Raw genomic sequence first — 72,089 nt, 5'->3', positions numbered from 1 at the left:
AGGCAGGTAATTAATATCCTGCAAGCAGAAACAAACAACTTTTGAGTAGCCAAGTAATGCTGTGCAGTCGATGGAGAAGCTGGTTCAATGTCCATATGATGCGAATACCCCCAAGGACAGCAGCAAACGTAGCAGCACAATGCTTCCTGAGGCAGAAGTTCTTGTACCCTCCATGGTAAGAGAAGTTTTAAAATTGCCCAAATATTAACTTTAAACAAAAAACAGAAACAATATCTAAAGCCTTTGAGCCTAATCTTGCCTTGATTTCATACTTAGAAATCTCCTTGAAGACAATAGGAAATTTGAATGAGAGTTGACAGCATGATCAGATCCAACTGAAACTGTAACTTAAAATTAATAAATAAATAGGTGGGTAAAACTTGGAGATTACAAAGAGAGAGAGAGAGAGAGAGAAGAAAGATGTTCTTTTTTCTCATTGACTTGAACCGAAGTATTATGTGGCTCATAATATCAAAAATCATATCCTTAAAAGGAAATGTTCAGCTTGTCATGATTTTATTATTAAATTCCATGCAGCCAGCTACTTTCTGTGATCTTTAATATTATATTATTTATTTATTTTATTTTATTAACCAGTGGCTTTCAATATCATCTTTATTTAAGTTGCTTTTTAAGTATTTATTGTTATGGTTTGTCTCCTGACAGTTCTGATCCTTATTCTCCTGTTCTTGTCTCCTTTCCTTTAGCTTCCCTTATATGCTTCATCATCTCACACTCCATTCTATCTTCTCCCTGTCAAACTTAATATTGTTGTGATTCAAGTGTTGGGATTCCCTCTGAGATCTTTTCCACTCAGCTTATCCAAAACAGCTCTCCCAATTCTGGGAGAACACTTCACCCAGTTCTCTGGGATCCAAAAACTCAGTTCAACTCCAGGTCATCACTCAGCCTATTTTATGGGGCATGTAACAGCCCTGTACCTGCTGGCCAGGCCCAGGGACTCGGTGTTCAGGTACACAGTGATACCACAATTCAAAATCATGTCCCACACTACACAGTTTATATATGTTTTCCTAGCTATTAATCTCTATATACTTATTGAATCTAATTGATTTGGACATCATGCAGCTCATGTAAGGACCACTTGCTTTGCAGATTGTGTAAGGACCAGTTGCTTATCAGTTCCCATTTATCTCGGCTAACCCCAAAATACCAGCAAACTCTTGTTTACAGTTTAACCTTGTACTCAGATCAAGCTATAAGCATTTTTATGCATGCCCAGCAAGATCTATGCCTACAATAAGTCACCAGAGGGTACTGTTACCCATAGTTTTACAAGTTATTTTTCTGAGTGTGTGAACAAGTTTTTAGCCTTTGAAGAAAGGCTACATTGTATTATTAGTTTTGGTTATGCACAGGTCCTTTGAGAGAAGATGTGTGAGCGGCAGAAGAGTTTGCTCTCCACCTTAATCTTTCTAGCTAAATTCTTAAGGCGGAGTAGCTTTCTGGGAACCAGACTTTGGTGTCTGAGCTGAGATTTCTGGGAAAAGAGATTACCTGTTTGCTGTATGTAGCTGCCTCTGTTCCACAACTGGTGCATATATTTGTAAAATATAGCAAGTTGCTTTTGGCTTTGCGGCCTGGTTGAGCAGTTTATGCCTGTGATATGTGCATTATAACTACTAGAATGCAAGTCTGCTCAATGGCTAAAGAAGAGGCTGAGTCAGATGCACAGAATCTGATTGATGATGCACCCTCTTAAGTAAGCAGAAGCTACTAATGAAATTACCTTAGCTGGTGATTTGTGTGCTGCTTGAATCAGACCTGCATATTCTGCAATCCTATAAGACAAGCAGGCAGCAGCAGTTGCTGGTGGAACTACTGCCTTCAAACTCTTGTTGCAATCAGAGAATATCTCGGTTGGTTTTAGTTAGTAGGAGCTCTAGGAGTGCCTGGCACAGTTATTGTTGCAGTCACCATACTCTTACCCATGTTGACACACACATGTATTTACTCCATGACTTCATCACCATTGCTTCTATTTACTAACTGCAAGGAAACTTGCTCAGGGGCTGAGTGGTCCATGTCCAGTAGATAAAGCACTGTTGGCCAGACACTGCAGTGAATTAGATATACCCAGAAACTTAGTACAAGCTATGGCTGCAAGTTTTATTAACTGTTTTATAACAGAATCAGTGCAGGAACAGCCAGACAGTTCCTTTCTATAAAAGCTAGCCAGCAGTATCAGTTCAGTTCCTTAATAAACAGCTGTAGGGGCAGAGGAAGTGAATTCTCACCTCTCCTGCAAAATGCACCCAGAGAGCAGGACTGAACAGGGTCCAGTTCCCCTGAGATGAGAGATTAAATGTGGGTGCCTCCTGCAGCAGCCACTGAAGCCCTATTTTTTTCCATGAAACACTGAGCCAAGGGACCACTCAATTCCTGGGACTCCCTGCAACCTCAGTTAACCCGCACCGTTGTGACACAACTCTCCATGCTGCCCTAGCCAAACCTGCATGTTCTGAGGAAGGCAAAATCCACACAACTGGGCACCTAGTCCACCTAGTGGGAAAAGCCTATCCTACCCCCTTAAACGGGTCCTGGCTGAAACCCAAAGCACAGTGGGAAATCAAACATCAGTTAAGAAACAGGAAGAACCAATCCAATGAGAAGGGTGGGTGAGGCAAAAACACAGAAACAAATGGTGGCTCCACCCCAGAAAGATCAGTGTAAGCTGCCTTCCTCAGCTTGGGGATCTCTGAGTCAATGAGTCACCCTTCAGCCCATGAATGAGTCAGTCAGAGTGAGGACTTGGGGCCCCAAGCTGTGTCTGAGCCTGGCCTCTGCACATGTCTGCTGAGTGGGGAGTGGGTGCCTCTCCTCCCCACATTAACCAGGATCCCAGGCATGCCTTTACCTTGCCAGTCCAGCCAATGTCCAGATGAACATTCTTTCTGAGCCTTTTCTCCTTGTATGCTCATTTTCTTTTCACCTTCACAGTCCCTTAGTCTCATCCTAAGGCTCCACCTATTCTAATGCAGCCATGATGGTGCATGTTCACCCGTTCAGCCTGTACTGGCTGGAATCTCAGTCCTGATCTATCATCTAGTGGCTACTCTTGAAGGATGATATAAATGTTAATACTATTAACACTGATGGAGATTCTCCTTTAGCTAATGTGGTAGAGGCCTGTATTTATGGAGTAGAATGGACTGAGTGCTCTAATATATAAAATAATGCACACCATTTAAATACTGATAATTCCATGCGTGGTTATGCTGCAGTGATTTGTTACCATACTCTCACCACCCCCCAAAATAAAAGAAACCAAGGAAAATTTACTCCTTACCTTTCTAACTAAAAATACTAAAACAGTAAAGAAACAAGGGGGGTGAGGTCGTATATTTTATTGGACCAACTTCTGTTGGTGAGAGAGACAAACTTGAAGAGCTCTGTGTGGCTCGGAAGCTTGTCGCTCTCACCAACAGAAGTTGGTCCATTAGAAGATATTACTTCGCCCACCTTGTTGCTCTAACATCCTGGGACCAACACGGCTACAACTACACTGCATAAAACAGTAAAGAACAGACTAAATACAAATGAGAGGCTTAATTCTTTTCCATCTTTCTATCAATGGGAGTTAATTAGGAGTCAGTGGAGCTATACCAATGTCAAACTGGTGTTAGAAGAGAATCAGCCTTGAAAAATGTAGGGAGTGAGCAGTGGAGTCATGGCCCTATGGGGGGCAAGAGTTTCAAACAGATATGAACTGTGAAATGGGCAAAGGAATGGGTGAGTCTGTATTTTATTTATTTTACAAACAGCACATACATCTCTGATCAATATGTTCCATTTACTACTTAATACAGGCAGTACTGTGATGTGACTGTTCTTTTAACTGAATTTCTCTACAAATTAAATGGCATAATAGACACTTCATTGCTATCAGTCTCTTCCATATTGAGAACAAATAGTTGTTCCAAAATACATTTTTTTCTTTCTAGAACATCATGATCTCCCCAGGATATTGAGGGGAAAGATACTGGATCTGAATGCTTTCAAAGTAGCTTTGATTGACCTTTATATCCACCTCGCTGTCTGGATTTAATTCTTCTGTGAGCTGCATTCACATTCATTGGATCTATATACAATTATATTCTATTTGCTGGCAATTTTATACACAATGAATGCTTTGCTATGGATTCTAGTCTTCAATAAGAATATTATGTGTTATGCCAGCCATGAGGATTGCAAATTTCTGATTATGGGATTACTTTTTCTACAATCAGGAGTTTCTTGTGTCAGAATATTTTTGGTTTCTCTTCATGCTTTGTCTCATTGCTTTTCCGCTGTTAATATTCCCCCCCTCTGAATTTCCTTCTTACATTGGCTTTATTGCACAGAGACCTTATGAATGAGTAAGACATTCATTCATTCCATTTAGTAACATGTATTCAGGCTATGGAACTCTTCTCATTCTTTGTAAGGAGCGATTCATTTTACACTATTGTGAAAGGAGAATTAATTCTTAGATTTATTATTTTTAAGCATTTGTTGGTTGAGAGCTTAAGCACATAAACCAGTTGTGCAAGCTGAGCACATCTGGCTGCATCTCTTTCTTTGGGTTCCATAAAAGAGTTTCTTGTTTATAACGTTCTTTCTGCCTTGTTTAGAGACATAAAAGAGAACTGGGCAGGGTTTCATTTTCCAGCAGCACAAACTGTTGTGATTGTAAATAGTCTTGCATCCTCATCCTAAGCTTAAATGAAACCAAATTAATGCACTCGGGGAGGCAAATGGAAAGGGCTGATAGAGGAAAGGAATGAAAGTAGAATGCTTGGTTCTATTCCAAGCTCTGCCACTGTTCTTTGGTGGTCTTTGAGTAAGTCATTATGCCATAAATGGAGCTGTTGACCCATCTGTGCAATACTTTTAGAACTGTATCCCAAGGGTTCTTTGATTCATAACTAGTTTATGTTTGTATAGTTTTCCGGCATCCTTTGATGAAAGGCACAATAGAAATACGAAGTATTATCATACTACAGAGATTTGGTCAGGAATCTGAGATAGAAATAGTGGGTTCTGGCTTTTCAGGATGTGGTCTGGAGAAGGACACTGTGATAGGAATTGTTGTGTTCTGAGCGGGACATGCAGAGGTATGGAAAATGGCATGGATGAAGAGGCAGGTCCAGAGATTCATCATACACACGTGATCCAATTAATGGAAGTCCTGGTGAAAAGGAAAAACAAAAAGTCTAACCAAAACTGGTGATTCCTACAGATTTTTCCTCTGGGAGACAGTGGGGGAAGTTGTAAAAGGCACCTTAGGCCTCAGGGGCTTGAAGTCGAGACCCTTTTTATTTATAATTTTCTCAGTGTTGCCTATCCTTACAGCCTTCCTGCTCTAACACCTGCTAACACCTGCTCTTCCCACCTCTCCTATCAACTGCATTCCTTTACTCCTCTGGGTCCTTTCAGTGTAGTTGTGGCCATGTTGCCCCCACGAGGGGCAAGTCACAGCCTCCCAGCAGACTATTTCACAGCGTAGCGTATCTTTGTTTAGATTACATAAGGGTTGAGCCAAAGCCCACTGAAGTCAATGGGATCTTTGAATCAAGCCCATAAGTTTTGCGTGTCCCAGTTTTTGCATTCAGGAAAATACATTTATTTTTAAAAAATCTATTATAAACTTCTCACTGCAGCAGACTTTCTGTTGAGGGAAAATCCAGCAGAGAATTAAACCTCTCCATATCAGGTATATACCATGGGTTTTGCAGCACTCGTGATCAATATGCACTAGATGTCACACAGTCATTACCTTATTTAATGTAGGTTGGAATGAGGATATTAGAGATGAGATATTAGACAAGACAGAAAGGGCCCAGACAATATCTAAGAAAATTTTCCTTTTCACTGTTGCTGTTTTATTTTCTCTCCTTTTCAAGTATTTGTAGTTTGTCCTTCACACTGTTTGGGGTAAGGAATTCTTATGAGATAATACTTGATTATTTCAAGAACCAAACACTCCATCTGAATATTTTTTACAGTTAATTTATAGGTTGGATAAACTGAAATATCTACCAAAGTAATCTTTGGTACTCATGGAGGCAACTCATCTTAATATGTTATATAGTGCTGAGGCTATTAAAATAAATCTTTCCAAGTGAAATTTTCTGATGGAACCACTATAAATTAAATATTGTAAAATGTTCTCCATAACACAAGTTTTAACTAATAGTTCCTGGACTTACATCTTGAACTAGGCACGCAGATGGATTTCAAGTATCATTATTTAAACATTAATATTTTTATTGAGGAAAGTTTTTTAAAATTAAATTACGATATTGAGAGACATAAGTGGCAGGCAGCAGACCTGAATGATTCAAAATTGTAATAGTGACCCCTAGTGACTACAGAACTAATTAAGTTTTTCAGATCAAAAGTTAATTTTCCTATAAACCTCTTTCTTTATATCTGTTAGTAATGGGAATATATGCAGGGGCAGGGGCAGGTAATGACTTTTCCTCCAGCTGGAGTTCATCATAATCAAGTGACTAATACGGATTTATTTTTAAAACATCACTTTAGTGAAATTTGAGCACATTTTAAAACGAAAATAAATTAAACTTTATTAAAAGCTGATCTGAACTTCTTGCCTGTGTTCTCTATGACACTTAGAATAGAAGAAGAGTATATTTACTGTGGATTTGCTTTCAATACCTAAAATAATATACTGTCTCATGCTTAAGGGTACGTTGAATACATGAAAAGATTTAGCAGCATGGTGTATAGTCCCCTATAATCTTATTCTTGAAGTGTTCTTTTTGGTAATTTCTTGCTCAATCGTCTAATTAGATCATCTTGAGAAGTTTCTTTAGTGATTATAGAAAAATATCCTTAAAAGATAAAATACGAAATTTTGGCTATGCCTTTTTGTAAGATTCCTTTATAACTATAGTATGGCCACTTTCTGCTCTCCGATACATACTGATGCAAACCCACTGATTTCGCTGGATACTGATGTGAGAATAGTGGACATCAGAATGTCTAGCAGCACAATAATAAATCAGGACTTCTGCATTCAGCACTCAAAAGCAACCTTAATTTTGCCTCCACAAAGTGTGTAGGCTTTATGACACAGTCTTAAATTACATTATCATGTGCTATTTTCTCCATGTGTCTCCTGCCACATTCAGAACACAGAATAGATAGCTACTCAATGCGTAGCTCTTTAATATTTCTTTCTAGACTCATCATTCAATAAGTGTCCCCACTCCTCATTTGTCACATGCCATTCAAATGCTGCCCTGATGACAAAATTATTAATTTCTTCCTGGAAATTTCTATGGTGCTCTTACCATAGTATCGGTATGTCACTCCTGTGAGATGAGGTGGTATTACAGTATTGCCAAGCATAATTATTCAAAAAGCATGAATTGGGCCCCCAGCATCACAAGCTGAATGGGGAGAGACATCCACAAGTCTAAGAGGAGATAGTTCTTGTAGGGCTATCTCATGCCACCCTCAGGTGATATCAGGAGGGATGGGGGAAGATGCAAGCCTATGGCAGAACAGTATAGCCATGTGAGAGGAAGGGGTTTTAATAGGTGTTCCTTCCTGAATTGCCTCAAAGTGGCTTTGTCATATGGGGGAGAAAATTTAAAAATAATAAATGCAAAACATCTCCCCCAAATTATCTAATACAGTTTTTTTAATATACTTAAAAATTTCCCTGATTTAAAGTCCAATAACTCAGGACCTCTCAGGCTTGACGTAAGTGCTGAGTCCCATCAGGAAATTAAGAATGAAATCCTGGCTCCACTGAAGTCAATGGCAAAACTTTCCTTGGCTTCAGTGAGGTCAGGATTTCACCCTGTCAGTCAGTCCCAATGGCATGATGTAAAGCTGCTGTTTATTAGATTTATTAGATTTTACTTCCTGACACTTTTGTGTATAAAAAGGCTGCCATTACTGCAGGACTGAATCTTTGTTATCTTAGGGTATTTACATTTGAGGGTAATTCCACATTTGTGGGGAGAAGGAGAAATCCACTTCTGTGGCAATTTGATTCTCTCTATGTATTTTTATGTAATTATAACAGCTGTTTCAAGCAGCCCAAAGTTGTGGAATGTTGAGAAAAAAATATGAATTAGATGGATTAGTGGATAGATGTGATCCTAGGTATGTGATACATTTATTACATGAACAACATTTTCACATATTTGGGGGTGAGGAATACGTATGTACCTATCCCCTGCTGTTTTGCTATAGAGAAACTACAGCAATATTGTTCATCAGAAAATGCCGATTCATTGAAACCAAAACAGTTCAAGGAGAAGTATTCATTTTGACTACTTTAAATTTAAACAATTTTTTTTAAATTTTCAAAATTGTCAATTTTTTTTGACATCTTGAAAACAAAAAATGCCAGTTTTCAGATTCAAATATTACTTTTAGTTTTGACATTTAAGCTAATTATAATATTTTTTTTTAAAATGGTCCAAATATAAACAAAATTATCAAAACAAAACATTTTGATAGATTCACGCCAGCACTTTTATTAATAAATTATTTATTTTCAGTTTGTGAAAAATTTCAAGACTTTGACTTTTCATCCCCATTTGGAATGGGGAAATTTGTTGATGTCTCAAAAATAATAGTTTCCCACCCAACTCAAATAGTACCTGATAACAGTTAATTCATAAAAACCACCTGCATGTTAATTTTCTTTTATCAGTCACCTTCTCTCATTCCAAAAAAGAACTCTCAGCAACAGGGAAATAACAAAATGTGTTTAATGACTAATATTTTTTGTTGAATTATAACACCAGTCTTTGGCTTTATGGATACAAAGGCACTATAGTTTCCAGGAGGAAGTTACTATATGTTATAAATATCCATACATACTTCCATCAAAACTGCATACTGTCTTTATGCTGTGAATCTGCAAGTGTCTATCACTGGCTTTTACTCCTCATTTGCTTTTGGTATCTGAGAATCTATCCTCGAGTCTAAACTGTTTAGCTTAAATCTCCTAAATGACAGATTGATTTTTGTGGGATGTGATAGGTCAGTTGTTAGTTATTAAATATAAAAAGCCTTATAATCAAACCTGATGAGATTTTGAGGTTTCCAGGGGTACTCTGGTAGCTGAGTTTGGCCAGGGAAACAAACATTTATGGTTTCAGAAGAAGACGTTTTTAATTAATTTATTTTTATTAATTTTACAAGGATCAATACAGTAATTCATATAAAGGTAAAACATATAAAAGCAACTATTAAAAGCCACACAACAAATTATAGTAGTACACACATTCTGCCTAAAAGCCATAAATGACTATTGGGAATAAAAGGACTAAAGATCATTTTGACATTTTTGATTCAAAAGCATGACTAAGTTATGCTCTATAAGGATTATTGAAAGAAAGAAAGAAAGAAAGAAAGAAAGAAAGAAAGAAAAGAGAACAAGATCCTTATGTAAACCTCTTGTCCCACCCAGAGGTCCTGAAACACAAACCAGTAGAAGCAGAACTAAGCTTTGTCTATGTTATCTGCAGAACAATTCAATTCCTTTTCCAAAATGTTGGAGACTATTTGGGGGCTTCTTTTTTTTTTTAATATAGTAATACATACTTTTTTTAACAGTTACTGATTATATAAAAGACAGTGGGCCAGACCAATTTACACCAGAAGAGAGTCTAGCCAAAGATTTTATGTCACCTGTGTAGTATTCCACTCTCCGAGAAGTGATATTCTTAAGCAGAAAATGGTCTCCAATCAAATATAACTTGCTCAGATACTATGGTTATATGAGCCATATAAAGTACCTAAATCAAAGGTAAATATGCATGTTGTCAAGGTTCCTTCCCCACTCTGAACTCTAGGGTACAGATGTGGGAACCTGCATGAAAACCCCCCTAAGCTTATTTTTACCAGCTTAGGTTAAAACTTCCCCAAGGTACAAACTATTTTCCTTTTTCCCTTGGACTTTATTGCTGCCACCACCAAGCGTCTAACAAATATATAACAGGGAAAGAGCCCGCTTGGAAACATCTTTCCCCCCCAAAAAAATCCTCCCAAACCCTACACCCCCTTTCCTGGGGAAGGCTTGATAAAAATCCTCACCAATTTGCATAGGTGAACACAGACCCAAACCCTCGGATTTTAAGAACAATGAAAAAGCAATCAGGTTCTTAAAGGAAGAATTTTAATTGAAGAAAAAGTAAAAGAATCACCTCTGTAAAATCAGGATGGTAAATACCTTACAGGGTAATCAGATTCAAAACATAGAGAATCCCTCTAGGCAAAACCTTAAGTTACAAAAAGACACAAAAACAGGAATATACATTCCATTCAGCACAACTTATTTTATCAGCCATTTAAACAAAACAGAATCTAACGCATATCTAGCTAGATTGCTTATTAACTCTTTACAGGAGTTCTGACCTCCATTCCTGCTCTGGTCCCGGCAAAGGCAAAACACTGACCTAGAGAACCTTTGTTTCTCCACCCCTCCAGCTTTGAAAGTATCTTGTCTCCTCATTGGTCATTTGGTCAGGTGCCAGCGAGGTTATGCTAGTTTCTTAACCCTTTACAGGTGAAAGGGTTTTTCCTCTGGCCAGGAGGGATTTAAAGGTGTTTACCCTTCCCTTTATATTTATGACACATACAGATAGGTGCTGTCCCCAGTCTGCTCTCAAGTGGCCTGGGACAGCCTTGCATCAGTTTCCCGCTAAATTCTGAGAATAATCCACTTATACCCAGAGTCTTTAAGCACAATATTTCCCCTCTCTTGGGACTAGTTTATTCAGGTTCACTAGCTTCCCATTTCTTTTCAGGGTTTCACACTCCTCTTTCTTGGGGCTATGTGATTTCTGTCCTCATGAGTTCTCCGTCTCATTCTCAGCAGCTCCCGTGAATAGGCTTGGAGCCTCATTTTGAGTCACCTTCCCAGTCAATCAGTCTCTTCATCCTCCCCAGGTGATTTTAATAATACCAAATGTTTGTCTGTACTGGCTGGGGGAGAGAGAGGAGCCTTGGTCCTCCCACTCCAGTCTCCTGGTCCTGGGAAGTTAAAGGAACAATGGCCTGGAAAGGATCTAGCCTTTCTTCTCCCAGACGCTGCCTGTTCCCTGAGACCTTCTTCCTGTCTCCCAGTGACTGTTTCAGTTATTCCTGCTTTTAGCCGCTTGCAAGGAACAGGATACCTGGCCTCCCTAATTACCTCCTCTGGCCTTAAAAGTGAGGACCTTGTTAGAATGCCCGTTGTCTCACATCTTTTTGCCAGATGTTATCACATCTTTATCACTACTTTTAGTTGAAATCAGGTTTATTAGTAAACTATTGACCAAATCTAAAATTATACAGGAGAGAATATAATGTACATTTTTTTAATGAATCCTTAAGAGTTAAATTCACTGTAAGGCCATCAGGGTCCTTTAAACCCTTAACGTGTGCACAATATGGCTCTCTATACTGTTTTGATATTTGTTGCTCTTTTCACATTTGGTTTGATAGATTCAATGTTTCCTTAATTTATTGGCTAAGAGAGTTGCCCTTGATGAGTTTTTTCAGATCATTCTTGTGCCTTGATGTTGAAAACCTTAGAGGTTTTCATTCCTGATGATTTTGGTGTCTGGTAGAACAGAAATTTTGATTTATTTATGGGTATCTTTTGTAAGGTTATTTCCCTGCTGAATTGAATCCAGCATATTTGGTCAGCCAGGTATGAGAAGAGATGGCTACTTGATTTACTCTTTTGGTTACAGATTATTTTAGGGGCTCATGCTCTTTTGACTGCATGATAAAATGATTTATATCATGCCCTTTAAGAATATGTAAAAGAACTTACTATCATCAGCAAAGTCTATTTTGTTTTTGTTTTTAAATTAAGTTATAGTAAATGTACAATCATTTTCCAGAGATTAGATCTTTTCCAGGGAGTATGCTCTGGTTATGGGAGAATCATGCCCTTCCCAAATAATGTGTATCTTTTATTAGACCCAAATTTTCAAAAAAGGTCTGCTCCCATTTAGGCACCTTAATGAAGTGAACAGCTTTTCAAAAGTACTCAGCACTCCATGGCTCTCATTGTCCTCAGGCAGTGCTGAAAATCTTCTAAAAATCGAGTTCTTAGTGTAAACATCTAAGGTTCAATCCTGCAAAGGGCAGAGTACTTCTGTGAGATGCAGTGTTGAAAGCTGAGAGAGTTGTATACTTCCAGGACTGAGTCCTTAAACCTTTTTTTTTCTGTTTGATTTCTCCATAATATCTTTAGCTTGCTTAGCTGAAGAGGAATTAGTATTGTTTGTTTATGCTCAGAGTCTTATCTCGGCTACCATAAAACACCAGGAGAGGATATCCCAAATTTGTATTACCAAAAAATAAACAAAAGAGCTGAATGACTGAATAAATAAATGCAGTAATTAAAGTGAGTATTCTATAATGAAATAATATTGTCCATTGAAAAACTTAAAATAAAACATTACCAAAAATTTTATTGACAAAATAGATATTAGCTGACATTTGGCTATCAGGTGTTATATGATGCTATAACTTTTTGTTGCTAAAAGCCATCAAAGATATAGCATAAATCATTAGAGTGTATTATGGGAATGGGTTGCAATTATTTAAATTACAGAAACAAACCCAGTTTAAAGCTTCTGCCTTCTGTAATTTTTATAAAGTAGAATTCTTGCACATATATTCCCCACACTGGCTGGTGTCAATGCTGATAATGGCCTGATTTCTGTATCCTTGCACACCACAAATCCCCTTCACTCAGAGTTGTGGGAACCCACAATGTGTGTGGGTTCTTAGTTGTGCAAGTAAAATCATAAGTTGTAGGATACTGAAATCTCACCAGAACTCAGACTTCGAGAGACTTGATTGGTCTGTATTTACCACTGTGTCTAAGAATATCTATTGTTTGTATCTTAGTGACTGAATGTCTAGGGTACCATAGAGAGACAGGATTTGATGCCAAACTTTCATCCACTTGTCAGCACACTTGGAATTACTGCAATGTCTAAGGTATAGGGGTGTGCACGGTGCAACAAATCCTGTTTTCTCTTTGCAGGTGTTTGGAATGCATGTGCATTTCCATTGTGTGTATGTGAAATGATCAGTTCAGGTGATTTATCTGGCAGGTGTGCACCATACCATAAAGCAGTGTTTCCCAAACTTGGGACACCGCTAGCTCAGGAAAAGCCCCTGGCGGGCCGGACCGGTTTGTTTACCTGCCGCATCCGCAGGTTCGGCCGATCGTGGCTCCCACTGGCCGTGGTTCGCCGCTGCAGGCCAATGGGGGCTGCGGGAAGCAGTGCGGACCGAGGGATGTGCTGGCCACCGCTTCCTGCAGCCCCCATTGGCCTGGAGTGGTGAATCGCAGCCACTGGGAGCCGCGATCGGCCGAACCTGCAGATGCGTCAGGAAATCAAACCGGCCCGGCCCGCCAGGGGCTTTCCCTGGACAAGCGGTGTCCCAAGTTTGGGAAACACTGCCATAGAGCCTAACTTTGAGGAGAGTTGAGGTGGGCAGGTCATAGACTGGTGGATCTACCTATGCATAAATTGCTCTGTAGCAAGAGCCATGCTTCAATCATGAGGCTAGATCAGTGGCTAAAGAACAACCCCACTGATGTTTTGGACTTACGATTCCTTCCCCATCTGCCTTCACCCTTGGAGATATCCAGTACCCATCCAAGTTTCTTAGACTGGGCTCTGGGTGCAGGACTTGCAGTGATAGGAAGACAAAATACTGTACTATGGTATTTAAAACTCAGCATCATTTCTCTCTGTTGCTAGTTTGGTTTTCAATAGGTGTTAAAAGAAATCCAGAGCTGAAGGTTATATTCACCCTCATGTCAAGTTCTGTGTTAACTTCTCTGCTATGGAGCTGACATTTTTGGGCGGTGCCTGATGAAGAATTATCCGAATGTGTGACAGTACTGTTACAGCCACACTATGTCCCTCTCACTAGCCAGGTTCAGATATGAAAGCCAGGTTACATTCACTTGGCCATTGTCTCAATAAGCTGATAAATTCCTGAAGTTGGAAAATGTTAATATAGTAGCTTGACATTTTATGGTTTTTGTTAAACTTGGACTGTGTGTCTAAATTCAGAGAAACATACTGTAGCTTTGTGATTCAACAGACTGATCACTGCCACTTCTGCTGCTAGACAAAAATTTGCTCTTTTAATGTTAGGTTAACCCCTTTATTTCCAAATGTTAGAACTACCAGTGGTGGTTGTTTCAAGACACTGAGTGCTAATCCAATTACTTTAATATTCAGTTTCAAAAATTCTCTCTGTGGGCACTTGCGGCCAGATTTTCAAAAGAATTCAACACCCAGCAGCTCCCTTTGAGGAACCAAAATAAGGGACTTTTTTTTCCCCATATTCATATTTGATAGCAAAGAGTATGGAGTACTTTTGAAAGTCTGGCCACTCCATTTAGGTACTTAAACGAGCTCCTCTGAAAATTTGCCCCTCACAGCTTATACCTGAAATAGAAATTGGAGAAAATAATGTAATATTGGATTCACTGTTCTTATACTTTAGATTGTTTCTTTTGTCTTCATTACTGTGTAATTTTAATCTTATCTAGATGTTTTCTTTCTGTTTGAAAATAGTGATGCTGCTGAAATGAAATAGAATAATCCAAACAGTAAAGATATGTACTGAAATTTACAGTAAACTGCAACAACTTCCAAACTGAGAGTTTTATTTTTCATGCATCAGGCATTAAAGGCCTGATCCAAAGCCCACTAAATCAATCAGAGTTTTTCCATTGATGTCAACCGTCTTTGGGTCAGACCCCAAAAGCGAGAAGAATGTGGAATAAGAGCACTCTATTGCAAACTCCCGCCAGAGTAGATTGAACAATTTTGTGTCTTCCATTCTACATTGTAAGTTTGATATTCATTTCATTAGGGAAACCAGGAGGGAAATACATATGTACAGAATGTCAGACCAAAGGATCATGACAGTCCCTTCTGGCCTTAAGTCTATGAATTTAGTATCAGAACCTAACAAGAAATGAGTGGCAAACTTTCATATAAACAAACTCATGGTAGTTACTGTCCACAGAATTCAACTAGAGACCATTAAACCAATAGTTAGAAAAAACAGGATGTTAAAAGAACAGGTCATAGAGATCCTATATATATAACAAAGATCCCACTGAACAATGTACCACATTTGTACAGTGCCTCACCATGTATGTTTTCTGTTTTTTTTTCTTTAAAAACCTATACAGATGGAATATTATAGAGTAATATGGGAAATAAAATACCCCTTTCTATGAACACTGTGTGACATGCTTTTAGGGTGTGCAAATCCTGTAATATATGCATACAAATTGGGACTGAATGCACACATACATGCAAAAGCCAAGCACTGAAAAAATATCCCCATATTTAGCTATGCACCTGGTTGAAAATTTGCACCATAATATAAAATAATTCTGTTTCCATCTCCTACATATTTTTGCTTTAATTATCTACCATGCAGATTAAACTTTAACATGAAGCACTTTCTAAAGTTCAGCAAGGGATCAGTTACCAAGTAATTTACAATGCAGTGGTGTGTCTCATTTAATCAAGCACATGTTTATTTGGATGTTTATTAGTTTTTTTTTTCCACTCAGTGTAAGTAACATGCAAAGCTTTTTAGGGAAAAATAGTTTGTGTGAATAATTTAATGCATTTTTTTAAACTGTCTGATTGTTTTTTCCTGCTGGAATTATTGTGTTATAGCCCAGCAGAGCTTAAGTTGTACTTGCAACAGAGATGTTTATTTACTCTTTAAAATCAATTTCATTTTTTGGAGCTAAGATACCATGTATTTAAAATGTTGTGTACAGATGATGGATATGTTAGAAAGTGCTGAGAAACTGGCTGATTTCCTGTGTATTGTCTTCATGGTGAGGGGATATACAGGAAATAAGGCAGGGGGGAGCCTAATAAATTACCGGCCAAACATGAGTAAAGGCCAAGACAGTGCCAGTGGTCAGTCTGGAGACATCTATACTGAAAGTAGTGAAAGTGAGAAATGGTGCTCAGGTATGCAGATATACAGATAGCTCTTGTGGTTTGAGAGCACTGAATATGCCAAGCTTTATGAAACCAGAGGATTATGCACTTAACAGCAAAAAGAGCACAGGCAGCCTTGATGTAATTAAGAGAAAACAGAGAGATGGATCTCTTTTTAGAACTGGAATTGGCTCCTCAGCCAGTTCAATGTGCGTATTTAATGGCATGGGGAAACCAGCAGAACTGTTTTTGCCTGAAAAGCGTTATCTGAACTAGCTGACCTACTGCTTTCTTAAAGAGGTGTGATGGGGTGACAAGACTTTTGGTGACACTGAGGAGTACAATCCTGAGTAGGTGCAACATGCCTCATTTTTTACCATAGGCAAACACCAATCATCCCTGTAAATGAAGATTACATGTTTTAGGCCACTGGCAGCTGCCCATAACATCAGCTTCTGCTACCAGTCAATTAAAAGGATTTGTGCTGAATCTGAACGCTGTTCTGGATGTTAGCCAACTCCCTGGGAATGCTATTCCTGAAAAGTAGGTGGGTATCTGTTCCTCTCTGTCCTGGAGCGGGAGCATCTGAGCTTCTTAGTGATCAGCTAGTTAGGGCAAGCAGCTCTGTTACCCTAGTCAGGTCAGTCAGGGTACAAAATCTGAAAGCAAAAAAAAAATACAGGAACTTCTTGAGAGGTTCCTAGAGCCAGATTTCAGAACGTGTTTGGGTGCCTAAAGATGCAGATAGGTACCTAATAGGATTTTCAAAAGCTCCTAGGCCTTGGAGTTGGGCATCTAGGCACTTCTGAATATACCAGTAGGCCCCATCTGCATCTTTAGGCACCTAAAAGCCTTTAAAATATCATCCTTAGTTGAGATTTTGGAGAACGAGATAGTTTGAGAAATCAATACGCCACATCACCACATTCCAGCTGAACTAGAGCCCTGCACTCCAGCAGCCCACGAGTCTTTGGGACTGGGACAGCTTGGGCTTGGTTGGAGGGACAGATTCAGTGAGCACTGTGAGATAGCAGAAAAGTACCAGGTACTCTTTTATAAAGAGCAGTAGCAGTAGGGACCTTGCATTTCAATCTTTAACCTGTTGAAAAGGACAGCTATTAGTCTATAACACTGGATAACAGTATTGACTGTGTTGAAAATGGGGGGAAATCATCAAAATTTTGCAAACTTCTTTTTCTGTTTTTCATTGAACTTTAGTTTAGAATAACATTTCACAACTATTTCTAATTATAACATGCTCTGTCTGAGTATCACATGGCTTATCATGACTGGAATGTCATAAAAAGCTGCATCATGAGCATATTAAAAAGCCAGCTGGGATCATGACATGGCAGACCTGATAGTTAAGTAAATAATAGATCTTGCTTCCTTAAAGGCATGGTCACAATCTGTAGTCCAAATCTACTTGTATAAGTTGTTTTACAGAAATAACTACTGTGACTGCATTAGGCTACAAAGCTCTCCAAGTGATTCAATACTCCAAGAAATGAATGAAGCTGAGTCAGTGTGTGGTAACGATGATTAGAAACAGGATCTATCTTTGTAGATAACATATGCAGAGAACTGGTATTAATCCAATATTCCAAGCTGAGCTGGTTGAACTATTTATTGCAAGCAGTGAACTATCCATTGCAAGTGGAATTGCCTTCCTTTCTGTTCATAAATTGCCCACAAACAAATAATAATTTTTTGTTGTGTTTCTTCAGTGATAGTTTTTATTAATATATCTGGAACTATGAGTTTCTGCAAACTGTTCATAGCAAGTGCTCCTCTGAGTATTGATTAGTTGGAACTATAAAGCTATTCCATCTCTTACTTCATCTCTTTAGCCTAATGAAGTGATATTAGTTATTTCTGTAAAACAACTGCTTATACAAATAGGTTTGGACAACAAAATGTGATCACACCTCTATGGAAGCAAGATCTATTGTTTGCTTAACTCTCAGGTCTGTCATGTCATGATCCCAGCTGGCCATGATTCCATGGTTAGCTATGTTGTTTAGTGTTTGTGTTCTCTGACTGGATAACTTCAACTTTCTATAAACAGGAGCAGCACCTGACAACAATCCCTGGGACATTGATTTGTCCAGGGAAAGAATGGGATGAAGTTCCTCGGTCACATTATTAATCATCTTCAGGTAGAATAAGTTACAATGGTGGTTGATCACATACTCATATGGTATAGTTATCTTTTACTTTGGCAGTTAAATTACAGAAAAGCCAGTGTCAAGTCTCAACCTAATTTGTTGTCTTTTCTCTTCTGGGGTTATTCAGATGGCTTCATAATCCATCTTTTTTCTTATTCAGAGACAATAAGCAGCTCAGGGCCACCATCTCTTTTGTCAGTATCACTTGTGTGAACATATTTTCTGTATTTTTGTCCCTTCACATTAGAAAAAAGCTTGTTCTTTCTGTGTAGAATCATACTTATTAATATATCTAGTTTTTGGATGAGAATCACAGTCCTAGTCTGAGAAAGTTTGAGAAAGAATAAATGGACACAAATCTGACATCAGGAATCATAACATTCAAAAACCGGTAGGAGAACACTTCAACCTCTCTGGCCACTCAGTAAAGATTTAAGGGTGGCAGTTTTGCAACAGAAAAGCTTCAAAAACAGACTCCAAGGAGAAACTGCTGAGCTTGAATTAATATGCAAACTAGATACCATTAACTTGGGTTTGAATAAGACTGGTAGTGGCTGAGTCATTACACATATTGAATCTATTTCCCTAAATTAAGTATCCTCACACCTTCTTGTCAACTGTCTAAATGGGCCATCTTGATTATCACTACAAAAGTTTTTTTCTCCTGCTGATAATAGCTCATCTTAACTAATTAGCCTCTCACAGTTTGTATGGCAACTTCCAATTTATCTGCATGTATATATATATCTTCTTACTATATGTTCCATTCTATGCATCTGATGAAGTGGGCTGTAACCCACCAAAGCTTATGCTCTAATAAATGTGTTAGTCTCTAAGGTGCCACAAGTACTCCTGTTCTTTTTGTGGATACGGACTAACACGGCTGCTACTCTGATACCTGTCAGTTTGAGAAAGTGGTTCACATATTATACAAGGTGAATAAGTTACACAGGAAAATCTGACTGCTCAAAAGCACCACAGAACTAATCAGGGACTATCTTACGGGGAAGGACCAAGGGTGTATTTGTGAGAATCATAAGTATGAGCAATGAATGAGCAACCCCGTTCCTGGTATAGCCTGCCTAATGTAGATTCTCATTTGCTTTTTGAAGCATTCTTTGTTGATAACTGTTTCCATGGCTTAATTTTGCCAATTCATTCTTATACCCACTAGTTTACTTTTTCTTTAGCTCATGGGCAATAGGAGTTGGCCGGAAACTACTTTCTGCCTCTGTCTGTCCAAAACCAGGCAGACTAAACGCTATTGACAAAATCTTGAATCTGACAGATCAGTCAGGATATGGAAATGACTCTCTAATCTGCATAATATTTGAATACAGTGGGTGAAATCAAACTAGAACTTTTTCAACTATTTAGCACTAATCAGCAGTGGTAAATCAGTGGAGGGCTGGATAAATCTAACTTGGATGTACTATGTTTTTAAAGCTCTGGAATTTGCTTCTCTTGTTGGTCTGTAACTATGATGATATACAGGCTCATCTCTTTTCTCACATCTTTGCCTGTGTGTGTGGTGGTGGGAAATATTTCTCATCATCTCTTGGGGGATCATATTTAGGGCTGACAGTATGCTCTGTATTTTGTTTTTATATTATTCCAGGGCACAGTGCAACCTTGGAGTCAATTCTTGTCGCTATATCTACTTCAGAGGATGCTGGATTTGCCCTTAATACAACAAGAGAATGTTTAATGGATGAATCCTGTAAATCTCAGAAATGTTGCATTATTCACAGCTACACTATATGATTATGATTTTTTTGTATCTTTTTGCATAAAATCCTTATTCTAAATTAAAAGGGTTTGTTTAATTTTTGTGAGCTATTCTGCTGTAACTGCATCATTCAAAATAAATTGGCACTTAAACACAGAGACTGTATCTTTGAATAGAGAAAAATCTATGCATTTAAATGTAATATTGCCAATGTATTCGCCCTGAAAACTTGTTAGAAAAAATAAAACAAGCCCCTTTTCTGGTGGTAATGACTCAGCACTATGTTAGATGATGGTGCACTTGAAAAGCTGGGATTTTCACAGGGGCCTGTGGGAATTAGATGCTGAATTCTCATCAACTTTCAATGCCTAGAATGATAAAATAAATAATTTATAAAAGCTTGACTATTTTGGGGAGGAGGAAACATACTTTGGTTATCGTTTTTCATTGTAATTATGCTTGAAAAAATACTTTTGCACTTGTTCTACCTAATATTCTTTTTATAATTAATATTTTAGAATGTGTAGGTAGCAGAATTACTCTGCTAACAGCTTTATAGCGTACACCTGAGTTTCTACCAACTGGGCTCACATTTTTAGCTAATACCTGTGTGCTGAATTTAGCATACAGTTATACTCTACAAGTGAAATGTAATAGATATTGGGGCGGGGTGGGGGAAGAGACATCCTGTGTAGCTAGACAATCTACTTTTATATTGAATCATTTCTCTAACCCTTGGTTTCAGTAGGCTTCAGTCCACTGTTTTTTTTTTGCCACATTATATTCAGTTTCTCAAAACAGGCATCAAAGATATTTTTATATTCATTTTTACGATTACCAATGATTTATCTTTAGCCCTTTGCCCTTCCTACCCCAGTCAATGAAAATCTATCAAACCCCAACTCTTAATCCCACCTCTCCTTTTATCTAACTAAGATGTTCCTGTTGCCTGGATACAGCTGTAATATGTGAAAGAATGTTACTGAGCTACTGTCAAGATGGCCATTTTATTACAGTGATTTATAAATGGATTACCTGTGAAAATGGCTCAGCCTTTTATGCAAGCGCCCTGCAGACATCCTACATGGTTAGTCTGGACAGCAGGTCTTCCTTTCCTGATATTTTACAGCAGTGGGCCCTTGCTTTATTGCAGACAACAGCAATCTAATCAGAAAGAATTCGTCAATTTCTAATGGCATTAACCTCAAAATATATACATGCATTTTTCCTGTTCTTTGTTTCTGATCCCTTTGCAGAAGTATCTGGCCATTCTCAGTCCCCCATCCTGTTTTCTTCTTAATTCTCTGTAACAAAAGTCATCAGGATCAGCAAAGTGCTACATCTGAAATCCACACCTGAAACCCACAGAAGAGAATCTCCTTTTTGTCTTGTAAAACAAGTACAGTTTTGAAGTCTAAATCTGGGAGGGTCAGTATGTACACTGTAGTCTGTTGCACTGTTATATGTCATGTGCGAGTATTCCCATATTGTTAGCAAATCTTTTAAATTATTTCTCTCAATTCATGATGTTCACATATTTAGATGTATTGGTAATACTTGGGAAATTAGAACAAAGACTATAATAATCAAGGTTTCAGAGTAGCAGCCATGTTAGTCTGTATTCGCAAAAAGAAAAGGAGTACTTGTGGCACCTTAGAGACTAACCAATTTATTTGAGCATAAGCTTTCATGAGCTACAGTTCACTTCATTATGCAAGGTAACCTATTTCCCCTTGTTTTTTCCTTACCCCCCCCCCCCACATGTTCGTGTTAAACCCTGGATTTGTGATGGAAATGGCCCAACTTGATTATCATACACATTGTAAGGAGAGTGATCACTTTAGATAAGCTATTACCAGCAGGAGAGTGGGGTGGGAGGAGGTATTTTTTCATGCTTTGTGTGTATATAAAAAGATCTTCTACACTTTCCACAGTATGCATCCGATGAAGTGAGCTGTAGCTCACGAAAGCTTATGCTCAAATAAATTGGTTAGTCTCTATAATAATCAAGTTATTCAGTAGGTTTAGTGTAGCTTTCCCATGCTGTTCTATGAGAAGTACATTGAAGTGTTGTAAAACTGGTAGCAGAACGACCAGAATATTCTTCCCAGCCTTTTATTAAGAATTCAGTGGAACAGATCACCTACCAAAAAATGTGATGTGCAGTTTAGTACGTCCTTTAGCTGAAAGGAAACAGCAGTTTTAATTACCAGTGATTAACAGATCATTTATCTCTTTATGCATAACAAAGTCACGGGGGGGGGGAAGGTTGAATAAGTGAGCACGAAATAAGTATTATCAAATTTCTGTTTAGACATATAGAAAACTCAACTGCTGGGGCTAGTGCAAATTTTGCACCACAAATGAAAATTACGTCTACCAAAAATAACAGAGGGACCAGGGATGGTAGGAAGCCAAAAGCACGTGTTTTGTATGTGTTTGTTTGTTTGTTTATTTATTTATTTATTTATACATATATAAGAAAATATATTTAGGAATCCAGGATTATAACACAGTTATTTTCTTGAGTGGCAGTTTGCAGAAGGGGACCATTTTATGCATAAAATGCTAGAATTAAGCAGTTCAGCAACACTGCTCCAAACAGCAAGTGGCAGTTTTATCCAGTTGTTTTTCTTCACCTTTTTAAGGCTTTACAAAGACTGCATTTCCTGCTACTTCTACAGAACTCAGTTTTCATGCAAAAACAGTCAGACTGTTTGGTGATCCAGTTTTTTTTAAGAATAATAACATTTCTAAAAAGTAAAAGCAAATGTTATGCAAGATAATACTTTAAAAGCCACATCCGTGTAATACAAGAAAATTAGGAATTATATTGTTACTCCTTGAAATACATTTTATTTTAAATGTTTTAGACAATGGAAACTTTTCTCAAAGAATCTCATTATACAACAGAGTGCGTATAAAGTACTTTTTTGCCCGGTAGGCTTCTTTTCCCTTAATTCTCAAAGCAAACTCAAATTCAATTCACAAGTAGACTATACACTTCTAGGGTCGGTTTGTATAATTCTGCATAAAGAATACCTAAACTTTAGGAGCTCAGATTACACAGGAGCTTTACTGAAGGATTTTAAGTAACCAATTATTGCACCACATTATATTATCTATATAAGTTAAATATATTTCTAGCAATCAAATGGAAATATTGTATTAGAGAGGACATGGCAATTTAATCATAAGAAAGACCATTGAACAACAGCGTAGCTACTAACCCAGTTGCATTTGGAGTGTCTGGAAATGTCGGTTACTAATGTTGAAGAGAAATTCTGGTACTTCTACATGAAAAGGTTGTTCCATGTAGGTCAGGTGTCATGCCCCTTGAGGGGCATTGACTATAACATGAATTCTACGATGACTCAACACCAATATGTGTTTATATTTGAATTGCCAGCCACCAGTATCTTAAACTGTTATCCCTCAACATAACATATCTGATGTTTCATTTCTAGGAATTACAGTGTGTTTCTCCATAGATTTTCAGTTCTGAATTCATTTTATTTTAGAGTAGGGAAAACAACAAGAAGGAATAACAGAAGTTAACTCTCAGCTCTAATGGAAAAGTCCTTTTGTGTTTAATAAACAATTATATACAGCCAATATATTCCTGTCACCCCTACCCCTCCTTTAGCCATTGTATACAACTTGGAAGAAACAAACCAACGGTTGGACCTCTTTGTAAGACATGGCAGACAAAAGAACCTTTACTTAGGCATATTGTGGGTTGATACAGCATCCCATTTCATCTTCAAACTGCTCCACTCACAGTCCCAATAGCACTTAAGCATAGGAAGCCTTAAGAATGGTCTTCAGTGCTTTGCCAAATCAGGGCCTATGTTGATATTAATTTCTGTCCATCTTTGTAAGGCACTTATAACTGTGATATGTAATAGGTGAAATCCTGGCCCCACTGGAATCAAGAACAAAACTCTCATTGATTTCACTGGCAGCCAAGATTTCACCCATGTTTGAAGATGAATAGAGAGAATTTAATTTTTTGTCCTTTTGCATTGTCCATTTGAAATTTATTTTATATCTAACAGTTTGAAATAATTAAGTCATTAACATTTAATATCCAATGCTTTTTGGTGCCATGTGTAATTTTCTCCTGATCAGTTTGAAAGCTACATTCATATTAACATCCCAACATCTCTATTTTACAAATAGATATATCGGGATAGAGGCACAAAGGGGACTTATACTCAACATTGCAATGTCTCATGCTTGGACACCTTGCCTCATGGAATCTGCCTCCCTGTATTAGGTGCCCAGGCTTCCTATACAATGCATGAAGAGAGTTAGGTGCCTAAGAAAGGGATTCACAAAAGTCAGCAAAATGAGTGGAGAGCTGAATCAGCTAGCCAGTAGGAAATACTGAGAAGAGGGGTGAGGTCTTAGGGGACATAAGTATGGGTCAGAAGGAGGCATACCCCTCTGATTGGGATTCACAGCCAGGAAACTTCTCCTGGAGTTAGGCTCCTAAGCATTTTGTCACCAAAAAATGAGGGGGCCAGTGTCCCCACCTCCACAAACTTTAGTCCATTGGCTTCAGCATTCACCCAGGATGTAGGAGACTCAGGTGCAAATCCCTTTTCTGCCTGATGTGGAACAGGGATTTCAGCCTAGATCTTCCATCACTGGGCTATGGCATATTCTGGGTTGGAGTTTTCTCAGTTTTTACTGTTGAAGCTATTGCACTTTGTATGAAATATTTACTAGTCACTGAGACAGAGTGAGGATGACTCTATAGTCCAACGGTTAGGGCTCTCAACTGAGAGGTGGGAGTCCTGGTTTAAATCCCTGCTTCACATCTGGGAGAGGGAAAATTTGAACTTGGATGAGTGCTTCAACCACTGGGGTATGAGAGTGCCACCGCCATTGTCCCTTTGTGTTAGGTTAGGCGTGATCAGCATGCCTACTGGATCAGGCTCGACAGGCAAGATATGCAGGGGAATGTTGACTTTGAGGATCACGCTGGGGCTTAGTCACAAGCTAGGGTCTCAGGCCTTAGGAATTAGACAGCTGTGACATGCCCAGCAGTAGAAATATAGGCACCTAGGAGACTATAACAATGGAAACCTAGGTTCCTAGGGACTTTAGGCACCTACAGGGTTACGTGGAAGATGAGTGAGGGTTTTGAGAATCTCAGTTTTGGATTTAGGCATTTGAAGTGTCATTTAGATCCCTAAATACCTTTGTGGATCTAGCCCATAGTTGAAGATATGTGAAGGAGTTGCTATAAGATAATTTAATCAAAAATCTATTTACACATGTCATTTTAACATGAACTGACAAGTATGCCATAATGACTCCAAGACATCCTGTTGTGCCAAAAACTCATGGATTTAACCCCAGATTTTCAAATGTACGTACGTAGGTGTTCCTGCATTTAGCTTTGCAACACCTAACTGATTTAGGAGACTAAATCTCATTTTTTCAAAGTGATTTAGGCACTTAGGAACCTCAATTCAATTGACTATCATTGGGATTTTGGCTCCTAAGTGCCTAAATCACTTTTGAAAATGAGATTTAGTTTCCTAAAGTAGTTAGGCAACCCTACTATTCTCTGAATTCCTTGAAGGCCATGATAATGAACATCAAGATGCCTAGAAGAATTATTTTGGGGAAACATATTCTTTATGCCATTGTTTAATTGTTAGTACTAAAATTCTCTTTTTTAACAACCAAAGCAAGAAAATCAAAACCAAAGCAAGAAAAAATTTTCAGTTATTGCAACATATGCTCACTTTCAACAAAACATACCCTCAAAATGTTGGAACTCTAATTTAAACTGTAGGTGGTAAAATTATGTAATAAATACACACTTATTCCCAGTCTTGCTGCTGTACATTATCATTCTCTTACAAAGCTGTACACACCCATTTTGGAAAACTCTGAGCAAAGTGTAGATCAAAAAGCTAAAGAGGTGATGGATTTAGTCGGAAAAACTGTGTTTTATATAGAACACTATAAATGCTTCAACCATAGCTGTGTCCTAAAGCTGAACGAAACACCCTAATTACAAAGAAATACTCTTCTGTTAAGTGTAGGCTATTTTTGAAAGAACGTAGTCCTATTACTAACTGCAGCTGTTCAGAGAAGAATATAAAATGCTGAAATAACAGTAATTTCAAAACAAAAAATCTGTTTGCAATAAGAATGTTGAACTGATTCCACCTACATAAGTTGACTTTCTCCAAGGGAAGAACTGATAGTCATCCAACATATTTTTGGTTGCTCTTATATCTTGCAGTTACCAGAAGAACTTGGCCAGGAGCCCCCCAAATGTGAACACATCAACATCTTTGGCTTGTGGAATATTGTAGTTTAACGTGGTTAGAGATGTGATGATCAGCATTTCTTAACTGCTGGCTTTGTTACTTTTGTTTTTTTAACGCCACTATCTTGAAACCAATGCTGTCATTAATTTATGATATGACTTCAGAAAATTATGGGCTCATTTGTTGGTTGGGTTTTCAAACTGACTGTGTTTATCACCTTCATGGATCATAATTTGTGGAGTAGACTAATTACACATAAAGACTTGAATCTTAAGTACCCAAAGGTTATACTTGAATAGCATTCATGCTTCATGTACTTCAAAACCAAAGATCTTTCTTTGAAAACCATAGTTTTAAGCTCTAAATATTGTTAATTTTGACCTTTTAGAGACTTTTTTTGGTACTACTGGAACAATGTGGTGAGTTAGGGGGCTTAAATATGTTACAGTTACATTAGCACCTACATTTTATGTGTAATGGAGTGGCAAGGTTCTTCTGTTGACCATTCCTGATTGCAGCTTTTAGAATCTTGCAGGGAGATGCTGAATAATTTCTGTTGACTCATTGTGACAGGTGTAAACTTGGTAGGTCCACCCTGGATGAAAGGGAGATATGGGTGACTCTTTGGAGCCGGCATCTGGAACAGAAAGATCTTTACAGGAAACCCCCTAGGAAAAGCCAAATAAAGGGGGAAAAGTTAGGCTAAAGTTAGTTTTCATCATTGTCAGGACTGCCAATCCCAAACCCCAGGAAATGGTTAAGTTTGAACTAAATAATGGGCTTGCTTCTCCAGCCTCTTTGCTCTGCTCTGATGATAGAAAGGAACCACATCTCGGTTGTATCTCTGCAGTGACATAGTCAGCTCATACAGTGCCATGCTAGCCCACTGGAGGCTCTAACCAGGAATATTTTGTCCCCCCGCCCCCAACATAAGTGACTGGGGGCAGGCCTTTAAGCTGCTTGGGGCCCTAAGCAATTGTTTAGTGTGCCTACACCCAGCGCCTGCTCTGAGCTCATATACCAGCACCCCTGCAGTCTCCATTGCAGGAGGCAGAAAGGGAATACCTGAAACTGGCAGTATTGAGTATGGATGGACATTACTTAATGGGTGCAATGTAGTTATAGCCATGTCATTTCCAGAATACTGGAGGAACAAGGTGGGTGTGGTATCTTTTATTGGACTAACTTCTGTTGGCTCGAAAGTTTGTGTCTCTCACCAACAGAAGTTGGTCCAATAAAAGAGATTACCTCATCCACCTAGTCTAATTGCTTAACAGGCCAAATCAGCATTTTTTTTTCATGCTCTTCATAGGGAAAAGAGTAGGAAATCCACTTATTTTGCTCAAATGTTGTTGACAGGAAAGGTGGGACAGGGGATGAGAATATGCCATAAGCCTCCCTTCAGCTCTCCCAGAACCACATGTGTACAGTCTCTGGATGTGAGGGGCTTTGGCATTTGGAGTTTGTCTGTGGATGAGGGCATGGTTATAGAAAAGTCCTTGTAAGCTAGTAGGCTAATTCTCCAGCCCATGTGTAAATGGGGGAATGGTCCCGCTACTGTGGGGAACTTTCCTGGCTTATACACTACCCCGGTGAAGTGGGCTAGCAAAAGGATCTGAGTCCTTGCTCCCACTTCCTTTACCCAGAGTCCTGCCTGTCCACTAGGGCTCCCCTTCTACTCCCCTGTGTGGCAGAGTCCTCGTAACCCCAACAAGACTGGGCCCAGGATTCCTGGGGAACTCAACCCCCAACCTTGTTGTGGTCACTTAGGGCAGCACCTAGGGTGTCCACACTCCTGGGTGCTCTCTCTGCACTGGATGCTTCCTTGACCCACCAATCATTGCATACAGTTCAAAGCAAATACAATTTATTAAACAGCAACCAATTTTTAAAAAATAAGGAAAAAAACGGGAAAGGTTAAAGGAAAACACATAACCCCGCTCTGTGGCATGGGGACATTGCAACCAGCAGTCTCTGGAATGTAAGGGAAGCTCAGTCTGTTCCTCACAAGTCCCAGGCCCCTTCTCAGGCCCTGGCTGTGCTACAGGGATGCTGTGGGTTGGACACTTGCTCTGGCGGTGGCCACATGTCCTCAGGCTTATGGTGGCAGAACCCTTCTTCCCAGCGTTGCCCCCACCCCGTCAGGGTTTAGATCCCCGTCCAAGTCTGGCCTGCCAGGCCTCTTGGCTGGGGGCATCTCCCAGTGCTGGGCCAGCTGCCCAGGGTCCCCCTCGCACTCTCTAGCTGCTCACCGTACCCAGCTCCATACCCAGCTCCAGCTCTGCCACTCTGCCTCAGCCTGACTGCTTCTCTGCCTCCAGCTCCCTGGGCTGCTTCTCTGGCCCCTCTGGCTCTGGTTGCTGCAGCTCTCCTCCCAGCACAGGTGTGCTCTGTGGGCTGCTTCTGTGACTCTGCTCCCAGAACTGACCTGATTTCTGGGCTGCTTTTCTGGTCCCCCTGGCTGGCACGGCTCTGCTCCCCAGCTCAGTTTGGGCCCCTGCTTTCTCCTTAGCTCAGCCCCACTCTGTCTGACCCAGGTAATTCCAGCTTACAGGGAAGATGGGACCCCCCTGGCCTCCTGACTCCCTGATTAACCTGTTCGCCCTGTCAATAAGGCTGACCTGGAGCATTGACCTCTCCCCATTGATCCTGGGGACTCTGAGGCTCAGGGTCCTGATTTCCCACTGACCCTTCCCCTTTCTTTTGGTACTGGGAGCTAGCCAGCCAAAACACGCCCACTGCGTTTTAGTAAAGGGACAACAGTCCCCTTACACATTCACCAAAGAACACTCTCCAACCACAGAATTCCACTCCCTTTTTTTCAGGGGTTTGTTTTTTCTTCAAAATAAACTTATTTCACATATCAAGTTCTATATATCAACCATTTCCTCCCAGGGTCCTCTGCAGGGACCTAGCTACTCCCTATAGGATTATCCTCCACTTGCTAGCTGCCTGGGAGTTGAGTTAAAGCAAGCTCCTCTACTTCCTGAAGAATTTACACTATGCAGACCATTTGCTCCTGCCCCAAGGTCTTTTGCAGGAGCCTGACATTTCTCTGCTCACCTGAACTATTTGCTGTCTTTTATGAGGACCAGGTGATCTTCCAGCTACAACCAGATCCTTGGCCAAACCATATCAGTTTGGAGACAGATGATTACTGAAAGGGCCACCCACCTTGTGACAGTACCTCTCTCTAGTGTTCTGAAGGTTTCCTCAAGAAGAAGAATATTGACACTCTCAGCACTATCTTATGTAGACTGCTGCCTTCTATCACTAGCTGCCACAGTTTTATGACCCAAAAATGGACAGAAAACAAATAGGAGCCCAGATCCTAAGGGATCTGTATGGCCAGGGGGTTGGAGCAGGGACTGTTCAAGAGACAGTGTTAAGTTACTGGGCCTCTGTCTGAATGTACTAACTCTTGGTGATGGAAGAGGACCATCTCCCTGACCCACAAATCCTTCTCTTTGCTACACAATACAGTGGGAAATTCATGACCTTGTTGCTCTGGAATTTTTCACCAATTAGCACTCATAGCAGATTTTTTTTTTAATTTTCCCATCCCCGCCTACCACCTCAGATAATCTGACTTGGCTCAGTGTTTGGTCAATCGTGATACACACAACATGTCTGGGAATCCATTTTTGAAATCACGTATCGGCTTAATGAAAGAATAAATGTGCCATAATGCTGTATTTCTAAAGTACTTTTGAAGTGAATCACTTCATAAATATGGCATTGCAAAGTGATTTCACAGGGGGAAACCTAAGACTATCTATTTAGTAGTTAAATAACTTGTCTTTTCTCCATTGTAAAATGTATATAAATGTCATTTCAGAGCTCTGTAACTCATTTATAAAAGGTGATTTTCAGTTTTATTATGGGAATCCCTTCCTCAAAGGAGTATAAAATTTACCTTAAAAATGCAATTTACCTTACATATACTAAATGGTATTACAGGGGTGACACTTTCCCTTCCTCATCACAGAATCTGCCGTTTAACATTCTGCAAGAAGTGCTACAAGTCATTATAGTTTAGAACATGTAAGGTATGGACTAAACCAGTCATGCTGCTGCATTTTCATCTTTCTAGGCACATGACAAAAGGAAAGAAGTCAAAATCTGAAGTTATTTCTCTGGCCATAGAGACTCAGGTGTGGATAACAATGGCCTAACTTTGAACCCAGGACAAGGTAGCCATTTAAAAGATTGTTTTCCATTTTGAATATTTTTTGTCTCTCAGCTACTAAATTATCACATTTTCTCACTGACATGTATTTGGGTAACCTCTATTTCAGTTATGTCAAAGTTTGTGCTACATATTTTAGTAAGTCCCGTTAAATTAAAACATCTTATGAGCACAATTATATTTTGATTATTGACCGTGATTCAGGAAAGCGTTGCTATTCACAACAGCACTTAAGAATTTACTTCCCTTTAAACATGCACTGAGTGCTGTACTGAACCAGTTCTGTTCTTTTGGCAGCACACCAGTTCCATTGTTTCAGCCTGTGTTTCTCACATGTGGCTACCAGGGGCTGTTCTTATGGCCACAGCCTCCTGGGTGGTGATTGGTGGTGTGGAGCAAAGTAGTGGACCCTCCCAGGTGCTCCTAGATGCCCCACCTTGTTGTTGGTTGCTGGGGCTGCCAGCAGGGGTTTGGCCCTGCTCCACTCTGGAGACACCTGGGGCACAACACTGGAGGAGCAGGGACCCAATGAGTTTCCCATGTTCCCAGGAGCCAGGGGGGAGGGCTCAGGTTTTGAACTTCAGCCCCAAGCTCCAGCCACACAGCTTTGGGTTTCGTCCCTGGGCCCCTTCCTCCAGCCACAGGCTTTGGGCTCTGGCCATGGAGCTTCATGCTCCAGTCCCCTGCTGCCTCCCCCACCCACCCCCATTGCCCCTGGCCACTGCTGCCTCTCCTGACCCTCCATCCAGGGCTTAATTTGTCCCAAGGCTTGCTGGGGCTGAATAAGTCTGCTGTGAAAAGTGATACTATGTTTGTTAATATCACTTTTCACAGCAGACTTACTAGCTAGCAATAAATAAATTACAATGATTTAGATGTGTATATGTGCATATTTATTTGATTTTCCTAAAGTTAATTAAGTATTTTAGGGAAAAGTGTGAGAGTGGCCACCAGCAAGAGCTGATGACTGCACTGTGAGGCCACCAAAAAATTTGTCCGGAGAACCCCTGGTTTAAGCCACAAAAATTCTAGTGATAATAGTGTTACAACGAAAACAATGGCTGTTGTGTTTTGAGAGGTGTTCATATGGTCTTTTCTTTTTTCGTTTCTTTTCTTTTCCTGCAATTATGATGTGCCATTTAAAACCATTAGATTTTCATCAGGACTCCCATTTAATCTCAATGAGAAGTTCTCCTTTAAAATGGATAGTACAATCTGTTTTAAGAACTTATTTTTTAAAGTAAGGTAGAGGATATTAGGAAAATAGGATGGAAAGAATGGAACAACATGACAAGTAAACCCAGTTTGTCCCATTTTAAAGTTCAGTTTATTTCTTATCTAATTGATCTTATCTCCTCATTATCTGTTTCCTGATTAAATCTTATTTTTGATGAGTAATTTTTTGATCAACATTGCCTGCCAGCATGGACCCAGCCAACATATTCACACCCCCACAGTGGAGGGTCACCATGGAGCAAGGGTTTGCATTGATTATATTCTCATTAAATTCCCATCTCCCAGAATAGGTGGGGGAACCAGGCACCAGATTGTGAATCACATTCTGGGTTTTGGTTTGTTCTTGGGACAGCACAGTTATTAGCCATCCCTTGCTCAGGGCTTGTGGTAAAGCCACACAAAAGCCCATAATGATGAACTGTTTCACAGATCATCACAGCATTTGCATCCCATTTTGGTGTCATAAATAGGTTCGGGTCAAAGGCAGAACTTTGGAGAATACTCCTGTTTTTTGTTTCCCTAGTCTGTCCCCATCCATACTTCAAAGCAGTCTTCCTCACATTAACCTGTAGAAAGAAATGCTATTTGTTTTCACTCACACCATTGAAAATAGAAAAGGAGTACTTGTGGCACCTTAGAGACTAACAAATTTATTTGAGCATAAGCTTTCGTGAGCTACAGCTCACTTCATCGGAAGCATACTGTGGAAAATACAGAAGATGTTTTTATACACACAGACCATGAAAAAATGGGTGTTTATCACTACAAAAGGTTTTCTCTCCCCCCACCCCACTTTCCTGCTGGTAATAGCTTATCTAAAGTGATCACTCTCCTTACAGTGTGTATGATAATCAAGGTGGGCCATTTCCAGCACAAATCCAGGGTTTAACAAGAACATCTGAGGAACAGTGGGGGGGAGGGAAGGAATAAACAAGGGGAAATAGGTTACTTTTTATAATGAATCAACCATTCCCAGTCTCTATTCAAGCCTAAGTTAATTGTATCCAAGGGCATCTTTTCCATGGGTCCAGATGATGAAGATGTCATCAATATAGCGCAAGTAGAGTAGGGGCGTGGGAGAGGGGGTGATGGTGGGGGGAGAAAACCTGGATTTGTGCTGGAAATGGCCCACCTTGATTATCATACACATTGTAAGGAGAGTGATCACTTTAGATAAGCTATTACCAGCAGGAGAGTGGGGTGGGGGGAGAGAAAACCTTTTGTAGTGATAAACACCCATTTTTTCATGGTCTGTGTGTATAAAAACATCTTCTGTATTTTCCACAGTATGCATCCGATGAAGTGAGCTGTAGCTCACGAAAGCTTATGCTCAAATAAATTCGTTAGTCTCTAAGGTGCCACAAGTACTCCTTTTCTTTTTGCGAATACAGACTAACACAGCTGTTACTCTGAAACCTACCATTGAAAATGTTTCCATTTCTTTTCCATATTGCTGGCAATGCTGTTTTTTTTTCTTCTTCAATATAGAGACGTAAATAGGTTAGTTTTTATTTTTCTTCTCCCCAAATGACAGAAATGGAGTTTCTCTCTACATACCTGCTAAACGTGACAAAATATATTTCTCTTACCACCAGTAGTTACTTTGGCACCTGAGGAGTAGCTAGAATCAATTAGGATGGCACCAGAGGATTTTCCTACAGATACCACAGCTAAAATCTATTTGCAAAAAATACACAGTCAGTGTCAGTTGGACTAGATTTTACAGCAGTCCTCTCAACAATCAGACTACACAGCTGGTCAGTGGCCAAGTCTGGACACTTGTTTAGGCCCATGTTGTTAGAAAGTGGAACCTGTTTTGCTCTCTGACCATGGTGGATGATGGTGAAATCAGATGGTGACATAATTTTCTTTGCCATCACGACTCCCCAAATTTAATTAATCTGTGTACTTAGGTTCTGATATTGCCCCCCTGTTGTCATGCTATCTGAATGCTTGAACTACAAGCACTCTCAGAAGAATCACAAAGAACATCCAATCACTGCATGAGCATCAACAATTTCATTTCAACATGCAGTACATACAATTGCATCAGTTGTCACAGGCATTTTTAAAATCAACAATGCTTGGAATGCAGTGTAGGAAAATATCAATGATTTTTAAAAAATGATTTTTTAAATTAAAAGCAGGTTTTTAACATTTTAAATGAAATACATTTTTCTTTTTAAAAATAAACATTTAAAATTAAATTTTAGATTATGAAAATATATGTTAAGGCCTAAATTTACTTACAACTATTCAAATCACTTATGCTAAACAAAAAAGTAATAATATCCAAGCAGTGAATGCTTGCTGCTGAGATTTTAAAGAAAGTTAGACCACTGACCTGGTGGAAGTCACTGGATAAGCACCTGGAACCAGAGTTTGTGGACATGCTAAACCAGATTTAGATTGCAGTAGCCACTTCTGCAGATGTGGAGAGAATATTTTTCTTCATTTCAATTTATTCAACTCACCCAGTCCAATTAAGTGAATAGTTCATTCAAAGTTGAGAAATGGAATGGGAGTTGAAAAAAGAAGGAAAGCTTGTTTTCCCTTTTCCAATCTATGAATGAAAATGAGATGTGAGAGGATGTTATCTACTAGTTCTACAATCTTGAAAGACGTAGTGACCCCAAACAATCCGTTCAAATCTTTAACTCCAGATGACACTTCCTTTGTTTAATAAATCAGCTAGATTTAATGCAAAACATGTTTTGATCATTTTACTTTTTCTAATGTATCCACCACATTTAAGGTAGTTTTATTTAACTAATAAAAACTATTTGAAAAGTGCTCTTTTAGTTGAATTCTGAGTTTTGTCCAACTAGAGCTTGACACAAGTCAAGAATAAAATACTAATCATCAGTAAATAAGAAATGTCATATGCCATTTTCAAATACAATAAAAAGTAAAAATTGAAATTCTGAATAATCTTATGTTAAGCTATATAACTGATTAAATGTGCACAGATATTGTTTACCTCCTGATTAACAAAAAGTAGTACCAAATGTACTGTAAAAGCTATATTTAGTTGCAAATCAACATGTTTACCAACCAATAATGTTTACCAAACAATGAATACCAACCAGTAAGAATCATCCTTTCTTTAGGAAAATAACTAAAAAGTGTAAATGCAAAATAAGATTGAAATCTATTATTTAAATCAAGGTTTCCCGCTTGTTGATTTACATCAAGATTAAAATCAGTGATTAAATTACTTTGATTTCAATAAGCCAACCTTGCTTAAATGCAAAAATGTAAGCAACGTCATTTTGAACACACTGAGACAAATTCCGCCTAGGCACCAAGTATACATGCAGGCATGCCTGCTAAGCTGTTTCTGGAAAAGGAAGGATAGATAAAACTTCTCTGCCTCAGTTCTGGCTCTCTTCCAAACTGAGGAAGAAGGGCACCCTCCCTTAACAGAGCCAAAGAAAGGTACTCTGCGTCAGAGTTTGCAGGGGTGTATATGAGTGTTCTGGAACATAGGGCTGGTCTAAGTTGATATAACTTTCGTCACTCTTGAGAAAAAGTGCCGACCCCCCTCCAAGCGATGCAAGTTCCACACTGTCGCTATGTCTGAGGGAGAATCTCTCCTACCGACATAGGTTCCGCTTCTCACCAAGGTGGAGTAATTATGCCAATGGGAGAGGGCTATCCCATCGGTATAACATGTCTTCACCAAACATGCTTCAGCAGTACAGCTGCATCGGTGCAATTGTGGTGATGTAGTGCTGTCGTGTAGACTTGCCCAAGGTAATGCTCTTCTCTCTGCAGATTATTTGTGCTTCTGTCAAGAATAAACTGTGTGGAAGGTGCATACATGAGCCCAGTGTGGAGCACATTAGCTCTATTTTTTAATCTAAGCCTGTATTGGGAGTAAAGTGTATAGAGACAGATTTTGGTTCTGAGCATGCAAATGATATGATATACTTACACTTAAAAGCAGAAGGAATAGCATTTCTGACAGCCTCTGAAAGACAAAATGGGTGAAATATTGATCAGAGAAGCTGGTTTGTACTGTGCAGAGATCAAAAGGGAAAAACGCAGTCTATAACATTCACTGTTTTTTAATTATGAACTCCAATTAAATGATGCAGAATAATCTGCACCATTCCATCTGGCAGCTATGACGGGAGAGAGAACAGCAGTTAGTGACATTAATCAAGGTTTGAAGAAGACAGGTTCAAGTTTAAAATAAAAGATGAGCTGGGGACAAGCTAAGTATTTAGCTTTTGAATAGCATTCAAAAAATGTTGTGTGTGACAGGAGTAAGATGAGCATAGCTGTTTACAGTAGCACTTGGATTGTTGGCATTTTCTAGATTTACAGTCAGATGATTATCATACAGGGTACACATCTAGCAAATATCACTTACTACCTTATTTTCTGCTAGTTACCCATGCCATCAATCAGAGTAACCTTTTGAGAGATGGTGCAATCCTGGCTAGTTGAAAAAACCTCACTGTTACAAGACACCAGATGGCTGGCTTGGGAGGAACAGGAAATTAATTGTCATGCCATTACATTTTGAAGAAGCCCGGCATAATCTTTATTCATTCAATCTACTGCAATTATACAACAGATTGTGAAAAACACTAACATTATTAATAGATAATACTATTTACTATATAATACTGTATGTACCGTGCATTAGTATATCTTGATCAAAATACCAGACTAGAGAAATATTCAGTCTTGGCAATAGGAAAGAATGCTCAACATATAATATGCTGCATGCAGTGCAGTTGTAGCCGTGTTGGTCACAGGATATTAAAGAGACAAGTTGGGTAAGGTAATATCTTTTATTGGCCAACTTCTGTTGGTGAGAGGCACAGAATTTGGTCCAATCAAAAATGTTACCTCACCCATTTTGACCATATAATATGCTGGGGATTTTTATTTAACTTGAGAATTCACATTCAACTGTGAAGAATTTGTACATCACCATTACCATATAAATGGACATGACTCTCTGTAGCCTTGCACCTTGCGCAGGCATTTATACCAAAAGTGTAAAGTTCAACTATTCTGATTTGGTGGCATTGTATACGACTTTGCACTGTTATAACGGTCTGCCAAGGTAGCAACAGAAAAACAACCTCAGTGTGTTACTTTTCTGATTCACAAAGGATTACCTCAGAAGGGTTTTGACATAAGCATAAAAAAAAAAACCAGTTATTTTTAGAAAGCTTGGTTTCACACCATGTGCCAAATTACCCACTAGGTAACTCTATTGGCATCCATGGAGCTTTGACAGCACAGAACTAGGTCTCCTCAGCAGAAGAGTGTCAAATAATCAGTATGACAGTGCTACATTTGTATAAGTAGTATCACATCTTGGAAAATGAGTGATGCTTTTGGCTAGTGTTTTAGACAACAACTGACATTCATTCTAATCCTTATAAAATGATGTCATGTTTTTAATACAATACATACACTTACCAGGATTGTTGGTAAGGGAAATCAAATATACTAATTTGAGTAGGCTGATCAACCTGGTTTTCCTTATACTTTCAGATGTATATATGTTGCTTCACTTCATCATATTTCATTAAGGATCCTGTACTTAGATGATATTTTATTGTTTATTTTGTTGTTCCTTGTCTTTCTTACTCGGCTTCATATGTTTGAGTTCACTGGGACTACTCTCAGTTGTAAAGATCCACATCTGTGGAAGGACATGTCTCCATTGCATTGTTGGTTTGAGTTATAACTTGAGTTTTGCTCCTAACCCTGTCCACACACAGGAAAATCTCTAGTTTGAATTCAATGGTACTTTAAACTCAAGGTGGCTGGTCAGTCATGGGGAAGCTTGCGGGCTACTGACACTTGAGCTAATAATGCAGTGGGAAGACAGCAGTTCCAACCAATCCACTGCTAATCCCATCACTTTGATAATCCAGTCACTCTGTGCAGCTAATCAAATTACTTTGAGTAGTGCCAGTGTAGTGTGTCAATGTGTGGTCAATTAAGGTGTGGCCAACATCTGAAAGTTTTATATTAGCATAGCCAAGTCTGTCAGAGGTGTGAAAAAAAAAACATGCCTAACTAACGCACCTATGCCAACATAAACCCCGTGTAGATGCAGCTATGTTTACAGAACAGCGCTTCCATCGACATGGGCCTGGTCTACTCTTAAAAGTTAGGTCAACATAGCTTCATCAAATAGGTATGAAAAACAAACATTCATGAGCCTATAACTCCCCACCTCCTCACTCCCCCCCCTCAGTCGACATAGCTGTTGTCACTTGGACTGATGGAAAAATCCCTTCGGTCAGTGTAGGCTGCTTCTACTCTTTGGGGTTATGCCAGCGTAGCCACAGTGACAAAGCTATGCCAATACAGACATCCCCCTTAGCTAACTCAAGTGAAGTAACTTGAGCTAATTGTTGCAGTGAAAACAAGCCCATAGTTTATGCAAGATTGAGGTCTTTGTCCAAGATTTTCAAAAGTAATCCATGATTTTGTGTACCTCAGTTTTGGGTGCATGGCATAGATCTTAAAGAGACCGGATTTTTAGAAAGCTCTGAGCACCCATCCAATGGAAGTAAGGTTCCTTTAACTGTCTCAAGCTGAGAACTCAAAAACTAGGCACCCAAAATCACTCTTGAAAATCTTCACTTTCTTTGTTGCTTCTCAAGGGGTTATTTATTCCTTTAATATTCTATTCAGTTGTATATACAATATGCACCTTTTGTTTGTTTGCTTTTTGTTTTTGTTTGGTTGGTTTGGGGTTTTTGTTTTAGCTGGTTGTTTTTGGTTTTTTAATGTAGCTTCACAACATGTATGACTGAGTGACCAATAGTTTGAGGGATGCTGATATACTTTTATCAAAATCTCATTTGTCACATCTTTGAAAACCAATGATGGCCTCATGACATAAAACAATGCAGATTATTCAAAATCTATTCCTACAGATTATCTGGATTGATAGTAAAAAAATATACTTCTATTATTCTGCTAGAATCCTTTGAAAAGATAATATTGTGTAGTCAGCATTTAGTGCTTTTTCTGCCCTGGACTTGACAAGTAACAGGCACAAATAATGATAGTAAAATGGCATATGGAATAAAAAAAAGTTATATTAGGATTTTTTAAATCTTAATATTCATGTTCTTCTGCTAGCAGACCATTTTAAACAGGTAAACGTGTATTCAGTATGACCAAGAAACAATTCATTGTTCTTTTTTTTTTCCTGCTTCTTAATTGGGAGAGTAATTGGGTTCATTAAGCCCTGTCAGTGTAACTATATAGATTTAAATACTGCTATATATTACATTTTGTTACAGTAACGTGAAAAAAATCACCAGTACTACAATGTGACAGCAGAGGTTGGGCATAACTGAGTTTGTACTTCTACAAGGGAAAGGTGGGGAAAAAAGCATTTTGAATGATTGAAACCAAGAGAGCATTTCTGTTGAAACTAAAGATCAGGGTCAATGGAGCATTACCTTAAACATGTGGCTGTGTCATAGATTTATACTATAAAATAAAGAATACTAAGCTCTTGAAGAAATTCACAGGCCATTAAGGTGGAGTCTTGAATCCTTGCAACAAAGCCCGTTGCCAACTCTGTCCACATATCTATTCAAGGGACACCATCATAGGACCCAGGGCCAGCTCTACGTTTTTTGCCGCCCCAAGCAGCCCCAAAAAACCCCAAAACAACAACCTGCCGAATACACCGCCGCCGGAGAGAACAGGAACATCGGAGGGAGCTGCTGCTGAATTGCCGCCGCGGGAAGCAGCAGAGAGGTGCTGCCGCTGAATTGCCACCAGGGCTGCTGCTGGAGTGCCACCCCAAGAGCAGCCAGAGTGCTGTCCCTTCAGCAGTGCCGCCCCAGGCACCAGCTTGCTTAGCTGGTGCCTAGAGCTGGCCCTGATAAGACCTAATCACATCAGCCACACTATCGGAGGCTCATTCACCTGCACATCCACCAATGTGATATATGCCATCATGTGCCAGCAATGCCCCTCTGCCATGTACATTGGCCAAACCAGACAGTCTCTACGTTAAAGAATAAATGGACACAAATTAGACATCAAGAATTATAACATTCAAAAACCAGTTGGAGAACACTTCAACCTCCCTGGACACTCAATTACAGACCTAAAAGTCACAATTCTTCAACAAAAAAACTTCAAAAACAGACTCCAACGAGAAACAGCAGAACTGGAATTAATCTGCAAACTGGACACCATTAAATTAGGCTTGAATAAAGACTAGGAGTGGATGAGTCATTACACTACCTAAAAACTATTTCCCCGTGCTAATTTTCCCCTACTGTTACTCATACCTTCTTGTCAACTGTTTGAAATGGGCCATCCTGATTATCACTGCAAAAGTTTTTTTTTTTCTCCTGCTGATAATAGCCCACCTTAGTCGACTGGTCTCATTAAGAGTTGGTATGGCAACCCCCATTTTTTCATATTCTCTGTAGATAGATATATATAGATATATATAGATAGATATATAGATATAGATATAGATATCTTCCTACTTTATTTTCCACTGCATGCATCTGATGAAGTGGGCTTTAGCCCATGAAAGCTTATGCTCAGATAAATTTGTTAGTCTCTAAGGTGCCACAAGTACTCCTTGTTCTTTCTAGAAAAATATGGAAATACAGTTAAGTGTGAAACTGCTATTTCTTGCAGCAAAGATTCCCATCACACTTAAACTCTTCCTCTTGCCCTCCTTAAGCTTCACCTTTTTTTCTTAAATATTGGAGGCTGAAATCTTTTATTATTGTAAAGCTTGGAAGAGGGGAAGAGATTTAATGATCTATTTTCATATTACAAATGGTAACTGCCTCCTGGAACAAGGAAGTAAAATATTACGCAATGTGAAAAATACAGTTCCTGACCTTGAGATAAATTCCTGAACTTGAGAGCAACATGCACAACTGAAGGAACTGCTTTCACCTCCGGGCAGTCTTTTATTACAGCTATTGTTCCTGGAGCCAGGTGATATGTGTTAGATTAAACTTGAGGTATATTTCCCCTTTCCCACAATTCTTTCTCTTCTTCACTTCTCTCCCTCCACTCTTATCCTCTGGGTGGAAAAATCTCAGGTTTTCTCCCAATCAGAAGCAGTTTTTAAGAGATGGGGGCCTGGATCCATTCAGCCTTGCTTTGCTTTGGTGGTAATTTCCTGTGGTATGGCGGAAGTGTCCACCACCAGAAACAGTACTGAGTACAGGCCTCTACTCACCATCCAATAGGAGTTTTGTGAAGCCTCATTGTTTGAAAATCTTCACATGGAAAGTCCCAGAGCTGAGCACAGTATTATTGTTATTAACACTAAGCAAATAGAAATCTCTGTGCATTAACAAATGTATTTCCAACATGAAACTTTGTTTGAAACAACAGCTAAGGACAAGTCATGTGATGTGCCACCTTGCTTAAAATTAGACATATTGCTGAAAACAATAGGTGAGAACAACCTGTAGAACTATATTCAGATAAGTTGCTGATGAAGCTCTTACTGCTAATACCAATGCTGATCTCTTATGGGGATAGAGGACTTCCATCTCCGGGGATGTCATATAGCATCTTTGATTGGTACCTAATTCATTTACAAATAGCAAAGTGTTTGTGTGGAGGGAAACTCTGGAACTGAATCAAAAGGAAAATATGAATGGTAAGCGTAGGAAATAACATAGTAAGTCAGCAATCTGGATGGCTAATGAGTGAGCATTGCTTCTGATACAATATTACTGTAATGGAAGCCTGCAACTTGTTTCACACACTTTTTTCCCCATAGCAAGATCTTTAAAAAACTCTGCTGCAATTCTCTATTCTTCTTTACTTTCGCTTTCTTCCTTGCCAGGAAACACATGCCCAGTCTTTTATGAGCTCACCATTCCGATATACTAAACAGTTATTTGTTAAACAATGTGGTCACCTGCTCAGGATTAGAAGCATATAGTAACAGTGTGATTTCAATAAAGAAAGTCAGCTGTCCTGTCTTAGCAACAGAATTCTTAGTTTGATGCTTACATGGGGCTTTTCATTAAATTCATTAATCTTCAATAATGTGTGTGCAAAGGAGACAGATAATCCTTAATGAAAAGGTCTTTTCTTGGGATCAGCTGGACTAAAAGTATTGAGTTTGCATTAAAAAGTGTCTGTTTTGAACCACTATTATCTCTTGAGAAAGCTGATTTGATTTCATTTTCTTTACCAAGATAAACTTCACCTTTGCATGGTCTCTTTTTTTCAAATTTGCCTGAACCACTAGCTATCTTCCTCTTCATATATAAGACCTGCACAATGCAGCTTGCTAAAATGTGCATGAGTTGGAGAATTACTGGAATCAAATTGGTAGAGATGGGACCTTAGCCAGTCTGAGATGTACATGAGTTACCCAGGTGGAAAGTGTTATGCTTTTGAAATCTGCACTGGGATCTAACAGGCAGTAGATATTCCCATTGTGTTAATTCACTTGAAAGAATTTACTATTATCCTGTTCTCCCCTGGCATAGTCTTGTTCAACAGTTCTTTGCATTAGTGGTATATTAATACTTACTTCCTATCGATATATGTTGGCTAGATAGCCTGTCTAATATAAAACTCCATTAGCCTGCAAGTCTGGGCTAACACATACAAAGAGTGTCCATTAACATACTTGTGCTAGTACTGTACGTGATCAAATGGAAACATAATCTAGTTATCTAAATAACTTGCTATTTATCAGAGCTTATATTTCCTCCTAGTAGCATGTAAGCATGGCAGTAACAACTGCCTGATCAAATGAGGACCAGGACAATAATTCCTGACAGTAAAATTCAGCTTGACACTCACCATAATAAATCCATTAAAACTTCCCAAGAGAGTTGCCAGTGAATGTAAATTGCAAAAATTTATTTCAATTATTTTGGATATGATCCTACTCTTATGACAGTTAATGGCAAAAATCCCACTGATTTCAAAAAGCACAAAATTTAGTCCTATCGGGACCACACAAGTGGTCTGATTGTAACTGGTCCAAAACATTTGATTTTTTAGGATTTAAGAAAAAGTGATACGTTAAGGGGGAAGTGGGCATGTGTCTTATGTCCACGAAGCTGCAAGAGCTCCCACTAAGTGCTGTTTAATATAGTTGTTTTCAGTATTTATTTTGTGATTTTTTTTCAACTTTATAAGCTTCTTGGCCAGCTAAACAACTATTGATTCAGCAGTTTCCAAAGGAATCTGCTTATAAATGCCATAAAATCTTAGTCTCATTTTCCCCTTTATTTCATGCCAACAGATATACTATTACTTCAAAGTGGGGAAAAATCAACCTTATGTTTTAAAATATTGGTAGAACTAAGTCTAGGATCAAATAGGAATACCTACATGCAAGCCTAAATCACTATCTTGACTATCCACGATCTGAAATTGGGAGTGCAGCTCTATAAAAATCAGTAGTTTTGGTAAGCAGGGATCTGTATAAAGTTTCTTAGATTTAGATTCAAATGAATTTCAGATGGGTCTAGCAATATCACGAGTTTCACAAAAACCATAAATAGGCTCAAGTTCCCTTGAAAGTGGGCTCAGCTACTATCAAAATATTTATGAATCTCAGCATATATTTTGGAAGCTCTGGTTTTCAGGCTGTAATGAAATCCTAAAATAAATAAGTTTTGGAAATCATGAAGAAACCACTATGCATGCAGTCTATTTTTCAAAGATGCCTCTTAGAGACTTTCAGCATTAAGTGGAAGTAATGTTTTAACCCACTCCTCTCACTCTAATTTCACATGTAATGCATGTTTCTATTTATTATTGAATGCCTCATCTCTCTACTATATTTCAGTGTGACCTTTAATGTTCACATTGCAATTCTGATATAGTCATCTATATAGAATTCAATAATATTCTTACCAAGAAAAAAAACTGTATCTCCTGTTCCAGGAGACAGAGAAGTTGCTGGCTAACAGCCAGTCTTTGGACCATATTCTGCCTTCAAGAATCCCATTGTCTTGAAAATGACTCTTTAAACGATGAATTACTAGGCAAAGGAAAGTAGGTGAAGGGGGAAGTGTGTGACATTTGTGTTATATCCTGAAAGCATACTAATGCAGCACTGTCTGGTAACAAATCTGCTGTGCTTACAGTATATAAATATTCTTTAAATATTGAACATTGAAATTTTATATAAAACTATGTAAACTTTTAAAGCAAATAAAAAATAGAGGGATTAGTATCAGTAATTCTGCTGATGCTTTAAAATTAAAACAAAAAGGAATATTTCTCCAATTTCAATTTAAATACAAGTTCCTGCCTCTTGGAATAGGTATAAAGGGAAATAGAATTCCCATTAGTTAAAAAGATTTATATATGGATTTTATTTGATCTAGTGGGGTGGGGGGGAAGCTATGTGTGGGTTAAAAAACTAATAGAGTTGCCAGAACAATACAGTTGCCAGATCTTATGTAATTTAATATACAATTACGCACAAAAATGATGTTATAAACATTATTAAGGTTGCAAAGCCAAGCACACAAATATTAGCAAATGCCAAAATTAAGATTGCGTGACACCCAGTACGCAAAAATTGAAGACCAAATGGTTAAAGTGTGGCAAAGTTAGGAGTAACTGAGAACAAGATCTTTATAATGAGAAGTGCTGAGCAATCTTAATAGATGATGCTACCAGGTTTGTCTATAATTACATACAAAAAACTATGTTAAAAGAATTTTATTAATGTTCGAAAAACAAGCACTCAAAAGTTAGAAATGGAGGAATGTAAATGGATTGTGTAACCTTTATTCTGCCCCTTCTTTGTAAGTGTTATGATACAATTTTAAATACATGTTATTTTTTCTAAAATTCCAGTCTGAGGCAGAGAAAATTTAAACCTGAATGGTTAAAGTTTGTCAGTTGAAAACAGGGGGTTATTATAGAAAGTCTTAGGTGTTCTTATTAGTTGTGTACAGTAACAGTACCTTTTACAATTTGACAATGTTTTTTTTTCTATTTCAACTCAGTAAATTCTCTAGCACGGGGTTTCCAAACTTGGTTCACGGCTTGTTCAGGGTAAGCCCCTGGTGGGCCGTGAGACACTTTGTTTACCTGAGCATCCGAAAGTACGGTAGCACACAGATCCCAGTGGCCACGGTTCACCATTCCCAGCCAATGGGCCTGGGCCGCACCGCTTCCCACAGCTCCCATTGGCTGGGAATGTCTAGCGGCTCTACCTGCAGATGCTTAGGTAAACTAAGTGTCTTGCGGCCCACCAGAGGCTTACCCTGAACAAGCCAAGAACCAAGTTTGGGAACCCCTGCTCCAGCAAAAGATAATGGGACATATTCATCTCTGATGTAGAGCTATAGAGTTAAGTATAGATACATCAGGAATGAATTTGGCCTAATTTAGAAATGTACCCACTATGTTCCACACCATTCAGAAAATGAGGATGAATCCCTTGTAACTCCCAGAAGATGTAACTTATTGCCACAGGGAGACAAAAGAGATATTTCTGTTGTGTAAAAGCATTGTATACACCAAGGAACTCTGCTTATGACTTGAGTAGTTGCAATACAGATTTTATTTTTCTGTGGAACATTGAACATTATTGTATGTCATGTAATTAATAACAGTGTACAATGGTTAGTCTTTGTGAAAAAGAAATAAATATGTGAGTGAGTAGTGAAACACAGCATGTGTATGTTAAATTTACATGTGGATATGAGGTGATTACTGAGTGATATTTATAACAATTTCTTGTTTCCAATAGAAAAAAATACAAAATTCTCATAGGAACATGTTGAGTATGAGCCAAATTCAATAAAAATCATATATCTGACTTCCTTATTGAAAAACATCACTACGCGTTGATTGTTCTCGCAACTAGATACATTTTTGTATTGAATGTGTCTATCTAAGTTAATTGAGATTGACCAGGAGTTCAGATTTTTGGCCACTTGCTTTTGTGTAGAATGATAAAATAAGTTTACCTATTTTCGTCTGATCTTCCCTTTTTAGGAATCGCAAAGCATCTTCACATGTATGTAAATATATTATGACATCCTTCCTGGGAGACTATGTATTTTTCATATTTCATATACAGGGTTCATTTTTAAGGTAGACTAACATCTCAGAGAGTAATCATATTCAGAGATTCTTCTTTTCCTATTGTATGGTCACCAAAGAACACAAATATCACCTTAATTTAATATCCCTCTTCGCTTCCCAAAACAGGCCTTTACAGTGTCTCTGTAGGATGAAGGTAAGCCCGATGGCCTAGCTATCCCTATCCTCAGTGGGCTGAAGAAATGAGATGAGATCATAAACCATACAGACAATCCTGAAGATACTGTAACAGAGTGGGATAGAATTGCACAAGATCTTCCAGACCCCAGATGATATCTCTAGGTAAGTAGACAGAGGGGACAACCTGTCCTATAGTCCTTCTGAGGACTCAATGAGCCAGAATGTTATTCTCAATTCTGCCTATGGGGGTACCGTATCAGGGCAGAACATTTCACTTCCTCCCATTCTATGTGGTTAAGTGCCTAGTGAGTTCCTATCAGCAGCAGAGAAGCTGGTCTAAAATCACTCATGAATTGCCAGCTTCTCTCACCATTATCCTGTCCCTGTAAAATTCCTGTGATGCCAGAAAATATCACAGTGCCTCTATATAAATCCATGGTACGCCCACATCTTGAATACTGTGTGCAGATGTGGTTGCCGCATCTCAAAAAAAGATATATTGGAATTGGAAAAGGTTCAGAAAAAGGCAACAAAAATGATAAGGGGTATGGAACAGCTTCTGTATTAGGAAAGATTAATAAGACTGGGACTTTTCAGCTTGGAAAAGAGATGACTAAGAGGGGATATGATTGAGGTCTACAAAATCATGACTAGTGTGGAGAAAGTAAATAAGGAAGTGTTATTTACTCCTTCTCATAACACAAGAACTATGGGTCACCAACTGAAACTAATAGGCAGCTGTTTAAAACGAGCAAAAGGAAGCTTTTCTTTTTTTCACACAATGCACAGTCAGGGGAACTCTTTGCTGGAGGATGTTGTGAAGGCCAAGACTATAACAGGGTTAAAAAAAAACTAGATAAGTTAATGGAGGATAGGTCCACCAATGGCTAATAGCCAGGATGGGTAGGGATGGTGGGTAGGATCCTAACCTCTGTTTGCCAGAAGCTGGGAATGGGCAACAGGGGATGAATCACTTGATGATTACCTGTTCTGTTCATTCCCTCTGGGGCACTTGGCATTGGCCACTATTGGAAGACAGGATACTGGGCTAGATGGACCTTTGGTCTGACCCAGTATGGCAGTTCTTATGTTATTTTGTTATGTTCTTATAAGTACCCAATTTGGGAAACATATCTGATACTAGCCTTTTCAGTGTAGCAGAGAAAATTATAACGTGATCAAATGGCTGGAACTTGAAGCTAGACAGAATCAGACTGGAAATAAGACATACATGTTTAACAGTGAGGTTAATTAACCATGGGAATAATTTGCTAGGGCTATGGTGGATTCTTCATCTCTGGCAGTTTTAAAATTAAGAATGGATGTTTTTCTAAAAGATATGGTCTAAGAATGATTTTGGGGGAGTTCTATGCCGTAGGTTATACAGGAGGTCAACAAAGAATCACAACGATCCCTTCTAGCCTTGAAATTTATGAATCTATAAGCAACAGTTCATAATTAGAAACAACTCAAAATAACTAGCAACAAAGACTTACGAGAGAGCTAAAACATTTTTCAAGAAGAAAAAGAAAATACCAACATGTTTATCTATAACCCATACTGTGTTCTTTGGAGAGAAAGAACTATCAATGTTCAGTTTACTCAATAGGCAAGAGCACCAAATCCGATAATTTTGCTTTAATGTGCATGAAACAATCATCAGAAGATAAAGTTCAATTTAAAAAATCACACTTTCAATTAGTTCTAGAATCTCATCTCCTTCAGAAGAGCATGATGGCTCTTAGTTCTGCCTTATAGAAACATTTTAGATGCACAAGTATCCACTATCGTAACAGATCAATGGGGGCTCTGTGCATGAACTCAAGTCAGATACGTCCCAAAGTTTGCCACGTGCAGCAAATTGTTAATTCATTGCTAGAACTGTAAAAACAAAATAATATTTAACATTAGGCCCACTTAACTGAGCTGTGAGTTAAAGGCTGAATGCCAAGAATGTGAGTTGATGATGTTCAGAGGTTGGTACATCAGCAAGCCCACTTCTTCTCGCTAATGTTCCTTGCCTTCTAACATCTGCAACCTTTCCCTAACAAACAAGTTTTGGGACCCCCAAAAGAGATCTGAGGTAAGAAGGGGTGTCCCAAGACTTGAAGGAGAGGGAGAAGCTGCATGGTAAGGAAAGGCTATCTAGGGGCAGTTCCCACTTGGATATTCAAGTTCATCAGTCTGGAATCTCCAACTGAATTTGAAGCTTGGTTCATTTCCAACCCATGAAACATATTGCAGCATTCATTTCATGAACTGCTTCATTAATTGAATTGTGCCTATTTATTGTTCTGTATCCCAAATGCTGCTTTAGGCCTTGAGCGGCAAACTGTGTAAGTATGTGCCTAACGTTAAACATGTGAGCAGACCCATTGACTTCAACAGCACTACACACATGCTTAGAGTTTATCACATGCTTAACTGAATTTTTTGATCAGGATCTTAAATTGGAATAGAAAAATTATATTGAAAAGAAGTTGTAAAGTGGTGTACTCTGGACAATAGCGTTGGTGGTAAATAATGGCCTTATATAGCTCATCCACGGCAGTTTTCAATTAATTTTCATTTAAAAGCCCTTTAGCAGAATCAATAAAAAATGAGAACATGTAAAGCTACCTTTAGGCCTTTTCATTATTTGTCTCAGATATAAATGGAAATTAATCAAGAGATTGTTAAATCACAGAGAAAGCAAGTTTTCATGTATACTCTCATTTATAGAAGATAATTGTGAGCTTCCAAACAGAACCTAGTGACTTAATTAGAAGAATGATTAGCACATTCAAGTAGCCCAAGAAAGTGTTCAGGGATGGAGGTATTTTTCACCAGTATAGTGTTCCTTGTCTAAAGTATAGGAGAAATGGCTTTCAATGGATGGCAGTAAAGCTGTTTTTCAAAACAGTAGAGAGAAATTAATCCATTTACAGCACATGCTACAGCAGTTAAATCTGTCTTTTCCCTTTCTGAGCACTGGCACAAAAATAGTCCTTTTGTTAACCAAGAAGATTGAATTCTTTCTTGTTATATTTTATGTGAGTTTCACAGATGTAACCAAAATCACATTTTGGCCTATATTGGCTAACTGGGTTATTTTTGTGCCCACTTTGGGAGAGACAGATTTGGTTGCCGTAGCATGTGCTCTGCGAAGCTTATATTCTCTCTCTAATTTTGAAAAGCAGCCATGGGTGCTCTTCTTTGAGAGCTACTCCATCTTTTACTGAGAGTAGAGAGAGAGTATCCGAAGGGATCACTCAGTAGCTAGTGTCTCTTTCTCATCCTTTTCAACTTTCATATATAAAAACATGATCCTTTGGGCTAGGATATGCCTTTTCTAAGGCCTAAGCAGCTAGAGTGCTTATTTTTCTTAAAAGAAACCAAAATAACAAGACAAACCATCTGGTTCCTGACCTCTCAAGTTCTCCTTCAATAGCTGTTTTCTCACACTGATGCAAGTATAAAATTATCCTCCTACCTAGTGTTTGCCCTCTCCTAGGATTTACTCCCAGCTTAGTGGGTCTCACTCTTCTCATATGAACAGACTTCTATATTAGAGATGGGTGGGAAATTTTTTTCCCATCCTCTGAGAATTTTTAAGATTTTGAAAATTGTTCTTATCCCAAATCTGGACAAAAGGTGAATCTTCAACATTTTTGTGAATAGAAAATCCCCTCACCCCCCACCCCCCACCCCCCCCCCCCCACCCCCCAAATAGATCAGCTCAATCAGAATATTTTGATTTGTTTTAATTTTGACCTTTTTCATTATTATTTTATTGTTTTCTCTTTTAAGCTAGAATTTAAAATTCAGATGAAAAGTAATTTGGGCCCCAAACCTGGAACATTTCATTCTGAAAATGTCTAAGCAGGATGGCTTGACAATTTTGATTTTTTTTTCCTAAATGGGAAATGTGTTGACCCTAACAGCTAATGGCATTTTAGAATGAAAAAACTTTTATTCATAAAACCCAACCATCTCTAACCCGACCATCTCTAAGACTTGCTGGCCAGTGTTGCCCTCTGTTGGCAGTTTCTTGAATAACTATAATGTGGCTCTTTCACGTTAAAATTTCTGTAGTGAATGTCTCCTTATTTTTGCTAATGATAAAGTGCAAGTGGATTTTTTTTGTCTGAGTTTCAATTTTTAGAGACGTCTTGCACAACAGTAGACTAGTTAGTCTTGGTCTGTATTTCTTGTTCCTAATGTTAATTTAGCTTGTTTTGGGGTCTCTAAAAACTCCAGGTCTCAACTGGCCAGGTCTAGCTCTTTGTGAACACAATCTCTGGCTATTGTTGCTGCTTAGTGCCTAGATCCAGCAAAGCATTAACTCACTTGTTTAACTTTACATACATGCTTTCTGCCATTCCTATCAGCAAGGCATATACGCACATGCATGCATTGTCTCATTGGAGATCATGGGAGTTGTGCACATGCTTTAAGTGCTTTGCTGAATAGGGATGTGTTTACTTATGAGCTTAAGGTTAAGCATTGGGTTGTGAGCCAAGGGGTCTGGGAGTAGAAAGAAATTCTACACCTCTATAGTAGAAGTAGGGAGGCAGAAGTTGGCAGCCTTGTTTGGAGGAGTGACCAGAAGGGCTGAACTAAGCATAACCCAGAAGGGTCCTCATTGCCCCTCTCTTTGCCTCACATCTCCTTTGGGTGGCAGCAGGTATTAGCTTCACCCATCCATTTTAACTCTGATACCTCGTTGAGTTATTGTTTCAGGCTCCATGCAGAGTTAGGCAGACATCAGTTAAACTCTGGTCATGCTTTCACGATTTTCTTTGCACACCCACATTGAAAACTTGATTGTTTTAAAACATGAAAGATGAAATGCTGAACTCATTATATGGCTCCAGAAGCTGGGTCTTTAGGTGTGAGCCTATAAGGTGTGTGCCATAATCCAGTCCTGGAGATCAGTGGGGATGACGCAAGGTAGGGAGGTAAACAGAATGCTGCTGCTGGGATATGAGCAGGTAAGGCTAGTTGAGATCTCTTCCACTGCAGGATTGAGATGGATTCCTTTTTTCTTTTTTTAATGACACAGTACTGTTTTTTCTTAAAATAATTAAAATAATATCGTAATTAAAATACTTTATGAAGTACAGAAAATAGGGCAGGGCTTCTCTTGAAAAGGCCAGCCAGTCCCAGAGGGAAAATACAAAGTCTATGAGATTGCTTTGCGTGCAATCTGGTACAAGTTTCCAGATTCAGATAAAAGAGAACAAGATCTTGTTTTTCTTTTATGATATTATTTTTTTTCATACTTTACTTTATTACACTGCTTGGTAGGCATATAATTTTCTCTGGAAAATATGCCTTTGGGTTATTGTTGTTTTAAATGAGTGGTTTTGCCTGTAGGTGAGACATTTGATTATGGAAATACTACAGATGGAGTTAATGTAACAGATATCCAGAAAGCACAGCTAATAGCCCGTGCTGTAAACTGAAATGATTCAAATGACATCGGGTGGTACCATGAGCTTATACCCAGAACTAGAAGCATGTGCATGTCAAGATGGAGAGAACAGCAGTTTGCTTAAAATAATTAAAAACCTGGGATAATACAGTTGTTTTTGTGGTTGTTTAAACAAGAATCTGTTCTCTTTAGAGGTCTGCACACATGATTTCCATCAAGATACTTGCCTTAAATAAGCCTTGACTGAGTTTGATGAGGCAATCTGAAACTCATGATCCTTACCCCAACCTTGTCCTCTCTGATAGCCTGCACTGATTAAAATCACTTGGATTAATGCAATTTGCTGCAACACTACCAGGGTGAGGCTTCCATGATGACTGCAAAAAGAGACTCTTGCATGTGCTATGCTGAAACCCTCTCATTATTATTAGGTCTGTGAAGTTCATGATGTAAATGATAAGCTGGATTGTCTGATGTGCTGTAGGTTTCTTAATTCTATAGCATACAACAATGATGTGGTTTTAATCTCTTCACAGGAAAGAAAGAATAGAGCAATCATTGGGCTGATTAATTCATTCTTTTTTCAGGGACACTATGCTGTCTATCCCAGACCTTCCGACCACTAATTAATTCCTAGTGTCCGTTAATGGTTTGCATCATTCATGGACCACAATACAGTGAGAAATGCTTATGATATTATGTATTACACATTTGACCCTTTTGTTTAGCTGTAGTTTAGATTCTGCCTGTCTATGGCTCTGCTACTAAAGTTTGCTCCAAGTGATCTTTTAAATTACAAAGTTCTAAAACTGGAGACAGGTTTTTCCCCCACCCTCGTTTGAAAATATCTGTCTGGCTACTCTTTTGTTGAGTGAAATACAGTAACACTTAAAGATTGTGTTTATAAGTCAGTGCTGCTTTGATTGCTTTAACTAGTTTGAGGTCTGAAAGGAGTTATTATAGTGAGCATGTTCCTTCAGGTATTTCATTTTGAATGTTTTTTTCTTTTACTGTGCATGTATCAGCATTTTCATTTAACATTTTGTAGTGATATTTTATGATGCACAACTGTAAATGTATTGCTCTAGTCACATGTATGACTGATTCCTATTAAAGCATGTATATAGATGGAGGAAGCACCTCTCTTGTGTGTATTACCCAATTCTATTGACTGAAAAGACAATGGTCCCAAGCTTCCGAAGACTCGTGAGTATTTCATACAAGTAAAGTTATTCACTGGCAATTTTTTTGCTAGCTTTGCTGTATTTGGAATTGGCTTGAGCTACACAATAGACACAAGTTTCAGTGAAAACATGAAGGACTGTCATTGCCTTGCCAGCTATAGATTAACAAGACATCCAGGTTAGATTGTAACAATTCAGATAAAACCATGTTTCCATCAGAATTTGCTGATTCAGCAAAAATGAAATGCTCCACAGAGCCAGATTGATTTAATCAAAGTTTTGATGGAAACCTGCTTGATTTCTAATGGAAACTCACCTACCCAGCTTCTTGGCACCCTTTTGGGTGGTGGGGGAGGGGAGGGCTATTGGGAAGCTGGGCTTCCCGGGTCCACAACTCTAATTAGAGCAAAACCAAATTTTGAAATAACTAAATCGTCCATGAATGGAATTATCTTCAGATCTAGTGTCCAGTGTAAATGGTCTTGTGAACAACTTTTTACTTTGCTGAAAACTTCTCTAGTAATTTCTGATGATAGAAAGTTAAACACACAATACTCCTGATTCTTTTCTATCCCTCTCTAATGTTTCTTCATATGGTGGAAAGACTCGGTAGTTAGCAAATGCTAATGTTAGAAAAGATTAGAGGTGATATTTGTCCGGAAGCAAAGAAGGTTCAGAATAGAATATTAACAGAGCATCTTCTCTATCTGTAAATCATTCTGATTTTTGCGAGGCATTATTTTTAAAACTGGAATTTCTTGGAGCTGAATAATGTTACATTCTAATTAATAAGTGTGTCCTTAACTTCAAGCGCACACAAGTAGTGTCATTGATTTTATTGGGATTATTCACATGCTTAAAGTTAGTGAGATGCTCATGTGCTTTTCTGGATTGGGGCAAAAAATATGTAGGATTTTTTTTCAAACAGATAAAAATTTCAAGCTAGTGGAAACATTTAAATGTGACCATTGCCTCTACTTTAAATAACAGAACAAGCTATCTTTTCACATCTGTAAATCTACATTTTCATAGAATATCAGGGTTGGAAGGGACCTCAGGAGGTCATCTAGTCCATATCCAGCTTCTCGTCCACTGTAACCCCTAGGTCCTTTTCCGCAGAACTGCTGCCTAGCCATTCGGTCCCTAGTCTGTAGCTGTGCATTGGGTTCTTCCATCCTAAGTGCAGGACCCTGCACTTATCCTTATTGAATCTCATCAGGTTTCTTTCTTCTTTCTTTCTTCGACTTCCCCGTTTTAATTTTTGGAGGTTTTACATAATACAGAGTTGCTTTCAGGCACCTGTACATCCTAGCATACATATTTATATCCTATATCACTCACATAGACAGAATAAAGGTTATGATCATTTATCAGATACTTGGAAAAGTTGAGAGTAAAATACGAGACTTACAAAATTACTTCTCAAGCCCTTTCTTCATGCTGAATCTAAGCTACAGGTTTATAACTTTATAATTATTTTTATGTGCGAGTAATTCATTTTTTTTCTCTTCTACATTGTAAATATAAACATTTCTCTCTGAGAAAAGAAAAAGTTGTACCAGACTATAAATTACATTATATATGAATGAGTGTGTGTGTGTCTCTCTCTCTCTTTCTATATATATATATATATTACACACACACATAATATTAATTCTTCTGTTTAAGACATATCAAATAATTCCCTCAATAAACTTCTCAGGTTTTACCTCAGTGTTCACTTAACAGTTAATTCAGGTTTGCATGAAACTACAACTAATATCAACTACAACTAACTACAACTAATATAAAAGAAAGAAGTTGCTTAATAATAAGTACAGTGTCCAAGGCTGAAACTTGCTCATTAATGATTTATTAAGCAAATGGTGATTGCTGGGCCTTATTCCCGCCATCAGATCTGCATGAGCTGACCTCTGCAGAGTGTCTTGAAGTCAATGCAGCTCCACGTGGGGGCGGGGCTCCACCTGCATGGATTTGCATTTGGGCACTGGCTTTGGTTTATAGAGTTGTCAGGTAGACTAGGTTTTGAGAAGTTTGTTTTACATGGTACAGTCCTGTGTCTCCTGGTACCCACTGTAATCTGATCCTCCAGTCCCTACACTCTCAAAATTCCCAAGTCATTAGAAGCTTTGAATGTGCAAAGCCTGAAAAGTCTTCTGTATGAAACAGAAGAGAAAATAAAACGAAACGTAAGGCAGCTTGAAGTCACATCTCATGTTTTTAATACAACACAAGCCGTTTTTACTGGTACCCGAAACTGCCTTACTGCCTGGCCAACAGACTATGCAAAAAGAAAAATCATAGAGACCGTGCTTGGAGTTACAGTGCAATGTCAAGCTTTAAAGGCTATCTTCACAGGGTATATCATCAGGCTACCAGAAAAATAAAAGAATAAGGCTGTGTGAACTTTCCACCTGGATTTATTATCAAATGCAAACTGGATCAGTGAGTAATGTACCAGGCTGTCCTCTGTGTGTAACTTTAAAGTCCAACTGAAAACACAGTTAAGAAGAAAATCACAATTTGCAAAGACTTTTTTCTGTGGATTAGCAGATCAAATATTTTCATTACTTAATGTTACAACTCCATTAAAACAGTAAGTGGTTTTATCTGTTGGCTTCCTGACAGTAATACATTCCTACCTATTTAACTGTGCTGGCGACCTTGCTGTGAATGGGTCCCACATATCCTGACAATTTTTTTAAATAATTACATTTTTTGAGAAAATTGACCTATTTCTTTATCCCTGAGGGTAAACTCAAGCTCTGAATCTTACAACCCAACAATAAAACCACTTTAAAGGAAATGACCTCTTCTGAACTGTATGATTAAGGAGAGTTGCTGGAATAAGGTATGCGTTAACGCCTTACTTAATTTAATTCTCCTGTTCCTTTCTGTGGCTATGTTCTTGTTGTTAGGCATGTTTACAAGACAGTAGTGCCTGGGGTGCAAATCAGGATTGGGGCCCCGTTATGGAAAGTACTTCACAGACTCTGAACACACGGGCCCTGCTCCAAAGATAACACGGCAAGAAGACAGGTATCATATGAAGGAATCATAAATAAAGTAGTATTGGCTCCCTGGCCAAGTCAATTTAAAGATGGTCTGTTAGGGCTAGGTTCTGATTCTAAGCACAGCCCCAAGCAAGGAGTAATGTGCAAGCCCCTCCGCCTCAGGAGCACCTGTAGTGTGACTCAGTTGTAGCTCTCAGGCATGATTCCTCCTTGGGCCTGGGTGTTGTTAATCTACTCTTGGCCTATACCCCTGCATACTCTGGGGTTGCCTCAACTACTCTGAACGGTGAATAAGAGGATTTGAAGCAAGGCTCTGCCCATTCCATGCCCTCCTGCCCTGGGGTGGCAGTAAGTTGGTGAGTAGCCTAATGTACCACACGTGACTCTTCTCAGGGGTGGGATATGCCAGGCAGAGCTGTAAGGGAGGCACTTACTCCCCTGCATGGACCTGTAGTCCAAGCCACAACCTGGCTCGTAATGGTATTAAAATGGGAGGTGCTGGTTTGACAATTAACACATAATCTTTGTATTGCACAAATAACTCTGGGGCTGCAAAACTAAACCAAAATAACTCCTATCACTCTATGCTGTGGATCCCACTGTCACTGATGACAGTGTCAAATTCCCACTGACTTCAAGGGGAGCCTGATCAGTCATATGTAAAGATATGAAAAAGGTGTTCAGAAGGCTCAGGCACATGCTACTTAACACACCCATGCAGGTAATAACGCAGTTATATGCATCCCCTTATCTTCTGCTTAATACCCACACCAGTGGTTTGTGCATGGCAGGGAGATACCATCTCTAGGTGGGCAGGGGTGGGAGTGATTATTGACTGGATTCTGACTCAACACTACAGCTTGCCCAGCTAAGCCAACACAGAGCAGGAAGGAAGCTGCATCAAGAAAGTGCTGCCCTGGCAAAATTTCTCCCTGGAGCAAATGGAAAGCAGAGTCTGAACTGTGGCTCTCTGAGGCATAGCTTGGCTTATCCTCTGCTCCTGAAGCAGTGCAGCTGCACATTGCCCCTTACTCCAGCTAGATTGCAGGGGGCCAACCCAGCCTTTAATAGTTCACATTGTCCTTTCATTCATCTTGATCTTGCAGGCTTTTACGGCATGGATTTCCATCAGTGGAGTCAACAACTCAAGTAAAGTAGAATGACTAACAGCAATGCTGATGGATTCCAGATAAAGGGCAATTGTTTTACATAGGTAGTTAGAGAACTAGGATTATCCTATTTGATAAAAGGCTGTAGGTTAATAAAATGAAAGTAAGCTTTCACAGAATATACCTTTGGAAAGCTTATAAAAGTGCCTCATTTTTAATTTAAAGATTCACATGGTAAAATAAGCACTTTAAAGAGTAACATAATTTAGAGTAAGTATCATGCTAAAGGGCATCTTTCTGCATGACTTCCCTTAATAGCTATAGTCTATAGCCTAATTCAGACTTCCAGATTATTGCAGTGCAAGGGCTTTTTATTTTTTATCGTTGTACAGTAAACTGTTTCATTCCTGGGATGGTAAACACGTGATTTCTGTTGACTTTGTAAGTATAATCACATAATTGGAAACAACTGCTAACATAAAATTAATTAATGTATTGGAGATGGAAAATTTCAGATACCTGAAGAGCTTGTGCAGTTTAAAAACAAAAAGTAGATTTGTTGTCCATGGTTTTGTACACAGTTCATCTTGCATTTGTACAACTAATCACCAGTTCATGAATCTACTGAAATATTTTATAGTATAACTTTGACATAAATTAGTCAAGATTAAATAGGAAAAATGGATCAAGTAGGATCTGTATCCTTATGTGTCATTTTTCATGGTCATTGGGAGTAATGTCCTTTTTCTACTTCTCCCCACCTTCATTATAAAAAAGGAGATCTAGTTCTCTGCCTCCAATATTTTGGTATATAAGTAGAGTAAAAACAGGTATAAACCTGTTAGGTTTAGGTGGCATGAAAGAGAGCATTAAATGAACCCGCTGTGCCCAGGTGAATTTCCCCTGGAATGAATTGCTCGCTTTTTAGAAAATATGAGTCAGTTATTTGAAATTCTGTTTTAATCCCCCGTGCATAAACTTTCACAAAACTTATATTAAAAAAAATCAATTGTTGAATAAACAATTCTTTATATTCTTGAATTTATACAAACCACTAGAATCCCTTATTTTTACTGCCAGTAATATATCTGCATCATAAATTCTTTCATTAGGTAATACTACACTTTAAAATTCAATTATCATTTCCAATCAGAATTCTAAAGCCAGAATGTTTATCTGAAAACTCGGGCTCAAATGCAGATGAGGCCAAATATGAAATACTTGTCATAACTAGAAAGCAATTGCCCACATCAGCAAATCTCCATTTAATTTTAGTTGAATTGGAATTGTATGATTGATGGCCTTTGATTAAAAGAGGGAACAATAAAATTAAATTAGTCTCTCATCTCTTAGTGCCACAGGTCAACACTCAAGGGTAATGTACTGTGTGCTGGGAAAGTGTGGAGAGAAATTCATTATATATCACCAGCCTATAGCTCAAACAAAATTTTTGGTTATCACTTTCTTAATTTTCATAGGTAGAAAATCTGTTACTTTTCTGCAGTACATTGACATACTTCACCTCTTTTAACATTTTATGTGGTGCTGACATGAGTAAAATTGGGTTATCTTGTGACTGTGGCACCTCACAAATTAGCTCATGACATGTCACAAAGTAATTGACAAAAATGGTGTCATTTTGTGACACAGATACTTTGTGATAGCTCCTGACTTGTCTTGTAATATATCTCACGTCCTCACTACACTGCTGTGTTGTTTTAGATTAAAATATGGAAAAATGAACAAACTTAATCTCTGCATTTAACAAAAACTGCTTACAAGAAAAGGATGAAATCCTGACTTTCCCTACATTGGCATGGGCACATTAATCCCCAAAAGCAGTGGAGCTGGTTCCATTCTGCTAAAGAAAGGATGACAGCCCATCCACAGAGATGCTGTTCAAAGAGACTCCTGCACTTTGTGTAGTGTGCAGGGAGGTTGTAAGTGGGTCTGATCAGGAACACAGCGCTAGGTCTGTCACTACACACATTGATTCCCTCATCTCTGTGTAGGCAGGGCACAGTGGGTATAGACAGGACTATGTGCCATGAAATGTAGTAGTAATTGCACTCACTGCTTGGGGGCTCTGTATTCTACAGCCAGAATGAGGAGAAGATTAGGTAGCCCCAATTCTGTGTTCAAAGTCTGTTAGACTGTGCTTGGAGAACCAGAATTTTGTACAAAATGAAACATATGACACATTTGGTGACATATGGAATGACTTTTAGATGTGTAGATGGTATCTAATGACTCTCCTGGTGTTGGTATAGCATAGTACTAAGGTAAATTGGCCTGGAAATAAGACCTAAAAACACTGCCACTGCTGGGGACTAGTGCTAGGCCAAGAATGGGAGAGATTCTGAATATCATCAGTATAGACAAGCCCAGTGCGGTGAAAGCATGCCATATGCTGGATTTTTGACTGAAAAATCTTTGGCTGCAAGCTGTGCCTGATCCCAACTAAGAAGCCAAGTGATGGTATGTTTTCCTTTAGCTGATAAACATGTTCCCTGTCGCTAAATGCTGCAGTCCTAACATTCAGATGTCATTATAGAAATTAGTACAGTATGTGGTATTGCTGTGTGATAGGTAAACAAAAGCCTATATTCAAAGAAACCAGATGCAATGTTAACTTGGAGGTTGCTCTCAGCCTCTGAAAGACCTAACTTTCCAAATGCTGGAAATCTAATTAGGGGTGGTCAAAATTTTTCTATTGAAACTGTATTTTGACGGTAAATTTGTTTTTTGACAAAACTTTTTAGTTTTGTGAAGTATCCACTTTCCATGGCAAGTTTTGATTTTTTTTATTAACACCCCTCCGCCTCCAAAAACCAACCAAACAAAAATTGAAATATTTCAGACTAACAATATATTTGAATTCAGGTGCCCCACCACAGTGCCTATTGGAAGATGTAGTTCAGCTTCCTCATGTTGCCATTCTCTTCCGTGGGCTGTGCTTCCCAGCCACACTGCATCTCCCATGATGCATCAGGACCAGAGACTCTTGCAATTGTCTCCCTTCATTATGGGATGTGGGGGAAGATTTTGGTGTATCATGGGAGATGTAGTCTGACCAGGGAAACTAGCATATAGAGAAGAATGGAGGCACAAAGCTCCCAAACTACAGCTCCCACGAGGCACCACAGTGTTCTCTGAATTCAAATAATTTGGGTTTTGATTTTTCAAAATTGGGGGGAAATTTCAACCAAAATGGAAAAAGAAAAACATTAAAATTTTCCACAAGGAATATTTCTTTTCTAACCAGTTCTGGCAGCAAAAGTCTGAGAAGAGAATTTTGATCTTCGGTATCAAATAGATACATTTCAAGGAAATATCAGATAAATGTATAACTACAAAATAGAAAACATTTAATCTATATTTTCATTTCCTGTCTAGTGAACACAGCAATTGAAATTTAGATGATGTATGGACTCAATTAACATAGTATAAGATGTTCTTCAAGTCACCATAATGATTCCTGGAACATTTTCTTTCAGTTTAATATACTTTTTGATGGAATCCAAGCCACAGAACACTTAATGTAGAAACTGATTAGTAAATGGATGAAAATAATTAACATTTTTATTCATGCATTTTTGTTAGTTGAACTTTTCTATTTTCTAATAGTTTTTGAAATTTGTCATATGTTTAAAATTTAGCATATTTTATAATCCTCCCATGCAACTGACTGTATAATATAATCTTAAATATTGTTTTGATTATTCCAATGATTAAAAGTGTCAGTGAAGTAAGTAGGAATAACAGTATTAATTTTACATCTGCAGGTAAGGTATATTTTTATAAAATATAATAGGACAAAACAGAGAAAAGCCCATCACATTAATATATTTTAGTCAAAACAGCATTTCATACATTGCTTCCAGTAGGTTATAAATAAAATAGATTTGGTTTCAGAGTAGCAGCCATGTTAGTTTGTCTCCGCAAAAAGAACAGGAGTACTTGTGGCACCTTAGAGACTAACAAATTAATTTGAGCATAAGCTTTTGTGGGCTACAGCCCACTTCATCGGATGCATGCAATGGAAAATACAGTAGGACAATTTTGTATACCTTTGGGACATGAATCTAAGAAAGAGTACAGGAATATAAATGAGTTTCTTTTCCCAGCATTCCTTGCTGTTCCATTTTCCATCTTCCAGGTGTCCCTACAGGACACAGAATGCCTTTGTTCTGGGCTAAAATTTGGAGTTGTCCTTAGAGCTAGCACATCTGACAGTGACCACACAAGAGCTCAGTGTTCCAACCCTTCCACACACAAGTAGTCCTGTTGACATGAATGCCAGATCAGGCCCATTTTTTCCAATAACAGTTTAATTGATTGTTTTGTGTAGTTATCGTATAGTAATATGACAAAAAGAGACCTCCCAGTGAACAGCCATCCACTCCCATGATTATCAACTTCACATTCTCTTAGGCCTTTGTAGAAGCAGACCTATATTTCTGAAAGCCAAAACATTCTATTGTAGGAATTCTAATAGGATATGATGTAGTTTTCATATTGTATAGAGATGATATACTCTGATTTAAAAAAAAAAACTTTTCCAGTTAGTCAAGTTTTTTTATGATGATAATTTTCTTCTTTATTTTTTACCAATAAGCCCCTGATAAACATGGGGAAGGATCACACACAGCATAAAGGAATGGGGAAGTTGAAATACCTCTGTAGCGGATGTAAAGTGAAAGCCCTCTTCTGTACAAGAAATTCTCCACTATTGCATGAACAAATGAAAAAATAACAGATTCTACCCCTTAAGACTCCAAACACAATCCATCTGCGAGCACTGAACAGTTCTTTCTGAGGTCAAGTGGGAATGCTGTTCCATGACTGTACTTGATTTTTACAAACATCTGTGAGGTAAACTATATAATGCCCAAGTAAAGCCTGATTCTATTCATTTTAAATCAGTGGAGGTTTAACTACTGCCCTTAGTGAAATTGTGTGCTTAATTTCTTGTATGTTTTTTTCCTTCATCAGTTGAATAACTTGGTTATTTCAGAAAATTACTTTGTCCTGACTCCATATTTAAGACCATGCAAACTGTCTTAAATATAGAGCTCCAGAACATATTTCAGGGTACTAAATGTGGGTAATAGTTTCTTATGGATATTGTAGAAATCTGCTATTACTGCACAGTAAGCATCTCAATTAACTTAACAGTACCCCGCATTATTCTCTAAATTAGTGCTCACAAAAGGTCAGGCTGACAGCACTTGGAAATGAAGTCTTCACTTTATCTATAGAACAGGGACAGGGTGAAGAATGATTGCAAGCTTCCCCAGATTATCCCCTTAGTGTCTGGACTCTAATCACAAGAGCATAGTTAAATCTTCATGTTGAGAAATTGTTGACCACCCCCTGAGGCTACTATAAAGTGCCAGTCGGTGCCAGTTGTAGTGGTTTATTTAATGTGTTTGGAATATAAATAACCATGAAATAAAAACTAAACCACAAACTCATTTCACATGCATCATCATTCAGGAATGAATCCTGCTCAACTGGCTCAGCTGAGTATTGCCCTTGATGTCAATGGGAGTATTTGCATAAGTAAAATCAGTGGGATTTGGTCCTGAGGTGACTTTCACTTGCTACCAGCCTTGGCCTGACTCAAAACAATGAGGCAGAAAAGGCATGATATCCTCCACTCATTGTATCGGGTAACTTGCCCTTCTGAATCCTGCTTTACGTAAATGTCTGACTTTAGCATGTCAATGTGTTTTATTTTTGTTTTCATCTAAAAATGCCATGAGGCAAGATTGTGTCTGTTCCAGAGAAAATGTACAAAGGTATGGAATGCGGTGAAGTGAAGTAGCCTGCCAGCTCCTGGCTTTGTAAAGGGGAGAACAGTCATTAGGTACGAGCAATGACCATGGTGCCATCCTCCTCTTGCCCCACACCAGCCAGCAAAATTAATCCCTGTGAGAGAATGAGTTCCTCTTTGCTCCAGCGTGCAAGGAGCCTGTCTGAGAGAGTGTCACCAGGAGATCATGCTAAAGTGACGTTCTTCTGCAAAGGTTTGAATTAGATTGCAGTGTATCATATTATAATGGTAGAAGTCTCCACCAAACCAAACAGATTAATGTTATTAATGTGAGAACTTCATTTTGATGATTTTTCATTTGCAATTCCTCTGGATTTATGTCTCATTGTTATGCTGCAAGCCAGTGTCTGACTATATATGTTAGTTTGGAATACTTGAAATAAGAAGTATATTTAGTGTGTTCCTAAACCAGCTATAACTAGCTTGATGATAACAAAGACTGCATTTTAGTGGTGCAGCCTGATCTAAAATAACATAAGAACAGCCATACTGGGTCAGACCAAAGGTCCATCCAGCCCTGTCTTCCGACAGTGGCCAGTGCCAGGTGCCCAGAGGGAATGAACAGAACAGGTAATCATCAAGTGATCCACCCCCCCCATGCCCATTCCCAGCTTCTAGCAAACAGAGGCTAGGGACACCATCCTTGCCCATCCTGTCTAATAGCCATTGATGAACCTATCCTCCAACAAGGCAGCTAGAAAATAAGGCACTGGGCTGGGACTCAGGAGACCTAGTTCTGGCATTAACCTTTTGTATTGCCTTGGCCACCCCTTTGTCTTGTATGTTTAGATTTAAGATCTTTGGGACAAGGACTGCCACTATGAGTTTGTAAGGTGCCTAGCAAAATGGGCCCCCAGTCTTAAATGCGGCTGGTAGGTGATACTCGAATACAGAGAATTAATAACAATGGGCATGACCCTCTTTTCACTAAGGCCACTTGGCACCAGTCTGGCTGTATAAGAGTGCCTAAAATTGTGGGCTAAAGGTATAAAGTAACCTTAATGTAAATGAGAATTAAGCCTAATATGTGTTAGTAAATTGCTTCACTGGTCAGACTTCTATACTATAAATAACATGTAAGCAAAATTGCCACTAATGCAAATCACCACAAAATACGGTCATGTGGGTAGGTCTCGTCAGTCCCCAAATCAAAGTGAAAAGCAAGAAATCCAGGGGAGCTCATACAATACAACCCTTTGTATTTGTCATTTAGAAACTTGTTAACATGAAAAGCAATAGAATGTATGAAAATACATCACATCTAGTAACATAACCTTTGCAAACACAGAACAGTCCTGTTGGCTTGAGACTAATTGCACACTTGAATATGAGTCCATGTATAAAAGATTCAAATTATAGTTATTGATGGTTCTGAATTCAGTGCTCTAGGAGCATTATAGATGGATTAAAGCAACCTAAGTTTGATTTTTATTTTTGATACCATTCTACAGAATTCAAATTGTTTAATTTTGCTGCATCCATGTGCTGAGAAACAGCATGAAATGATGGCTTAATACTCTAATATTTTTAGATTACAGTCCTATAAACCTGCTTCATTGAGCTGCATATTTTTTCATCATTTTATTAGAGGCATTGGTGTACAGTTAAAAATGTACAATATATTAAATGAAGAGTTAAAATACTCAGCTAGAATTTATACAATAATTATGGGTATCTAGGTATCTAATTTAAAATGTTAGCAATATAAATAAATCATTTGAAATGCCCACACATTTCTTGTTTGTTATACAAATCGTTCTTTTCAGGGCTCACACCATATTATTTATTCATCCAATAAAATGAACTTCAGACTCTGTGCACATTTTTTTGAACAATCAGAAATGCTGCCTTTGGAATGCAAAGTAGAATATGTTTCAAGCTTAATGTTCCTCAAGAGCTATTGGATCTTAATTAATAATTGTGTGGAACAATTATTCAGCCATGCATGCTATTTCCCCCCTTTTTAAAAATTGTATTGTATGAATTATCACCAGGGCTTCCTACCCAGCTATACTAGGTAAATATTCATTTAGTAATATCAACATTTGCAGGCATCAGATAAGCATTATCAATATGCGAAGTTCTCTGTGGAGGCTCCTTTACTGCTCAGCCTGGTGAAAAAGAAAGCTTTTACAGCACAGATGTGTGCATAAATAGTCCCCTTCTCTTCTGGTCACCTGCGGGGGGTTGAGGATGGATCAATGTCCCCATGCTGACCTGGTATGGAACTGCCTCCCCGTAGAAGGTAATTCTCTGGTTCTATAGCCCTTGAAGGGGTGCAAAACCTTCTCTGACAAGCCAGACAAATGGTGGAGAGGTCACTTTGCTACTGTCAGTCCTGCAAAACCCTCAACTTTGGCAGGGTTTGACAACTGTAGGGTTACATAGATGTGACTGAGAACACTTATTGAGGACAATGGGGTTATCCAGTACAATTCAAGTCATAATTTTCCAAGGATACAGCATGGTTCAGTGGACTTATTTTCAAGTCACATTTAGGGGATTAGGCATGCTGTAGGACTAGGAATCTAAATGTGGTTCTGATATTGACTTGCCCTATGTCCTTGGCATGACACTTCATTTCTTCTTGGAGCCTCCATTTTCTAGATCAGTAAACTAGAGGGTAATTATTAGGTATTTACTGAGTAATGACCCCACTCTTTCATGGTGCTTAACACCTTCACATAACAAGTATTGACTAGAACGTGGGACCTCCTGATTTTCAGTTCTCTACTTTGTTTATGAGGCCATGTGACATTGGTGTGCAGTACCCTGCTCCCTCACAATCTCACCTCCTTCAAAGTGCCAAAGTGGCTTTTTCAGTCTTTCACAAACATCCAGAAGATTAACTATTTTGCACAAAATCATGTGAACCAAATGCAGATGACTGAGTTTTGAAAAATGTAACCTGGCAAATTTCAATTTTGTTACAAGTATTTTCTAATACTAGACCTGTTCTTACTAACTGCACACTGTAAAAATAACTCTAAGAAAAATTAACAGTTTGTGCTGACTATTGAACCTAAAAAATAATTACAAAGATACAATTACACTATACTTCACTATGGTGTAAGTAAAGAATATATTGTACTTAACAGAGTGAAGTTAGGTTCCTAATTACCCAAAACAGGGTATGTTAGGTTAAGACATTCATCACTTTACCATCAATTCAATTGACCTGTCCCTGAACTTAATAAGAAAAGGACATTATACACTGTACAATTGTACACTCGTATTCAGAGTAAGGGACATTTATTAAATAATAAGAGAAAAATACTATATGCACATAATATTTTTCCTAATTTGAATGAACAGAGACTTTCTATTTCTTATACTGGAAAAGTAAAAGAAACCTAATTATTAAACTGACACTGAATTTGTAGTTGCAAAATCAGATATTATTATGCACCGCTGTAACCGTATTTGGTTTGGAGCCTCCAGACTTATCCATTAGAATAAGAAATGTGCTCAGACCAAAGCTTATGATCCAGATACCCCAAAGATTTGGTGTGCAGGGAGATGATCAGCATCTGGATGAGAATTTTTCAACCCAAGCCCACCTCATGTTAATCAAATGCTCTATGAGAAAATAACTTTATAATGATACTTAGGATAGAGATATGTATGAATTTAATCTCCTTCACTTTCTATATGGTATCCAGAATTGTAACATTCCTCTGTTCTTATTATGTGGTTCAAGGTAGCTAGATCTGATATTATTGAAAGAGTCTTTGTTGTCAAGAATTTCATAACGTAGCATCTCTTTCCATTAAGGCAAGTTTACTTTGTTCCGGCCTACAGTTGCTGATTTGTGGCATAAATGATGACTTTCATCTCATTAAATTTCATTTAGTTCATTTAGTAGAAATCATTTTCTCTCAGTTCTGGCAGTGTTATATAGATTCCATCTCCTAAGGTGTGCAAGACTCATTGTATTTTTTTCTTCCATAATTCATTAATCTCAACTATTTTTTAAAAAAATATTCATACAGGACATTCCCATATTCTCAGATCAACTGGTTACAATGTTACTTTGGACTCTTGCTGTCACAAATTATTTTACTTTCTGCAAAATGGCTTGCACTAAACCAACTGCTGGCCTAGATGCTAACTGTAATTCCAAAATGAGTTTTTAAATACACTTCAAATCAGTTTGCTCCTGGTGAGAAGTATTTGCCCTCTGAAGTTTCAGGTTGCTGGGCTAAGCAAAATGGATGTGTTTTTTTTTTTCCTTTTTTTTCTTCATTTAAGTGCCTTAAATTATTTTGCATGTGAAATAGGCTTAGCCTGAAGCCCTGGTCACATTTACCATCAACACTGCTTCCAGTCTGTTCAATCTATTTTTCTTATTACTTGGAAATATAAAATTTAGTTTAGTATTCATGAAGGCTAGAACAGTATATATAAGGCCAAAACCCTTTCACAGCTCCCACACTGTAACTTTGATCAGCAGAAGTCTCTTTTTAAAGGGTATTTCACTCTTAAAACTCATTTAACTGTAGATTTTTTGAAAAAAAGAAAAGAAATTTAAATGAAACATCTGATGAAATATGTTCATGCTTTGTTTGAATTGTTTTTTACTATCCAAGCACTTGAGGGTCTGATTGTGCTCTCACATACATAAGTTTTATACTGGACTTAGTCTTCATTAGCCTTACTTCTGATTTACATCAGTGTGATAGAAGAATAAGAGTTTGCAAGTCTGAATTGGAGTGAAAAACAAAAATTTTTGAAATACTCTGCAAAGGAAAATTCTTATTTCACTTTTTATGTTGTATATAAAATTTAAAAATATTCTCAACAAAGTTCTTTCAGAACAAAAAAATTGAAATGATTTTGTTTCAAAAATGTCAAAATGGCACATTTCAAGTTTACTGAAACTTTTTCTGAAACAAAATTCTGGTGATATTGATGGATCTGCAGATTCCAACTGAATATGGTTGTATTAAAGTTTCTCCTACTAGCTCTACTCAATCCTGAGGCAATATTTACACTCTGAGAGAAGGAGCTCTAGAGTTGGAAGACATTTCTCATACAAAAACAATGAGGAGTCCTTGTGGCACCTTAGAGACTAACACATTTATTTGGTTATAAGCTTTTGTGGGCTAAAACCCACTTCATCAGATGCATGGAGTGAAAAATACAGTAAGCAGTATATATACATACATGAAAAGATAGGAGTTGCCTTACCAACTGGGGGGTCATTGCTAACAAGGCCAATTCAATTAAGGGTGGCGTATTCTCAACAGTTGACAAGAAGGGATGAATATCAACAGAAAGAAAATTACTTTTGTAGAACTAATGAGGCCAATGCATACCATTCAAACAAAATTTCTTGTGAAAAATGCAGATTCTGAGATACCAAAACTTCAAATGAATTAGTGTAGTTTTGCCATAAAGCATGGGACCTGTGCAATCTTCTCCTGAGATTTACTGTATTTTGGTTTTTGGAAAATGAAAAAAAATCGAAACTTTTTTCAACATTTTCAGAATGAAATGTTTTTTCTTTGCATTCAAAGCAACTTTTTGTTTCAAAGTTTCCTGTTTTTATTTAAAAACAATCAAAACAAAATGTTTAGATTTTGTCAAAGCAAAATCTTTTGTTCTACCCAAAATATTTTTTAAACGTTTGACTTGCTGTAAAATTCTGAAAAGTTTAATTTGATTTCATCACCAAAATAATATTTATTTATTAATTTGGGGAAATTTCCAGTGACTTGAAAAATCCATTATTCACACAAGTTTACTTTAGATCAGTGGTTTTCAGACTTTTTTTCATTTGTGGACCCCTAAAATATTTCAAATGGAGGTGTGGGCCCCTTCGGAAATTCGATTTGTAATCCACAGATCCCCACCATAGAAGTCTTAGGCTGAAAACTGACTAAACAGAACTCAGCTATAAATTTTGTACATATTTGGCATGACATTTAATGCAGCATGGGAAAAGACACTAAATTGTGGGCTTCTATGGTAACGACAACACTTCCAGGTTTTGATCTGAGGTGAGGGTATTCACATACTTTTGATTGATCAGAAAAATGAAATGGCTGTTCTGGATCTGAAACTTTTTCATAGTCACCTTTTGTGGACCTCTTTGACATAGTCTGTGGACCCCAGGTTGAAAACCATTGCTTTAGATACATGATATGGAAATGCAGGAAGAAAACAGTTTCTAAGGGACATAAAAGAAAGAGAAATTGAGAAAAGCTTAATAAGAAACTAAAATTACTACAGTAACTAAGAACAGCTAATAATGTTCCTAACTTTTCATCATCTTCCTGCATGAGGTCAAGGCAAAAGCAAAGCAAAACATTTATAAAGGCCCATTCGTGAGAGCATTTCAAAGTCTTGTCCTCAGAATCTTGTAAGGAGCTCTGTTGCTAAATCTGTCAGGAACTTTGCAGCTGCTAGCCTCTAGAAATAACAGAGACTTCACTTTTCTTTCTGAGAACATATGGTACTTCAGCAGTCTTAATAGCTGTCGGGAGGAGATTGCACAGGTCCCATGCTTTATGGATGGATAATTTGGCACAGTAGGTTTCAGTCAAATACTATAAGAGATTCTGTCAAGAGACCACGCTGAAACACACAATTAAGATGAAATGTTGAGGAGGTAAAGAGTTCACCAAGATAAGAAAGGCTCAACCGTATAACTTCAGGTAAATATTATTCTAGGCCAGATTGTGGTTCGTCTTCTATGCTATATGGAGTGGCCACAGAAGAAAGAAGAGGACAGATAACACCCTGAACATCTGAGGGCTACTGTAATGATATCTTTCAGTGGAGGGCCTTCAGGTCAGAAATTTCCTTCCTCCATTTGTCTGACAAAGCCCAAAATGTATTTTAACAGTAGAGCTGGTGAAAAAATTTCAAAGTTGGAAACACTGAAGTGGTGAAGTGTTCCATTGACATTTGGACCCCTACACCCTACCCCCCAAAAAGTGGGAGACAGAACTTTTGTTAACCTTTTCACAGAAATGTCGAGCCATTTTTGACGAGCTCTGTGTTCTCCATGATAAGGCTCTTCTGGCTACTCATGTTTTTGCCAGATAGAGAAGGGCAATATTTCCTTATGAATGGTCTGGTGAAAGTGTCTTTTTTGCATCCAAATGTTTGCAACATAATATTAAACCGTGTGTGTGTGTGTGTGTGTGTGTGTGTGTGTGTGTGTGTTTGTTTGTTTGTGTGTGTTTAATGGATGGGTGACTTTCATAAAAACAAAATCTTAATAACAAAATGAATGAATGAGAAAACGCAATGATTAATAAACCCATTCTGGATTTCCACTACTGGGGAAATAGATGTAGAGAATATTTAGGGTGCTTAAAGTTAAGCACATGCATAATTTTGTGCAGGATCAGGGCCTGAATCTTCTTTGCAAATGACTTTGCTATTTTTGCCTCTGCTTGTGAGTGTACTAAACATACTGTTAATCCCTTTTGAGCTTAGTAGTTAGCCATAAATTTTGAGACTTTCAGGTTGTTTCAGTTAGGGGAAAGAATTGATGATGGAGTCAGGTACCTTTGATATAATCTTGTTTATTTACAGAGAATGTACAAACTCCTGTTTCCCTGAACACAGGAGGAACCAAACAACAGGAGATAGTTTCCTTGCTCACGGCCCCAATCTTCTTTCAGCACCATGGACTCAGTGCTTGTTCACGATGTGACTGTAGCTCTCTTCTCAGTATGTTCCTGTGTGCTGCTTTCTGAGTCTGTTCTTGTGTGCTGCTCCAGCTCCCCACTCCCACCAAAATAATGCCCATCAAAGTCTTCCATACTGGGCAGAGTCACATATGCCTTTGTTTTCAGTGGGGGCTGCTATGAAGGAGATTAATTGTTTCTTACAGGAAGGGCAGCAGTTACACCCACCAGCTTTAATGACATTTCGCCAACCTACAACAATGCATTTAGAAATGCTTAGCTGGTTTCTGATTTACCCCTAATTGTATAAGGATGGTTTCAACTTTCTGCTAAAAGAGAGAGACATTCTCCTCTTTGTCTGACAAAGTTAATTAGCTATATCTTAGCAATTTAGTTATTTAAAGATTTCAATTTAAAAACACAGTTTTCTAAAATGGCCAGGTTAAGAAACAAATACAGATGTTGGGGTGAGACAAACATAAAAACAAGTTTAAATATTGCACGGCTACAACATTTTAAAGGCATGCTTCATTTAGCCACTACAGCATTCTTGCTGAAGGGAAGCAAAGATGGAGTTTCTTATAAAAGATTACATCTACTGGCTTCTGGTTTAAAAAAAAAAAATCTGTGCTAAAGGCTAAGAGCTTTATTGAAATTCTAAAGAAGAAATCTGCAGAAGCTTGGAGCTTCAGGCTTGTTATCAGGTACCTACATTTGGGCATCCTGACACTCTATAATTGAAATTCATTGCTCGACCTTTAGTCTATAAAAATGGTATGCTGTCATTAGCACTGACTGCTTGCTATATTCTCTTGTCACTCCTTAGGCCAGCTTAAACCATCTCAGATGAAATAGCCTATTTCATGTCAGACCCCTGAGTTTGCCACTGTTAAAGTAGAGGGTAAGAGCAATGTTTAGCAGTGCACTGAAGTATAATGTAATAGGATTGCTAGAAAAGAAAAGAGATTTTTTTCCCTTCTGAAATAAATTGACTTTGCCATCGATTTTTACATTCCACATTAAGAATCCCACATCATTACTAGGAAGAATCCCACATCATTACTTGGATGATATTTTTAATTGCATTTTAATTTAACCTTCTAATGCACTTGGCAATTTAAGGTGAAGTAGTTTAATATTACTTCCCTCCCCCGTATAGGATATGACTAGATGTGAATTATAGTGTGTAATATTTTACACCTCATGTGTTATGCATGCTTGTCATCTTCAGTGGAAGAGGGAAATTATCATGACCACGGATGGGCAAAGAGGATCAGAAAATTGGACTAAGCCTTTTCTTGTGGCTTAGACTAAATTGAAACTATCCTCAGACCACTTTCTTTCTTCCTTTTCATTTTCTCTCTGTTATGTTTTCCATACCCAAAGAGCAAAACATACTTTCAATCTTCAATTACTTTTTACTAATCTAAAATGAGAGGAAGATTATGTAAAATGTATGTGCATACAAGAATTTATACATAATGCCTATTGACAAACTGAGATGAGAGAAATCAAATCTTCCTCATAATAAAAGAAGAACCAAACCTTCTCCTAAAAATTAATTACCTTCCCCTAAACATCAATAATTATATTTTTTAAAAAAGATTGCTACCTGAGGTGGCAAAATATCCATCTTTTGCTATGGTGACCCCAGTGCTATACCTGCTTTTTTAGATGAAGTCTAACAAAGGTCTTATATGGCAAGCATCACCTCTGGTTTTGTACTCTATCCTTCTTCTGAGTCTTCTAATACAATCCGGCATCCTTTTTGCCTTTTGAACTGCTGCTGTGCTGTGAGATAATTGATTGAGTTGATGGTTTCAATGATTTTTCCTCAGTAAATTTCAAGTCCTCTTTTGTTCAGTGTTCTAGTGATTTTGTTCCATTTAACACACAATCCTTAGTGACTGATGAACCTCATTACATTTGGGGTTTCAGTTCAAAAGATTACCCAGAAGTTCAGGGAGCAAATTAATCCCTGATTTTCAGGCATTAGACTCTGTGGTACATGTGGAATTTGTTTCATATGTTTATCTGAAATTTATTTGAACTATCCAAACCTTGTT

This window comes from Chelonia mydas, chromosome 12 (genome assembly GCF_015237465.2).
Source record: "Chelonia mydas isolate rCheMyd1 chromosome 12, rCheMyd1.pri.v2, whole genome shotgun sequence".
NCBI classification, from domain to species: domain Eukaryota; kingdom Metazoa; phylum Chordata; order Testudines; family Cheloniidae; genus Chelonia; species Chelonia mydas.
Note: the sequence above shows the minus strand (reverse complement) of the source record.